This window comes from Sturnus vulgaris, chromosome Z, assembly GCF_052056855.1.
Source record: "Sturnus vulgaris isolate bStuVul1 chromosome Z, bStuVul1.hap1, whole genome shotgun sequence".
Lineage (NCBI taxonomy): Eukaryota > Metazoa > Chordata > Aves > Passeriformes > Sturnidae > Sturnus > Sturnus vulgaris.
In genome coordinates, this window is record NC_142283.1 from 76420053 (window position 1) to 76492141 (window position 72089).

A 72089-nucleotide genomic window follows, 5' to 3' on the forward strand; every position below is an offset into this window, starting at 1 on the left:
ATTATAATAATAATTAAAATTACAAAAATGTGCTTCTGAAGTTAAACTTGATGGAATTCCTCTAGCAAAATATTTAATATTCATGATTTAAAGAAAATAATAATTCTAAAAATTGTTCATGGACAAGCCTTTTGTGACACTGTTTTTCTGAACAAAGATTAAATGATTAATTTTGCATCAGTTCAAAGTCAGAAATCATTAATCTCAGCTGCCCTGGAAACAGTTGTAAAGTTCTTATAATCTTGGTTTGGATGAGCTGGCATCTTCTACTGAACTTTACATCCCAATCTGACCATTTAGCCCAATCACAGAAGATTTACACCAGATACAGATCTGGGCCACAGTGGATACATAATTCTGAAAATTTCATTAGCAATTACATTGACTCAGGTGGGTTCTGATAAATTTTGAATTTGATATGTTGCAAAGTATTTTAATATTTTGACACTTCCTTTAACACAATATGTGTTAAAGGATATGACTACAATGAACAAAAAAGATATCTTTGTCATAAGAACCCCACTCTACTCAGATTAGAAGCATGCAAGATTATCACCTTACTGCTGTAAGAGTTCTGAACTCTAATTTTGAGTATTGTCCGTCAGAAACAGCTGCATGAAACCCGTGGAATTTAATTAAAAAGTCCTACTTCATCAGAAAAGACAAGATTTGCTGTGCATAAACTTCATATGAGAAGGCTGCCCCAATCACTGCAGCCCTTTCACTGCAACCCAGCGAGGCCAAGAAAAGGTCTCTTTGAATTTCATGGCTAGATAACCCCAGTATCAAAAAACCACCTTATTAGATAGAAGTTAACTCAAACACTTGTTGATCTACCTGGACCCCCATGTTTTGATCCTCTAGCCAATAATGTAATGCACTGGCAATACTTTCTCAGGTCAACCCAGTCCTTCTCCAGAGACCATAGGTTCCAGAGAGCTATTCCAGCACTAGAAATTATGTATTTGTCTTTTCCAGATCCAGAAATTTCCATTTCAGCTCTGTTCTAGTATAAGATATCTGTGTCCATGGCAGGAGTTTGGTATGAGACAACCTTTAAGGTCCCTTCCAACCCAAACTATTGTATGATTCGGGGATTCCACATGTGTGAAACATGGAGTGCCCTTACTCTAGCAAATAACATGGTTATGCTAACATTTCCTTATTTACCACTGAGTCTCACTTACTCATTATAACTCCTTCTAAGTGGAAGTGTTAATGTGGAAAAAGTAGGAGATTTGTTCTTGTATTTTTACAATTAAGATATTTGTAAAATGAGCAAAAAAATTTCCTTATATGAAAATCAGTCTAAAAACCAATTTGGCCTCATAATAATATCAGTTAACAAAAAAAAAAAAAAATGTACTCTTCTTAGCTGATTTTTTTTTCCCCTGGCTGAAGGAACAAAATCCAGGAACTTTCAGTAGATGGCTGGATAATTTCCCAGGTAGAGTTCTTTCCAATTGTAAAAAAAACCCCAAAATCCTACATTGTTCTCTAAAAATATGATATTTATGAAAAAAAGAAAAAAAAAAAAACAATTGTAGTGAAGATCATCATCTTAGCTGGTGATAGAGCATAGTGTTTTTATCTAAAATATGTTAATCTACAAAATCAGGCACTGGGCTATTTCTAAGGCAATGGTTATTTTAAGTTGATTAAACATAGACCCTTCTCTGAAATACAGGCTTGTCTTAATGGGTTACCATTAATTAGGTATACATAAATATAAGTCGAAGGATCACATATACCTAAATGCATTAAAGTTAAGGTTTGCTCTCTTATCTTTCTTCACAGCAAGAATATTCATTCATTTTGTCTACCCGATGCAGGATCTTTTCAACATTTGTCTTAAGATGTATTTAATCAAAAAAGAAAGAAAGAAATCAATCAGAAGAAAGTTGATCTTGTAAATAAAACAGGACATAAACACAACTGACGTCCTTCCAATGTACTAAACATCCCAAAAAACCCAACCAAAAACCTTCAGCCTTTCCTTCTCTTGTCCACTAGCACCTTTAGCTAATGGCAATTTACAATAGCATAGGAGCAAGGACTTTGACACTAACATTATTAAGCAGAACAAGAGTCACATCTAGGTACAATTTCCCACCCCCCCTTCATTTCTCTGCTCATGTTTTCTGTCTGAACTCCATTTGCCAAAATAATGACTCCTCAAGTCATTCGAAGTGTCTCATTTGGTCCCACTGAAAAGTAAAAGGGAAAAACTATGTTGAAATTCTTCCTACAATTCTCCCTTCATTTGGTGCCTAGAAAATAATTTTCTAGGGAATTTCTGCCCTTGGCTTCTGAACTTCATTCAGTACCTGGCTCATCATTCTTGTAAAGAAGTATATTAGCACATACAGAACAGGAGTACATTAGCAATCATAATTTCTTTCAGGTACTAAAGGTAGTTCATTTTGTTGGTGCAAAAAGCCTCAGGTGTTAAGTAGGTAGTATAAGAGCTGGAAAAAGAACCCATAAATAATTTAAAAAAATAATTAGGCATAGCTACATGGAGGCTTAGCAGTGATTTCCATAAATGGACACCCTGCATATTGGGTTAGCTGATGTGACTTTTTTTCCTGTGATAAACCATAAAACCTCAGATTCAACCATTTTCACAGCTAATGTTTTGCATATCCTGTAATATAATGTATTTTTTTTAAATCACTACAGATGGGGAAATGCAATGGCTCATGAAATTGATGAGGGAATATAAGGTCTTTGGATCAAATCTGCTCTTACACAAGTATGAGCTTGTAGCTATAAGACTGAAAACTCCAATCCTGTGGAACAAGGGAAACCTTAAACCTTGCAAGAAGGTCAGTGGAAAAAAAAAATGAAAGAAGAAATGCTCTTTCTGTCTATCCTCTCTGCATTGGTAAGCAGCAGAGCCTCAAGTATTTCCAGCACAAACTGAAGCTTGGTGCGAGGTCTCTTTGTGTGGTCTGACAAAGCTGAGTCTCAGCACTAACAGAAGTTACTTGAAGATGATCAAATTCCTTTTTCTTTGTCCACTTAAGGTTTGGGTAACTAGAGAGATATAGGCCATAAGCATGGCTGGTATTTATATCATTAGCTTTAAGCTCAGTTAGATTGATCATGAGTCAGACTCAATGCTTGTTTTGAGTCCCTCCCAACTCAGGATATCCCATGATTTTATGATTAACTTCATTCCCCCTGCAAAGGATCACAAATTCCAGGATCTGCCAGGATCTGCCTCAAAGAAAGGAAACAGATTTTCTTAATGCTCGTCCATACCTATATACAACAGGGTTTGCTATCCTAAAAAGGAAAAGTTTTGGTTGGTTTCAAGGAAAAGAGGCGACAGTGGACACCATGTACTTTTTCCAAAATATGTAGCACCCTGCGTTTCATCTGGTACCTTGGGGTCTTTTTTTTTTTTTCATGAGCTCTAACGGAGCTTCTTTCCTGCGAGAATGTCTTCATACCAAGAATTAAAGCTAAGTATAAAGGCCAAATATTAATTGTGATCACTATTTTGCTTTATCAGATTGTTTTTTTTAAAGCATTTCTAGGAATTAGTGAAACTAATTGAATAACCTAATAGTGTCTACTGAGTGGCCTTCATGAAATCCTTTTCACAGTGCTTTGGCTTGCAGGCATATACTAATGTTCAAAAATACATGCAGCTGTAATTAAACATAATTGGAGTCTTCTAACACCATGGGCTTGACTGAGTCCCTTTGAAGCCAAAGAGAGTCAGAAGTCCAAGAAGTCAGAGATCATGTTGTAGACCAACAGAAAATTCAGGCTACAAGCCTTCCCACACACTGGTTTGTTGCTGTTATGACACAGAGAAAGAGAGAGAGAGTGAGAGAGAGAGAGGGAGACTTATACTTGACTTCAAGTAAGTTGAACAGGAAAAGAGAGTTTTATTTATATTGCATGTTTATTTATAGAATTTTAACAATGATTATGGATTGGACGGTGATGATGAGACTTCTTGACTTCATTGGCTCGTCACATATCCTTTAATTCTTTCTTCCTCCAAGGAGGAATGTAAAACATCCAGTGTTTACCAGAAAGAGTGTGAGAAACTGTAAAAGAAATCAGTTAACATCAGAAGGCCAGAACACAGGTGCAACACTGGTTTGCAAGACTTCCATTCCCCATGTCTGGAAACTTGTCCACACACCCTGAAGAAACAAGGAAACAAGCAAGTAAGAAAGAACAGTGAGAAAGGATTGGGAGGAGCAAGATGGAGGTAACGTTGGGAAATACTAATGCACTGATTCTTACCCATTTGAAAACAGTCTTACCTCTTCATAAAGATCCTCTTGACAAGCTCACCTGAAAAAAAAAAAAATTAAAAAAATAAAAAACTAGGAGAGAAAAAAAATCAGTCTCCCTCACTCCATCTCTAAACTGGGCAAGGTCCTTTTCAGTTGAGGGGAAATTTTTATGTGCGGACAAGTCTGAAAAACGACTCCAGTTGACCAGGATCAGATCATTGGACATACTTAAAATTTATTTTCCACCACAGTTCTGTAACATGAAGATCAGCATCATACAGATATCCATAATGCACTGCTTAGAATCTCCCATCTGGTGAAGAAAATAAAAATGTGGTGGTATAGCAGTGCATTTGTCAGTCCAAAATAAATTGGTCTTTCCAAATGAGGAGAGAAATTTGTTGTTGGAGAAAAGCCACAGGTCACTTCCTTCAGCTGTACAGATCAATATGAACCTTGCTACTTCAGGAACAGACATTCATTGTCTGTGTAAAAAATAAAAAGGGGAAAAAAGAAACATATCTTAAAAGAAAAAGAAATCAGTTGAGAAAATGTTGGTAGTTGTCAGCAATTTGATACATATAAAAAGATAATGCAGCAGCTCATGCGATAACTGTAATTCCTTTAATTAATTCCTTTTATACATGCAAGGAAAACAGGAGTTTCTCCTCTGAGAAATGCATGCACACTAATGCACACACAAACAAGTTAACAAGACCTTAACCTGACCACAGATATTCTATTCTGACTGGTCAGGAAGAAGCTGCAGAATCATTCTCAGGTTTTCACTTCAAGTAATGAAGTAGGAAGGAACTAAAAAAAAAACCCAAAAAACCAACCAACCAACCAACCAAACAAACAAACCAAAGATTAAAAAAAAACAAAAAAACAAAAACTACACAAACAGGGGAAGAAGCAGAAAGAAGAACCTTTATTTATCCTGGTTTTAGCTGAATAAACAGCCACTGTACAAGACCATGGGATCCATGCTGTAGTTCTACACAGTGCTGGGGATTGCTCCTTGAACATTCTCATCCCTCTTCAGGTGACTGGATGATGCCTGACTATCTTACACTACTTTTCCAGTTTCCATTTCCCCAAATGCTCAAGTCACACTCCACCAGCTGATGAAAAATACTAAACAACCAATGATTTGTATGGAATTGTGAGACATCTTAGTTCAGTTTCTGCATGCTCTGCAAGTACCCAGCACCAAAGCAATGCAAACTCCAAAGTCCATTTTATGTCTGAATGCTTATATAGTAATACAGCCCGGCCCACACTTAAGCTTCAGCAGCACAGTCAAGTTTGAATTTGTTGATTTAAAGTGAATTTATTTAAAGTTAGTTTATTTCACTTTAGGTAGCTATATGACTGCAGGGTTATTCTTAAACTCTTTTGTCAAGGTACAGCTGAACACGGAGTGAAAAGGGGATTCTTGGATCATGCAAAATCAAGTGCATTTCCAGGCTGCAGAGTGAACTGTGAGAAAACTATAAGCTGCCTGACAGGGTCCAGAGCACAGCCTAACATCACCCACCTCAATATGCACAGTCACCCTCAGCCAGACCTTGAGGCAGGCAGAGATCAAAAACTTCTCTAGTGTAATTTAAACTTCTCTAATGTAGTTTCATTCTGCTTATGTTGGCCAGTAAATTAATTCAGCCAGGCTGCTGGACATCTCTGGAACCTAAAATCCTACTTGGCATCCCAAAAGTGCCTTCAAATGTGATGTATTTTAACATCAAAAGGTAAGGTTTGTCCACATGCCTTGCCAATATACATATGGCATGTGTATATGCCAAATATATGTATACTGGCATAAAGACAAATGAACAATTATAGACATTTAAAAATATGAAAAATAAGCAAAGGGGGAAGATACAGCCTCAACATCTCATTTGTCTAGGAAATGGAGGATGAATATTTTCATCACCTTCCCCAGTGCTGATTGACTTTCTTGAAATATTTGAATTTAATATTATCCCATTCAGATGACAGCCCATTTTTGCAACCCCTTCACTTGTTTTCCTCAGTAGAACTGCTTTAAGTAAATGAGCCTAGCTTCTAAACTTAACTTTATATTTTCATTCTGACAAAAATTCAGCTTGCTGTCAGTATAAGATGATGGGATGACTATCATCTTTAAAATGTTTGCTTTCTTAACTTGGTGAAATGAATGCACACCAGAGCCCTTTCACCATTCCTCTTCTGTCTCTCTTCCTCACACAGATAGAAACCCAAAATCCTATGTGAAAATAACATCATTAAGGTTGCAAAGTCAAGCCTACAGAAATTAGAGAATGTGAAAATTAAGTTTTCCTCTGAACCTTAATTAGCTGAAGGTGGCAGGCACCCTGTGGAAAAAATAGCATGTGATCATGTAATTAAAGACTGTGCCATAATGCCCCCACACAAGGGTGCCAAATTAATGTTGCACGGGCAAACTTAATTCAAGCATTCCCTAACTTGTTTTGAGTGCTTGACTTTGCAACCTCAGTAATGTCCCTTTAATGCAGTTTTGTGTGTGTAATTTTAGGCCGAACTATCTTAAAGAAGCTTTTGGTCTGAGATATTACTGTCACTGAATCTTATTTAGACTCTTATTATATTATCATGATTTCATGGCATTTTAATTTATATTGCATTATTGGGCTGTTAACTTACTTCCACTACTCAATTAGGCTGACAATATTGTTTCACTTCTAATATGCTTCTCTTGCTATTCAACATATCATAATTATTAGAAGGCTATTTATATTTACCTACTGCCAGTTAAACAAGGTTCTCTTGAGTGTCACCATGTTAGCTACAAACCTTGATAGGAAATAAATTGTCTTAATACAGTCACATAAACATGTTTATAAACTTTTCAAGTTCATGTTCAGATTATAATAATATAAAATTACAATAATAAGTGAAGAGTAAGACTACATTTAACATAAATAGAGTCCTGCATTGATTAGATCTTTGATTATTTAATGGCATACAGTTGAGAATATTGCATGCATGTTTTTATTGGTATTCCTTATAACATCTCATAATGCCATGACTATTTAATAGATCCCTGTATTGAATATTTTTATAATAAATATTCTTATAATTATACATTTCACTAGCATCTCCTTGTTTGAAGCAACACTTCTAAATTCAGAAAGCTGCACACATCAGAACTCAGTGATACATAAACTCAGAAAGCTGCTTTTGCATTAATGGATGTTCTTTTTTTTAAGATGTTGTGAGCTGGAGATATTTAAAATAACCTACCCTAGCATATGCTTTTTAAAATGCTTGCTTCTATCTATTGATTACATAGGATACCAATACAATATGTTAGGTAGTAATTACTGCTGGGATCCAATCAGATCAGTCTTCTTCCGAAGATTGATTTCTAATGGACCTCATTCATTAAAAGAAGATAGTTGGGACAGCCCTTTCTCATTTAATCTTTAATTAATGATTTAGACAGTGAGCAGGTCTGTCGCTAACTTTTTTTTTTTTTTCTCATTCTGGGTGAAAAATTCAAACAATAACATGCTAAAATGAAAAAACAAGAAAGTACAAAAACAGCAAAAAATGTTTCTTTAATCTTGAATGGTTCTCTCATGACCTCAGCAAATTTGGGCTGCTTAGAGCAAAACTGACCTCTTAACAGGAGAAAAGTGAAGAGCTTTCCAGAGCAATCCATCCTGGCCCTCCATATTTGAAAATAATTAAGTACCTGGAAACATAATTTTTCATCTAGGCCCAATTTAAAAGTAGTTAGATTCATGTAGGAGCAACATTTCAACATTTTTAGAGGATTTAGTCCAAAAATTCCATGTCATGCTATTGCAGCATCAACTGTCTCATTTTTAATATTAATTCTATTAGCGCCTCAGGAACAAAAAAGTTATTCTATCCCTCCCTGGAGTTTAAAACGCAGAATGCATATATAGGTAGTAATATCAGGTGCCTTCCTCAGTAATCAATTAGCGAAGCTGCACCTATGTGTGGAGGTGTGTGAGAGGGAGCTTAAAACACCTAATTTTGCAAAGCACGTTAATAGCTTTCTTCCTCTAATTAATTTTGCTGCTAGTCTGAGCTCACTGTAATTGGTATATCCAAAACCAAGGATTAGCAGAGTGGACCAGACCACTGGCCTGTTTGCTTCAGCTGCTTGACAGACTACATTAACAGGAATTCAGAAAGATGGTACAGGAAACCCTGTAACATACAACTGCCATTAATTTCCTTTAAAGCTCATATCTTCCTTAAGCTTTTTGTGTTTGCTTGCACAACATTTTGCAAGCGAGAGAGAGCTTGGATTTGCAGTAGTCCAAACACAACCAGCTTCTCAGCAGAATCCAAATAAGCACCTTTTAGCAGATTATACAGCTTGAGTGTACACCTGTGCTGCACATGGCTACACAGCTGATCATTCAAACCTGGGTAATTTAAACTGAATGATTTAAGTCTGAGATACTGTTTTCTTGGTTCTCCTTGGGAAATCCTATGGATATGCACTCTGCTATCACTCAGTTATTTTCTGAGATACACGAGCTTCTCAGTAACTCCTCAATAGTGAGGTGCAAGATGCACAGGAGAGGGGATAAAAGGTCATTTGGGGATTAGATTGTCCATTTACATGACAAGAGGCAATCCATGAGTGCTATGTGCCAATATCAATCACAGAAGGATCAGAAAGTATATGCATAAGGCATGTTTTATTACCTCCTTCCCACTGATAGCCATTATTTTCTGGGCTCCAACACCATTTACACTGAGAACACCCCTTGTGATTTTTCTCATGCCATTTCTGACTACCTTTTGACACCTGTGTTTGACCTGAGTTTGACAAGAACTGTCAAACTTATCTTTTCAGAGGTCTTCAGAAGCCTAAAGAGGAGGTCTGAACACACAGGAAAGGGATGAGTTGGAGGAAGATCCATTGCTGCTGACTTACAGAATAGGTTTTCTTGGTTCAGTCTTACCGCAGTCCTCCTCTCAGTCTCTTCCCATGGTGTCAATAAAGGAAGTTTTTCATTCCTTCCCACTAATCTTCTCTGACATGAACTTGGAAATCTTGTCTATGAGAATCAGCCTATTATATTCTAGGACAGTCTCAAGGAGAAAAATGTGGATACAGCACCTTTGAATAGTAAGAGCTAAAAAGTTCTGGGGTTTGGTGGTTTTTGTTTTGGTTTAGTTTGTTTTTGTTTTGTTGTTTTTTTTTTTTTATAGTGTTGTCTTTCTTTGCTATTTTTTAAGCAGAGAAAGAATGAAGGCCAAAATCAGTGGATAAGAAAGATAAGACAGGGCCCACTGATCCTTAAAAAGAAAAAGAAGAAAAAAATCATCTGTTATTTCTTAACAGTAGGAGGGAGTCTCAGCTTAAAGTTATGTGCTTCCTTACATGACAGGGCTCTCATCAGCACTCTGTAAACTGCTGGACCAAATTCTCCACTGTGATTTCACTGGGGTTGTAAGAAAGGAGAATTTAGCTCCCTGTTGATAGATGGCTGGCTGTGTACGTGGGAGGGGGCTGAGGGGAAGGCTGTTAATTAAATTTGAAGGCGAGATTCTGCTCTTTGCAGCTGAATTAAAAATAAAATACCAATTGAAGTTTAATTACTGTCTTTGCTTACTTGTGCATTCAAACTTGAAAGATGACTTCACACTCTGTTTTTAAGCTCCTGTGGCTCAGAGATGATTATGGAGTTTGAGTGCTATGTGACACACAGTCTTATCAAATACCCCATGCTACCACAGAGGCATTTATGCTGCTGATAAGGTAGTGAGCAAGTGAAGTCTCTGGGCCAAATTGAGAGGGATGTTACCCTGCAGCATGCAAATAGGAAGGGGGCCTGCTTTAGGAAACCCCAGGCTTCCCTTGGCCTCAGTTGAGGTAATGATTACTCATTAACCAGTAGCAGTTATTCATTACTGGTTAACTATGAGATAACTATTGCTGTCCTGCAGTGGGAGAAAAGATTTAATTAAGACTAAATAACAGGAAGAAAACCTGAAAGGACTTCTGAAACAGTGCCTTCTGCCCTTTCTGTCTGTGAAACAGGGATATTTTTCACGGTAAGGACTGAAAGATTGTAGAGTGTATCAGTGCTGTTTCTATTAGGAAGAGGATGATGTGAAAGAGTATAATTAAATGCTTTTATATTATCATTTGCCAGGTAGTTGTATTTCTGGTGATACACTTGTGTATTCCCTCTCCTTCCTCCCAAAACACAAAATTTGTATTACTTTTAATATCACTGAGCATCATCCCAGAAGTATCCTACATAAATTATATATGGAATAAAAAAGGATTTTTGATGAGTGTGATGAATTAATCCTGCCCTAATTCCAAGTGCCCACCAAAGACACTCTTTCAGTCTCCTCCTTAGATGGACAGGGAAGAGGAAATAAAACAAAAGTCTCCTGGGTTGAGATAACGACAGGGAGAAATCACTCACCAGATACTGTCTCATGCAAAACAAACTCAGCTGAGGGAAATTAGTTTAATTTATTACCAATCAAATTAGAGTAGGGTAATGAGATGGAAAACTAAATATTAAAGCACCTCCATCTCTCCCTTCTTCCTGATTTTTGCTCCTGATTTTCTTAACCTACTCCCCCACCATGGCACAGGAGGACAGGGAACAGACCTGTGGTCAATTCATCACATGCCATCTCTGAAGCTTCTTCCTCCTCAGAGCCTGGACTACACACATTCTTCCCCTGCTCCAGTCGTGGGGTATCTCCCATGGGAGATGATCCTGCATGAACTGCTCCAGTGTGGGTCCTTCCCACAGGGTCAGCCCTTCATCCAGAAAATGGATTTCTTCCACTGGGTCATTCCTCCATGAACTGCTACAGTGTGGATTCCTTCCACTTGGTCAATCCTTCAGGAACAGGCTGCTCCATTAGGGGTGTCTCGGTTTGAAAGCCAGGTGTCTGCTAGGGAAGGCAGGAGCCTCCCTTGGATTGGAGAATGGAAACGACCTCCCTCCGAATTGTAGTAATTTTGAAATTAAAAGGCAAAGATATGACCACAGGAACAGCAGTTCTTTACTAGTATGTATAACTAGACAAACAAAACCAACAACTACGGATTGAATAACCAACAGAAGCAGGGACCCCGTGAGAGCCTTGTCAGCCGAGAAGGGAAAGGATGGAGGCGAGGCTTTGTTTCACAGAGCCCTGGGCAGTCTGTCCCAGTGCCTCTGTGAGGAGCACCAAGCTGGAAGGGCAGGAATGAGCAGAAATTCCAGGCTGGTGGAACGAGATGTAACAGAGAACTCCTCGGCAGTGACAGTGCGGGAAATCCCGGCAGGATAGGGGGTGCAGGGATGCAGAGAGCAGAGAAACCCAGAGCAGAGAAGCCCAGGGCAGAGAAACCCAGAGCAGAGAAGCCCAGGGCAGAGAAACCCAGAGCAGAGAAATCCAGAGTAGAGAAACCCAGGGCAGAGAACCCAGAGCGGGGACGGAGGAGTGGCGCGGCTGGGACAGCGACAGCGACAGCCTGGCTCCGAGCAGGGCAGGAATGGGGGCTCAGCATTCCCGGGAACACGAACAGCAGAGGCTCACCCCAGAGAAGGAGAAGGAGAAGGAGAAGGAGAAGGAGAAGGAGAAGGAGAAGGAGAAGGAGAAGGAGAAGGAGAAGGAGAAGGAGAAGGAGAAGGAGAAGGAGAAGGAGAAGGAGAAGGAGAAGGAGAAGGAGAAGGAGAAGGAGAAGATGGAAAAGGGGAAAAGGAGAAAAGGAGAAAAGGAGAAAAGAAAGGAGAAGGAGAAGAGAAGGAGGAGAGGGAGAAGGAGCAGATGAAAAAGGAGAAAAGGAGGAGAAAAGAAGAAGGAGAAAAGAAAGGAGACGGAGAAGAGAAGGAGGAGAGGGAGAAGGAGCAGATGAAAAAGGAGAAAAGGAGGAGAAAAGAAGAAAGAGAAAAGAGTGGAGAAGGAGAAGAGAAGAAGAAGGAGATGGAAAAGGAGAAAAAGAAGGAGAAGGAGAAAAGGAGGAAGAGAAAAGGAGAAGGACAAAAGGAGAAGGAGAAGCTCCGGGCTGGGTTACGGCGAATTCCGTTCCATGAATAGCAGCAGCTTCGAGCATCCTCCTCTGAAGCATCAGAGTGACAGAGCTAGCAGCTGCCCTAGCCCTTCTTTACCTGCTCAAAATCTCCTGGTATCTCTGTGCCACGGAGAGAAACGCCCCAGGTAACAGAAAATGCAACCAGATGCCCTCCTTCCCCCTGAGTTTGGCCACTTCTTTATTTTCTTAAGTACCCATAAATACCTAGTAGTCGGTATTTATTAGCAACTTGTGGGAAAAATTCTATAGGTACGAAGGAACAAAAGAAAATAAACCTAACCCCCAACAATGGGTCTTTGCCATGAGGTCCCAAGTCCTGAGAGCAATCCTGTTCCAGCCTGGGCTCCTCTCTCCAGGGGCCACAGGTTCCTGCCAGGACCCTGCTCCAGCACAGGAATGCTGTGGGGTCACAGCCTCCTTTGGGCATCCCCCTGCTCCAGCCTGGGCTCCTGCAGGGCTGCAGGTGGATCTCTGCTCCCCCGTGCCCTCCCTGGGCTGCAGGGGCACAGCTGCCTCACCATGGGCTGCTCCAGGGGCTGCAGGGGAATCTGAGCTCCAGAGCCTGGAGCAGCTCCTGCCCCTCCTTCTGCACTGCCCTGGGTGTCTGCAGGGCTGCTCCTCGCACATGGTCTCACTACTCTATTCCAGCTGCTGTTGAATTTTCCCCTCCCTTCTTGGATATCTCATCCCAAAGGCACCAGCACCATCACTGATGAGCTGAGCCTTTTTCAGTGGCAGGGTCCATCCTGGATGCAGCTGGCACTGGCACTGCAGGACATGGGGAGCTTCCAGCAGCTTCTCAGAGAAGCCAGTCCTATAGTACCTCTGGGACCGCAACCGATGCCAGATGGATATAGACAACATACACATATAAGAAGAAAGAAAAAAAAAAAAAAGTGAGCACTAAACCCCTCTGAGTTTTTTTGGTTTTTTTGTTTTGTTTTTTTTTAATACCCTACTAGAGGGTACTGCTATGTTTAAATAAGGGTGTCAGAGCTGGTACCACACACTTCTTTACTCCCCTGACTGCCTCTGGCTCTCTGACTCTCCTTTTTAGCAATTCATTGGAAGCTTAGGTGGAGTTGGTGGCCCATAGCTATAGTAAATCAAACTAATTACATTTGCACTAAAGCTGAAAAGGTCTGCAGTGGATATTTTTTCCTTTTTTTTTTTTTTTTAATTTAAAGTACAGACTATTAATATGTCTTTAGTAAGTCTACATTTTACCTTTAATGTAAAGCTAAAGTGAAGCAACCACTGTTGTTCAACTGCAGTAGCTGCAAAGTACAAACCCCATTTGAAATGCAGAATTGTAAGGATACTTGTTCATCCAAGACCATAAAAATGGGGGCTGATGTAAAGACAAGTAAATGATCCTTAAAAACCTGATAAAGGAAATCTGTAACCTTCTAGTAAACCTACTAGAAGCAAGGCAAGATCCATTGGGGTGTCTAAACTCATAAATCATGCCCACGAGGACTATTCAGTTTATCCTACAGTTCACATATATTCAGCAAGCAGAAGAGCTTTCCTGCTTTCATTATGTCTGCCAGGACAAATGCACCTGTGCATATACAGATGTTTTGTACCACTTCAGATGTGATGGAGTGCTCTGCCTGTCTTCAGCTGGCAGTCCAGAAAATCACAGTCCTCATCTCCAGAGGGCTTCCTTGGCCATATTTTGGCCATTGGACAGTCTGCTGAAAAAATCCCCAAACATATTCAGAGAACCTGGCATAGTGTCCAGCATTTGAGATATAGGTAGATATTTATTATTTGCTGCCTCTATGGAAACAACCTATTATTGAAGTTGACATTCTCATGTTCAAGAGATTTTGGGGTCTCTTTTTTAGGGTAAAAATATATCCTGTATATTTGATGCTCATTTTCAGGATGAGAGATGTATTCTTCTTACAGTTATCTTGTGGGTTGCACATATAGTGGTAATATCAATAGGAAAAAGAAAAAGATGAAACGTAGTTTTCCTATACTTTCATTATTATTCAAGGAGGTTGTTTAATTGTCAAAATTAATGGATAATTACTGGATAATTTGAGGGTGAACAAGTCCTTTCAGTGTATCAGATTAATCAAATCCAAACATTTCTGTCTTTCTGTGAAATAGTTAACGTTTGTAGCAGAGAAGATAATGCAAATGAAAACTATTATGCGGAGTTAGTTTAACGATACGCAATTTAAAACTGTAGCAATTGTTTTTGGTCAGTTTCTTGCAATCTGCAAGGTAATTTCTTTCAATTTATTTGGAATTAATCAAGTGCAGTGTTGAAAAGGCAGAGTGAATTGATGTTAAATAGTTTTTGGAAGATGTAATTGTCTGATGATTTGTAAATAGCCAAGCTTATCAAAAAAGTAATTTAAATGTTATGCTGACAATTTTGTTCAGTTTGGTGTACTCTGTAAACTTGTGAATCCAATTTTTAGCCTTCATTAGCATCAGAAGTCTCTTTGCAATGCTAAATGATTGCAGGTACTTCTTACGTGTGCCCAAAGCACCTGTTGCTGAACTTTTCCTGATCCTCAGCCTGCAAAGAGAGCACACAGTTGAGTTGTAATTAAAAGTACTTCTGTTTCTTCATTTCCATAATCTAGATATTCTGTGGACAGAGAGAACTTAACCAGTACTAGTAATTTATAGTCATGCACCATAAGGCATAGTGATAAGTTCAACTCAGAAATGAATGCAGTTTTTAAATGGTTCCTTTCATTCAGGTTTTAATTGCTTGGCTTTTTTTTTTCTTAATAATTTTTCATTATTTTCTCTGAACCATCAAATTTGAAAAATTCCCGCCTTGCTCTTTCCCTCTAACAGTTAAAGGAAAGAAAGAAAAAAAGTCACAGCTCACACAGAACTCTTAATCAAAAAGAACTTGACTCTCTGTGTTTTTCAGTACTAGCAATAGCTTTTTTTTATCTCATTAAATTGTTGTTAATGTTGGTTTCAAAGAATGGTGTTGCATTCATGTATTCCTGCATGTATTCCAATATTTTATTATATCCAGTAGTAGTACATTAAAATAATACCAAAATATAAACAGAAACACTACAAGTTAGGAGACATCATAAAACTCAGTATTGTTACTTCAATGTTAATTCGACTTTCCTGCTTATATGCATTATGAAAATGTATCTTATGAAAGAATCATATTCCATTTCTGCTACTGGATTCTTCTAAACAGCTAGAAGTAATTTTTTTCTAACATGGTTAGAAATTAGCCAAGGGGAAAGGAAGACTGACAGAATTTGTATAATATAATGTGAAACAAGCTAAAATTAAGGAGCAAACATCTAGGGTAAACATGGATGGACAAAGATGCTAGATGAGCCTTTGATCTGGATTAAAAAAAAAAAAAATGAGAAAGGTGTGCAAAAATCCACGTGATCTTCTAGCGATCTCTCCTAAAAGCTGGCATGTTTCTGAAACATGAAAATGAAGTGTAAAAATTCAAAACTCTTTTGAAAAAATCGAAATACAAAGCATTCCAGAGGAAGAAATAATGCCTTGCAAATAAAAGGGGTGGGGGGTTGAGGGGTTTTTTTTTGGTCAAAAATCTCTAAAAATAATAATATTTTGACAATTAAGTTTATGTTCATGGAATTCTGTATTCGTGACAAAAGTGCTTTGACAAAAGAATTGTTATCGTTTTGATTTGTTAATTTAAATATACTTATTTTCTTTGTTGTGAGACAGAACCAGGAGCAGAAGCAAGGCAGGCCTAAAACTTAAAAGGGTATAAAAAACTTTATTAACTACACAAAGAAAAAGAAAGATAAGCAAACTCAGAGTAAGATTTTTCAGACCACTTTTTTCTTCTCTTTCTTAACTTTCATAACAACAAAACAATTATACAAAAAACTACTTTAGTCAGTTCCTACCTTAAATAGTCCTTTTCAGTTCACTTTGGAAAGAGAAGTTTCTTTTTGTGAGGTCATAGGGACTTTTTTACAAGGAGGGAAAAAAAACATTTCTTTTGTGGCTTCACTTTTCACAATTCGTATCTGTCTGGGAAAAGAACTCATGAGGCTTTTCTTATTTTCACAGCTTTCCTAAAGCTGTGCTTATGGTCCATGTTAAACTTACGGGGTATTTTACTTCTAAGAATGAACTGTTCTAAACCAAAAATTCTCTTCATTTGTCATTTTCTTTGTTCATGCTTTATCTCTAGAAAAAGAGATCGCCTTTTCTCCTCGGGGCAAAGGATTCTTAATACAGGTGCCTTTGGTCAAAAATTTATTAAATGGAACACTCCACCCCCCCCATATTTTTCTCCATGGTTTATAGGAATATTCAGTGTAATATTAGTTCATCCTTACAACTTCACAAAAGGATTTTCAGCCAACTTTCATAGCATCTTCTCATTTTTCTTTCATCTAAAAAACCCCCAAAAACTTAGCTCTTGCTTCCCTGACTTTTTATCTTTTCTGGTTTTTATTTGTTTTTATTCAAAAGAAAACGGAGCCAAGTGCTTATCCAAGCACTAAAGAGTTAAAGTTTCACACATCAGCGGCAAAAGCTGGGCCAGGCCCGGGCCTGCGGGGTGAGGGGTGGCTGAGATCTCAATCAGCCCTTTTTGGGGCTGGGCTACAGCCCCACACTGCCCATGGCCACCCTCCTTCCCAGACAGGGGCCTGGCCCTGCCCATGGCCACCCCTCCTTCCCAGACAGGGGCCTGGCCCTGTCCATGGCCACCCTCCTTCCCAGACAGGGCCCGGCTGCCTCCCCCCAGGCCATGATGGGTGACAGGTGGCTGTGATCTCAGCCTTTTTGGGGCTCAGCTCCAGCCCCACACTGCCCATGATCATCTCTCTTTCCCAGACAAGGCCCGGCTGCCTCCCCTCCAGGCCGTGATGGGTGAGGGGAGGCTGAGATCTCAATCAGCCTTTTTGGGGCTCGACTGCAACCCCACACTGCCCATGGCCACCCCTCCTTCCCAGACAGGGGCCCGGCCCTGTCCATGGCCACCCTCCTTCCCAGACAGGGCCCGGCTGCCTCCTCCCAGGCCGTGAGGGGCTGGGCGAGCTCAGCCCCTCCAAAGCTGCTCCGAGCCAGCAGCAGGAGCCGGGCACCCCCCAGAGCCGCGGGCCAGTGGGGGAGGAAGCCAAGCTAAAGCCTTATTAACGAGCTTTGTCTCCTCACGGCCATTGGGTCCCCTGGTTCGCAAACGGGGCCCAGTGGCCTCATTAGCCCCAGCCTCGCCACTCTGCGTGGGAGGGAGCCCGGGCCAGTGTTACCTGCTCAGCCACTGGAAATAAAAGAGCTTTTTCGCAGGTTATCTTCTTCAAAATGTGTGTTCACGGAGGGAACTATCTTTCTTTGGTTTTTCAGGCTGTCAATAACAAAGCCAGCCCTCAATTGGTCTCATCAACTCACAGAGAAAGTTTTCTCATAGAGAAAAACCTCTGAGTCTCTTCTTCCCCAGGTGAAACCAGCACAAGAATAAAAACGTTATTTTGTCTTTGTAGGAAAAAAAAAAAATAGTATAGTGTAAGAAGAGTCATGTTGACTATTTCTCCTAGCAGCTGATGGAACATGCTGTGACACAGGAGCACTGGTTTGGACTTTTCTGCAGCCCAAATGTGCCAATCTAAGCTTGGGCATCCTTTTGGTTAATGGAGAGACATGGACTTTTTGAGGAGAATTCAGTTTCTTTTAGTTTATATAACAACATAAAGAGATTAATTGTACCTTGTACATGCTTATTTTAAAATATCTGGTTTTGCTATGAAGGTATCTAAAACCTCATACTCTGAAGGGTTGTCTTGAGTGGAGATGTCTGTATGCTAAAACTCTGGAGTTAAAGGGCATGTCTGTACCCTGACCATTTAAGGAATAATTCTAAATTTATAGCTGTTCAGGTAGATTTGGCCTGTGAAAAAGTAAAACAGAAAAAAAAAAAAAAAAAGTACAAAGAGAGAATAATGATTTGGATAATTTCTTTGCAAGTTACATATACCTTTTCAGGGGGAAAAAAATAGCTGCTAAGGTTGCACTTTCATCCAGCAAAGAAAGCCCTGAAAAAGTCTAGGAGTCATACAAACTCCAGCAGCAAATTTGGAATTTTCCGCAGTTGAGAAAAACTGGACAAGCTTCATAAGAATTCTAGATCCTCTGTCACAGTTATTTCCACATCAGGAGTGCAAACTTCCTTGGAAAATATGAAAATGTATATGAAAGGGTTAAAAACACAACTGTTTCTGTCGTGCAGGTGGCTAGAGAGTCTATTGGGCAAGGTCTCAAAAGCAAGAAAATAAACTCAAAATCTGTTTCTTGTCCTTTTCTTCGACACATTTTTTCCTTATATATTATAACAAATTGGAATGAAACTGTTGCACTACACATACAGCAGAGATTGGATAATCTCTATTGAAGAATCTTAGCCTATACAAGAAACAGATTTAGAGTAAGAAAAACAAAATCTAGCCCTCGCCATTTAAATTCTAGGTAAATTATTCATTATTTTGGTTTCAGAACACTGATTCTGAGCGTGGAACACCATCTTTTAAGGTCACAGAGGAGGTCTGAGGACAGAACTAGGAAAACAGAACAGGTTAGTTTGTTTTACTTTTCAGTAATGTATTTTAATTAGAGTTGTCTAAACCTTCCTTTGTACCCCTTCTTTCTTATTCTCCTTATTTCTCTATTCCTTATATGTAGGAAAGCAGATAAACTACAGTTATAGATACATATGTGTGTATATATACATATGCACACATATATATGCATATTTTTATATCTATCTACTGCAGGCATCACTGCTCTGCTGTTATATTCTACTGCATTGAAGAAAATGAATCTTTTCAAACAGGTGAATTTTCCAACAGAAATGGACCAGACTCAGTTCATTGAATAGAAAATGTAATGGTGATCTAAACCTATTACCTTCAATGGAGTCTGTGACATTTTCTTCAAGCATATTGATCTGCTGGAGAGGGAGGTGGGGGACCGAGGGAGAAAGGGAACTTTATTTTTTTACTTACCCGTGTTGCGTCAGTCATTGTAATGCTAGTCACAATGTATAAAAGACTCGTAGACTCAACAGGGCTGGTCCTTTTACAGGGGCTGCAAATAAACACTTCTCTGAGGTTAAATTAAAAAGCTAGTTTAAAATCAACTCTATGTGTACTTTAAAACCAGCACAATAAGCCTAATTTCTCCTCTGCTCCTTTCCAAAATTTTACCTTGCACAATAGTCAAACTAATTTCAGTCAAACACACCCAGCACTTGTCCAATGGTCCATTCTTCTTTTGTAATTTATAATACCTTTCAGCTAGTTAATCACATTTCTCTCCATGCATATCTCTTTCTACTAGGCTGTTAATAGAGAATGAACAAATTTCAAATCTTATTTAACCTAATTTGGATTGGCAACATATCCTTTAGTCAGGGGGGTGCGGGGAAAGAATACCACCACCAGCCTGTTTCTTGTATATTTCTAGGTTTACTTTTTTATATTTTATTTTATTTTATTTTGTTGTAGAATCATGTCTCTAGAGATTAGAAAAGCAGCAGAGAATTCTGCCTCATTATAGAAGTGACATTTGTGCTGTTATAGTTAGGGTTTGTCAGTGTTTCTATTATAATGTAATTCTTCGCCTTTACTGAATAAAATAGTCTTTTCTTTGCAAAGTTTTTACACGAACAATGTGGATTCGGGTTTTTCTCTACTTGTGACAACAGATATTCCATCCTTCCATTGTATAAGTTTGCTGGTTTTTTTTGGTTGGTTGTTTTTTTTTTGTTTGGTTTTTTTTTTTTTTTTTTTTTTTGTTTGTTTGTTTGTTTGGTTGGTTTGGTTTGGGTTTTTTTTAATATGCTGCATATTTTTCTTGTATTTAAAGAACACTGGTAAGACCTTCAAACTATTACTTTGCTGGTAATATCACCTGTAGAGATAGAAGACACATTAAAATTCTCTGGCAGGATCAGAGGGCTAGTAAAGTTCTTTAATATTAACATAATATTGAGTCCATTTATTTTGGTATTATCTTAATTTGATCCATTTTGCACCTTGTCCATGGTATATATATTTTTTAATTTGTGCTAGCACATGAAGCTATTGCATTTTGTTGTAATCTGAATTTTATAATCTTGCCTATTACTTACAAGCAATCTGCTGCTGCAGTTGTTCCTAGGTGTTTTTATAAACTAATTTAACATCTGTTTGTACTATGTAACAGTATCGACTTACAAATGGGCAATAGAACTTAGCATTGTTGAGAATTACTATGCAGATAGATGAAGTTACATTAGTAAAAGTAAAAACCGCTCAGTATTTTATTGTAACTTCATAAATAAGCTTTGTTATCAAGATTATTTTATTTTCAGTAGGGCTTCTGAATTCAATGGCTAGGTTATTTACAATAAAGTATCAGCCAATATGTTTTATTTGGAAATAAATAAATAAATACTTAGAATGGTAGTTAAATTGAGTTTTAAAGTTCCAAACCATTCTTTACCCATAATGTGATTCTGGGATCTAAAGGCATATATACAGCACTTGTTAGCAAGTGAACAAATGTAAAGTGGGAGTTAAAAAATTGCTCTGAATCATTAGAAAGATTTAATTAAGATACAAAGCCTGTAAAGTTGTCTGGGCTGCACTGAGAGCGGAATATAGGCCATGAAAAGTATCAGCCTAGAGCTCTGAGTATACGTGCTACAAACACCTCCATTCAAATCTGTTTACTTGCCTTGGCATATTTAATAGGAAACAACATTTTCTAATGCTGCTTATTTCCTTCGAGTCCATGCCATAGAGTGTTTCACTTCAGGTATTTTACAAAATTGGTCTAACTAGACCCGTTAAGAATTGTATCATTAGCAAAGGCAAAACTGGGGTTCCTAGGTGCCCACTGAAGTTGAGGTCTTGTTTACCAACACATTTCACATTGAAAAGGAATAAGGCACTGCCCCTAAGAATAGAAAAGAGATAGGAATTGGTCTATGTTTTTTTGGAGATAGGGTTTAATACACAGAGAAAACTAATTTGTTAAGTGTCACACATGTATGTATGTAAAAGAGGATCTGTAATCCTTAAATTCATATGTACTCAAACTCCAAAAGACAGCTCAGAAAATTCAGAAGGATCAGCTCCACCTACCACGTCCCCATGATTCTGCATGTTGGCTAGAGAGAATTTCAAGTCTTCAGGACTTAACAGTGTGAGACACCAGGACCAGAGTACTTGTGGCAGGCAGCTGGATTAGCTCAAACTTCTAGTACAGAGACAAAACCAGTATGTTCTGCTCAGCTTTGTCTCTAATAGTCACTATAAAAACCTACAATATTTTATCCAGCAGAAAATGTCTATTCTGTGGCATTTCCTCAGACAAAGGTGTGTTCTGTGTTGGTTATCATTACTGACCAAGTAATTCAAGAACATTTTGAGGGGCGTAAAAAAAGGCCATTGAATTTTGCCTTTGACATGTCGTTGTTGACTGTTGTCAGAAAAATAACAAAATAATAGTTCAGCACTTGCTTTAATGATGATGTTCAAGTTTAAGAAATAGAAGGAAGGATTGTTATTTTGCTTTGTTTTGCTTTATTATTCCTTGCAACTGAAGAGAGATAACAGAGGAACAGGAAAGGAAGTATGTGACAGAAGTGACACACACACATACACATACCAAAAGGAGGATTGAGGAGGGATTATTATTTTTTTTTCCCTTATCAATCCTTTGATTTATCAGATGGGTAAAAACATATCTTTCATTTTACAGAAAGGTACATGTTTTCAAGTCATCCATGTGATAAAATTAAAAATGGCAATGGAAAAAAAGGATACATTTTTAATGTTACTGCTAGTGTAACATGTATGCTCTTCTTAAAAGTATTCCTAAATAAAAAGTAAATTAAATGCCTTGAGACAATAGAAAATGTGCTGAACATCTCCTGCAGAGAGCTAAAGATGGCATAAGGACCACCAATATCCCTCTAGGAAACATGACAAAAAAAATTATATTCTATAAATGGGGAAAGCAAGTGCAAAGCTAAAAATTTGTAGAGATAGCCAATCATTTCACTTAATGGTGTTTATTTCCCCCTCACTTTGGTCACACATATTTTCGCTCTCTCTGTCTCTTTCTCTCTCTCTCTCTCTCTCTCTCTCGATATATATATAATGTCAAACTATGACAGAAGCGCATCTCCAAAGGAGTACAGGGAAGTGTACGATTAAAAAGAACAACAAAACAAATCATTGCTACTGACTACATCAGTTTTAATACACAATTACTCTGCTTTGTTTCTGTATGTGGAGATATGACTGTGAAGTACGAGTCCCCTGCAACCTCATCTAACATCAGGATTAGCCCTGCTATTGACAGGCTGACCTCACGAGGTTTATTCCAGCCATGAGACTAGAAGCTCCTGATACCTTCAATGTTTTTGGAATTGGTAGGAATGTCAATGAAGATGTTGTGACAGACTTTAGCAAGAACTATCAATCTAAATACTGATATCAAGGCCAAGGGGACTTGATTGGTGTGCACAGTCTTGTCTGAAACTTGTGCTGCTGCAAAGCCACTAATTAAAATAAAGGCAGCATGTATTTGCTACATCTTATTTTAATACAGGCACATTCTTTGCCTTTTATCTCTAGACTTCTTCCTGTTCAGAGACTAATGGTGATTACTGTCAACTGGTCTAGCAAACCAAGTCACTTAGATAAGCAGGTTGTGTGATCTTTTACTGTAATGGCCCAGATTGACATGCAGCTGTAAAACACACTGAGAGAGCTCAGTCCACAGTTCTCGAGCATGAAGGGGGCATTTGTCACTTGGGTCTCTATTATTCACATTGCAATACTTTGTAGGACTCCTAGTCACAGATTAGAGCCCAGTTATGTTATATGGCTGACATTTTACTGGTTTTACATTCAAACTCACAAAAAAAGTATTTGTTATTGTCAATAAAACACAAAAATATTACTCATATATGCCTAATTCTGTGAAAAATATCCCCCAAATAATGTAACCTTTCAGAACATATGCACAACTATGGAAAGTTTTAAACCCTACACTAAATAATTTTTGCATTAAAATGTCAATGTCTATATAGAAACTTCTCTTTGTAGTTGATTGTATATAGATGAAGTTTTTGCTCAGACACAGTTGTGACTTGCTAAGGCAAGTAATTCTGACCTTTCTATTTTATTCAAAGAAATCTGAAACATTATCTTGTTCTAAAGGAAAAATATTTTAATAAAGAGAAACAAATATGTATTTCTAATGGTGATCTTTTGTTTCTTTTAAAACATTAATGGTAATCCCACATGATACAGATTTTATTTTGTAGCATTAAGTGAGTAAATATAATTGCTATGTGGATATGCATATAAAAATAATCTCAGCGGGGAAAACTAAATACACTGGAAAGTAGAAATAAAATTATCAAGCTGAAGCAAAAGTATCTGACTCCATGGAAATTAAATGTTACCACATTACAAAACAAAACAACAGTAAAAACAACCACATCCCCCATCCTGCACAAAACCACCTTTTGCTATAGATTGCTTTGCACATTTTTTCCTATAATTTCTCGCTTTAGGGGAAAATGTCCTCATTCATCTCAGTAAAGTCCCAGAAGGATCTTGGGATATACTGTAGCTGTCCCCTTGATTAAGTAACTGCTCATCACATTATGTGAAAAGGAGACGGACAATCACATTGTATTAATCTGCTGTGTGAAAGGGCTCATGGTGGGAAGCCCTCACCTGCCATCAGCTTTTACTGCACTGCCAGGACAGCGCTATGTCCAATGACTTTTCCAGAACTGTCACATTCAGATGTCCATGCTATGAAAACCTCTGAATAATATCGGATGGAAGAGGCAAGATGGTTCAGACTGTTGCTGTTGTGAATTATGCCCAATTCTCCATAATACTAGATCTTAATTTAGTGAGGCTCCATTCTGGTAAACTTTGACTCTTTTGGCCCTGTATCTGCGTTTAGGAAAGCTTGCCTAGTTTCCCACTGGACTATTAAGCTGGATCTTCACTGGACCTTGTCCAGTTTCTTATGTATTTTCCTGAATTTTATGGAATTACAAAGGACCAGAAAGACCAAAGATAGATTCAGAGTCACAGGCACTGTTTACATAAGTGAAACAGAGCTGAACTTTTCAGACATTGCCAATTATGATTCATTGAATTAACATCCATTTTCAAAATAGCTGGATGGATGTAGTGCTGGATTTTGATTTGTCTAGATTATAAATAAGGACAGCTCTGAAATAAAGTCATAAACCATCATCCATACTATAGCAGGCAGGCAAGTTTCAAATGAAAAACTGTGAAAGCCACATTGATTCAGATTTGTGTAGTTTTATTGTGAAAGAAAAAAAGAAATGGGTCTGAAAGCTTGCGGGGATTAGCAGGAAGGAACCCACATTGACTGCATGCAGCATGTTCCAAGTAATAAACAACAGTGTTATTAGTGAACATAAAGCCTGTGATAAACAATGCCATGATGTTTCATTCACTCTAATAGGCAGGAACAGATAATTGGGACAAATAAAGTACTGAAAACTGTCTCTAACCACCTTTCTGAGCTGCTCTTGGAACAAGTGAATCAGGTCCTGGCATGCTGCAAAACTCAGCAGTAGCTCTGGAAACCACGTTTTGTGTTTCACTAAAAGAGTATGTTCCCATTGCTAATGGAAAATAACAGAAGCTAAAGATGCTTGCTTGAATTGTCAGATCTTTTCTTCTCCCCCACACCTTTTTTTTTTTTTTTTTTTTTTTTTAATGTGGTAATGAGGAGACAAGGAGACAATTCCACAAATTCATCAAAGAGTTTGCAGACCTCTCTGGAATATATTTCCCATTGAAGTCATAAACATTTCTAACTATGGGCACCTTTAAACTAACCTAAAGTTATTTGTTTTATCTTTCAACACTCTTCTACCTCTGCCCCCACATAGCAGTTTGTGCATGGAATAGACCATTCTATTATATTTTCATCCCATCTGTTCTTATTTTCTTTCCTTTTTTATTTTTTTTTTTTCATCAGTGCTTTTTTCATAATTGAGAACCAGCTAGAGATTTGCCTGACACTAAGGGTGCTAAGGGAAAAGCTGGAGTTGTTGTAAGGCATTTGTGTCTGGGCTATCCTCAGACAGCAGGGGGGCTTTGTCATGTCAGCCATATTTTAAAATTTTGACAACATTAATCTTGACATTGAATCATAATTACGCCTCACCTGGGGTTTGGTGTACCCAGAATTGCCACTTGCTGCTGTGAGCAAGTGTTTCACATTAGCAGTGATATAAGCCCAGGTAACTCTTTAAGTGGGAGGATGGGGGAAAAGGGTCTTGGCAATTTGCTGAAGCTTTTTATGTAGTCTTAACAATGCAAAATGCCAGCCTAGATTTCAGTAAACTGAACATTCTGAGATGCTGCTGCTACAAATGCAGTGGTCTGGCAGCAACTGCTGACTTTCAGATCAAATAGATAGCAACACTTTGTAACTTTTAAATGAAAGAAATTTTTTTCTGCTGCACTGACAACTCAGATCAAGTGATAAAAACTGTACTGTGAGCAACAATTTTGCATGCATGTGGAATATGCTTTGTCATTCTTCATTCATGTGCTGTCCAAACTTTCATCCAAGAGTTGTGGCAGTTTTACTCTAACAAACACTCCAAATATTCTTATTGAATTAGCACAGCCATGGAGGCAGGGAAATACTAACAAAGTCAGTGTCTGGGCACTGGGCTAGGTTAAAGCACTGGGCTTTTGACTCTGTGAGCTGCCTGTGAATTCCTGATCATCACAAAGTTCCTCTGTGACTTTCAGTGCTAAGTGATGATGCTTTGGCACGCTTAACTCAACTTTAAGTATTAAAGTCATACCTGAAGAATACCCACATCTGAAAACTTGTTTTCCCTGTGTTTCTCCTGCAGTCAATTGACAAAGATGGAGAACTCAAAAGAGTGATTCAGATTACAGGTGGCCTTACTCTCCCTCTATCAGGAGCTTAAGTGACTAAGCATGTCAGCTAAATGCCTCGGCTTAGAGCAATGCATCAAAGTCTTAGGACCCAATGGGATATAAGGACTTGAGTATCTAATCTAGGATTTACACAAAATGTACAGTAAGCACTTAAACTGTCATCCTTAACTGACCCCTAATGTCCGAGGAGTTTAAAATCCTTTGCCACCTGACTTCTTTAGTTTAAAGTTCCCCAGGTACCTATAACTGTATTAAGGCTTGGCAGGGATGAGCAGCCTAACTCACACCTAATATTGATTACAATGCAGCAACTAGACTTTCCTCTGCTCAGGCCTCTTGGGGGATCTAATTCTAAAAGACAATCTTAAAAAGGCCTAATAAGCATTTATAGTAATAGGAATATCTGAGTGCTGCAGTGGTTTCCACCTCTCTTTTCAAGCAGATGAATGGTTGTCATCTTTTCTTCAAATTAACATTTTAGTAGTTTGAGCACTTTGCAAAGATGTGGGAGATATGTTCCATAATGCAATGGGGCTCAAATATTTCCCCATTAAGCATGTGCCAAACAACATGATGTATGCCGTCCCAGATGGAGGCAAAATGTAGAGAACAATGATTTTCAATCTGCTATATTATTTAACAATCTGCATTTTGGTGGTGGAGTATGAACATTGAGTTACAGAACAAAGAGGCAAAAAGAACACTGAAACATGATAGTTGGGTTATTCAGTGGGGACAGAGATAAACCACCATTAACATCCAGTAAAGACACAGTAGTGCCTGTAACTTAACATTTATGCTCTTTGTTCACGTTCTAGCTTATCCTGCAATACTTTTTTGCATGCTGGTATCCAAAGTATCCCAGAATTTAATCCCAGACCCAATAAGAAAAATGTCTAAATGCTGTGTGTTCTGTTTAGAAGCTTGAATTTCACAATAAGGCATTTTATTTGATACATAAGATGGCTGAAATAAGTTTTGCAACCCATGATATCAGCACTATGTCCAGACCTTGAATCTACAGCTGTAATGAAATGTCATTTTCATACCCAATAGAGAAGAAAAGTTGAAAATATATACTTCATTTAGAAACCAACAAATAAGTATTAGAAACCCTAAAAGAGAGAGACCTAGCTTTAGCCACTCTTCAAGATCGCATTTACAACCCTTAAAGACAGCTAAATCTTCAGAGACATTTTCCTGACTTTACTGGTCTTTGTGTCTGCCAGATGACTCAACATATTTAAAAGGAAAGCTCCATTTTTTAACCTAAGTATATCAATAGTCTGGGTCCACTTTCTGCTGGGTGTATGCACACACCAGAGCTGGCATGTCAGCTGAAGAGGGAATAAATATAAACTTATTTCTTATTTCTATGGTTAGAAACAGTCTTCCTGTATTACTTTTAAGTAATTGCTAAGATGTGGAGAAAGGTCCTATTAGTATTTCCATAAACCCAATATTGCCAAAGACATGCAGTAAAACCGTAGATATGCACATTAAGGTGTACAGACACACATACACATGCTTACAAAGTCAAAACTCTGTGAACCTGCCCCTTGCATTGCCTTTTTGTGGTGGTAAAACACAGATCTAAATATTACACCACTAAGGAAAGCCAGTAAGTCAGAGCAAAAACAACAAGGAAAGCTGATGATAACTGCAACGTTAAATGTTGAGCAGTAAAACCAAATTATAATCTACATTAATTCTTTGAGATATTAGCACTTGTCTTAAGCCTCACAGAGAAGGATAAATTCAGTAAGAGCTTATGAGGTAGCATGTCTAGTGAATATCTTAATAAATATAAGTCATAAAACCAGAAATCCCTGAAAAAGTAGATATGATTGTTCATGATTTCTTTAAATACTTTATTGATCAATCTTACCCAGTTATTTTGAAATTCTGTAGTGTTTAATTTTGCCAAATATTTAAAGAAAAACACATTTCATACTGTCCATACAGCAGTATTTGAGTAAAATTAGCATAATATGCATGAAAATTATGCTGTAGACAGATGACTTCCTGTGAAGAGATAAATTGCAAACCATAAAAGGCAGAGGACAGTTGGACTCATGGATGTTTCTGTGCCTATGTGGGACATGGTAGTTCAGAAAAAGTGAGATGAGATATTTTGCTGGGGAGCGATTTAATTCTTCTCAGATTAACACTGGTACTTGTTAGATTTTTGTCTGGAAAAATTTGCTTTTTTATTTTATTTTGGTTTTTTTGTAAAAACATGACACTTGAAGGGAATACACTCTCAGTACAGATTCATACAATATGTTTGTATTCTAAAGAAGCACTGCAAAGTTTTCAAAGATCTAAAGTCAACTAAAGGAGAAAACTTGCAGGAGCACTATGATCAGCTTCCCCATCTTTCTGATCATTATCTCAGATCTGCATCTTTACTCTGTGTCTCACCAACCATCACATTATCTTCCCTGAATTTGCCACGAATTCCCTCAAGCAATGGGAAGGATGGGTAGCAGCAAACCTTTATATTGCAATGTGTGCCCCACTGTATTATCTTAACCAGATCTTTCAGAGGGTCCTTCCATTCTGTTTCCATTATATCAAAACTTCAAAAGCACAGAGTTACATTTCTTCACAAATTGGACGAGATGTAGAATTACTGTGATGGCAGCTGAGCCACTGGAGGTTGTTATACTTGTCTCAGTCAATATAAAATGCCACTCTCTCACACACATACATTCAACTTAAAATCACAGGAGAATGAAAGAACTAAAAGTGGTGGCTGCATGCAAATCTTATGGCCACTTACTCATGAAAAATCTCCAAGGTTATTCAGCAGAAACACAAATAATGGACATTTGTTATATATAGTTAACAGCAAGATATAAAAATATGCTGAAGCAAACAAAGGAAAATTTTCAGCCAATTTAAGACTCCACACCTAAAAAAATTGTTCCTGCTTGACATTTCCTTTCCTGTGTGTAAAATTCAAAGTGTGCATAACAACAAGATATGATTCCTGTTTGTAAAGCTACTGTAACAATTTTTAATTATTTAAAAATACTTTCTGCATTGTAATTTCAAATAGAAATAATTTTTGTTATTAGAGAGGAAGTAAGGTCCCATATAAACATTTGAACTGGACTTTACTGGTATATGTTTCTTACAAAACATGTCATCACTGCATTTGCTGAAGCCTAATCTTATTTTACACCTTTCAACATTAAAGCGATATCAGACCTTTTCATAACCAAAGTGGCAGCTGCTCTGACCCAAACCTTCTTTTCTGGGGCTTGATTTAACACTTAAGTGCTAAATTTAGCACTTGATTACTAGTGCTATTAGTTTTAAGTAAATGAGAAAGGACTTTTCTCATAAGGACAGTTTCTCTAGTAATGAAATCACTTACAACACTAAATCCCATTGACTTTAAATTAAACAGTAATTGGATAAAATATATTAAACACCTATGAAGAAATGTTGAAAAACCGACCTTACTCAGGTAAGAGTTCTAACCACTACTCTAGGGAATCATATTCCTAATCTCAGTGGCCAAAGAAAATTAATTTAATAGAAAGGAAACTTGTCAGAAGGATATACTTGGAGTGAATGGCAACTTGGAGTGTTACATTTTCTCCTGCCTTTGAATAGACAGAGTGACAAGGTTAATATTTCCCAAGAAATATTTTTTTCGACATGTTATAGAAATGTTGAGAAGTTGTTTTGGTCGTCTCTGATTTTCCTTAATAACTCAAATTAAACTGTTGTATTCAGAACTTTAAAGTCACTGTTTTTCACTTGCATTAAAATAATATAATTAGAATAGAATGCATATGACAATGATAATTTTTCCTTAAAGATTAAAAACAAACAAACAAATTTAAAAAACCCATCAGGATTAATTAGCCCAATGAATTCTTAAAATGAAAAAGACAAAATTTCCTTCTCTTGAATTTTGAGGGGAAATTGAGAGGTTTACCAAAGTTTCCATTTCATTCTGATGACTGTTTTGGGTGCTTAACGTGGGGAAAATGGAAACTACAATCCTCTCTAAAAAGTTAATTGTGGAATGTAGCTCAGAAGTACAGACACCTGGATTTTAACAGATAACTGCAAGAACTTCCATGGAAGTTTTGCACAAGTAATCCCCAATCTGAACTATACCTGTGGCCAAGTGCCTCTCCAGTTTCCATTAACCGTGTTTTAAAAGACAATAAGAGAAGCTTAGGCCCACAGTTCACACAAGTACCAAAATTAAAAAGTTCTCCAGCTACTTTCGTGTTTAGCATCAGGCTTCAACTGGCCAGGGCTCACAGACCAGCTGAGGCAGCGTGAGACCTCTGGAGATCACTTGGTCTGCACCCTGCTCAAAGGTGTTAAAACCGTGCTTCAGACTAGGTTCAAAGCTAAAATAAGTGCAAAACCACAAGCTGAGTATTCTTCCAGTGCCTAATGGGGGAGACTGGAGACAAGTTTTTGATTAGATACCGAACTTTTAGAAAATTAAACAGAGAGTAGATTGATCTAGACACTTGTGTTACTTATTACTAATTTATGATGTATGATAGGAAAATAAATCACATGTTATTGATTCTGGATTATGAGTGTGTTGTGTTTAATTACTTTTACAGCATCCTTTATCTCTTTTCCAACCCCAGAGAACAAGAATTGTTATTACATATTGTTGTCTCATCTTCAGGAATCCAATGGTCCTTAGATTTCAGGTATACGAATTCTCCTGACAAGAGAAAGACAGGCACTGGAAGATTACTTAAAAGTTAAAAAACCCCAGGTTTATTTCTGATATATCTCCTTAATGATTGTTCTAATGATAATTCAGTCGTGGTTCAAAAGAAATATCTACCTTTTGGATCAACATCTCAGGGGTTTTTTCTGTATGAACGAAGATATCCTCTTCTGACAAAATTGTTTTTGTGACTGTCATCACTCAACTTAGTGTCATAGTACCACATGGTGAAATTATAAAATATCCATCACAATTCCTACTAAGTTGCAGCAAAATCCATAATGAGTGAAGTCTAGTTCTGTGACATAGCTGGACTTTGTCGCCGTGCAAAAGTTGCTTCATATTGTAGTTTGAAAAGTAAATGTGGGAAAAAATGGAGTGATTATAAATTAGCCCTCCAAAAAAAAAGGAGAAATATTTAATATAGATTATCATGCAAACAAGATTTTCATATCCTAAATTTTAATAAAATTTGATTTAACAAAGCTCTGTGAGGAGCTGACCCCTAGGAGTTTATCAAGATGAGCATTAACTGAAAGAAAAAAAGCAAAAAAAAAAAAAAGCAAAAAAAAAAAGCTTAAGTCTAAATTGAATTACAAGTGAAGAGCTAAAAAAACATTTTTGATGTTTGACGTTTTGATAAAAATATAAAATATTGAAGAAGGACTGGAGAAAAAGAAGTATAAAAGACTTCAAGGTAAAATTAGATACACTGAGTTAGAGAAAGTTAAAATAAGCCTGATTTTTTTAAAAGTGGAATCCTAAGGGACTTAGGCTCTCAGATACTTACATGGCATTTCAGTTTGAGATTTTTTTTTTTCCCTCTTAAACGGACTAGATGCTTCTGAAAACATTGCTCTGGGTCAGTCTAATTCATAATTAGATTTTAAACTACTTGGTGTACTGGGAAGATCAGACAAGATTCAAATTTTCTCCATCTCTGCTAGAATCTCTCCAGGACTGCTATTTAAAAAAAAGAGCAGATATAGTACAGGGCATAGGGACCTGCAGGGGAGTTCAACTCTCCTCTTTTATGTCAAGTGGAATCAAGGATCATGCAACATTTGACTCCTGACCTGTCTACCCATTTCTCCTGAGGAGAAACCACATTCACCTCGCACAGGCAAAGCCTGAGCTTCCCATTTGCTAAGCTGTGCTGGCTTTTAAGTGATGACAAAACTGATAGGGGTCTCTTGTGTTTCTGTCTTGTGTGTCTTTCATAGTTATAACAGCACTAATAGCACATACAATTGAACATATGATCAGTTAATACAGCATTTAACCTTGTTATCAAAATGCGTCCTTGCTCCCCTACTATCTTCTTAATGTTTTGTCTTTTTACTAGATACTGTATGCAGGTATATTCTAGATTCACCACTAGAAAAGCCACAGTTCTTTTAAATTCATCATCATCATCATTAACTATTATCATCCTTATCAGTGACAACCCCTATTAAACTGAGATTGAGGTGGTACAGAGATATTTTCAGAATATTTACAGAAATGTCTCTGGTGGTGCAAGAACCTAATATATCCCAGCATCTAAATTTTACCCACACTTTTTAAAAAGGCTCATTAAGCGATTTCTAATGACACATATTAAACATATATGATTTTCTATTCTTAAAAGCCAATGGGACATTAGTACCTGTCCCCTACATGCAGTGGCAACTCAGTTGCTTTGTCAGAGATTTGCAAAGTCCCTGACTGACAACTCCCACTGTCCACAACAGTTGTCCAATAGAGGGCTGGTGTTGATATTACTACAGAATGTGGTTTTATGTGTTCATATTTCTATAGATATGGCTTATAAAATGCAATTTGCTGTATATTTTTCAATTGTATTATATGGCCTCACGTTTTATAAGCCTACAGCCTGAACTTCATGGTTTCTTTGTGTCTACTCTCTTTGATGCAAATATCAATATACAATTGCTGTTAAAATGACATTTCTTTCGTGTTTAAACATAATCAATATTAAGAAAAAAAGAAAGAAAGAAAGAAAGAAAGAAAGAAACTATATTTTTCTCCACATAGAGTATTTTTATCCAGAGGAACAACTTCGATTATGTTATCTTAATTTCTCGGTGACACCTGGAACAGAATTTCAACCCGCCTTTTGTTTTCAGGGTGTCGATGTTCTACTGGTTCCAAAACACACAAGTGCATATCAGTAAGGGCAAATAGAGACTGATGTGAATGATGGAGAAATCCTAGAGAAAAATATGAAAGAACATACGATAAATCAGGCATGTTCTGAATTCATCAAACATACTGCGCATGCACACATTGGCTCAGTGGCGCATGGATGTGGCACAGGGATCATAAGTCTTTTCTGATGAGGCTTCTGTATGTTCATAAATCCTTGACTAACTACACTGCAGTGAGTGGAGCTAATGGAGTAGGGAAGTAAATTCCCTTAAGCCAACCTAGTCAATCTGTGCTTTCACCCAGATATAACTCTCCCACCTTCATATTGCAGTTTTACAATGTAACCTGTGACAGAAATGTTGTAGGGGTCTTTATCCCCCGTCATGACAGGCTGAGGGATCCAAGATGGCTTTTCTTGACAAATTCCACTGGATGATCTCTCTTCAAGATTTGATGCAAATCACCAGATGCAGAAAGGCAACTGAAAAAAAATCTTACAAGTCTTGAATGTTGTCTTCAATTCCCCTTAACATATGAAAGGTCTGCAGAAGTTACAACTACAGCTGTAATTAACAGTTTAGCAACTGTAATTCTAGTATTGAATCTTACCAAAAATTTTACCATTGGCCACGAGGACTTGTGATTCAGGACAAGGACCATCCTTCTGTTGCCTCAGTAAAAGCAGTCTTCTTACACCACTTTGTTTTTCCTTTGGCTAGACACCTACACATGCCCATATATGTTTTCAACTCTGACTACAGAAAATTACAGCTGTAATTACTGCATCAAGGTGTTCATATTGTGAAGTACTTTAAAAAAATGTTATTATATGTGAATGCTGAATTTTATTGATGAGAAGTCATCATGGGTCGCTTTAGTGTGGAAATCACCTAACTATACCAGAGAGAGAAGCAAGGTAACAATCTTAACAGACTTATCTTTATATTGATGTTATAGATGGTCTTGAGACTTAGGCATTAATAATTTCTGTGGATTCCAAAGAAGTTCACTTTTAAATTCCTTGCACCCACTTTCTCCCTAGAATGCTGGATTCATGTCAGATCAATTCTTAAAAGAAACATTGCTTTCTATATTTATTTAATGTTTCAAGAATCCATGAGAGAAATAAGAGATCAGTTAAAATGTGAAACCCACAAGGCATGAATTAACCACGACAGAGACCCTAACCCTTATTTCACCTTGATTCCCTTGGAGAATGGAAGCTAGCAGGACCAAGGAGTTGGATTTAATGCTGCATTTACCACAGATGCCTTACTGTCTTCATGTAAGTATACTGGGCACATCTCATTTGGCTAACTTTATCCTGACTACTTGACTTGATTGACAATGCAGCAAGCCAGGGTCTGCCATACACAGATAATACCCACTTTGAACCACGGAGGTGGCTTAAACTTGGACTTCAGAGGAGTCACAGTGCTTAACTTAGGCATCTGTACTTAGCCAGTCTGAATAAATTTCCTAATCTTTTCAAATCTCCATGTCCCAAATGCAAAGTGGAATGATAATACCTTCTCTGACTGACAGGCTTAGCACAACCCCAAATATACGAAATCTGCTGAGTGGTTGACAACTACAATAATCATTAGGACTTTCTAAACTTATAAAATAGCTAACCAGAATCCTATGGCAAAACCAGTCTCATCAAAACCGTTTCTTCTTTGAGTGACACAGGTGATTATTTAATGTTGCATTCCTGGCATTGTCTTGCTATGAGATATCCCCAGTCTAGGTAGATGTGAGATGAGGTGAGGTGAGGCAGGAAGGAGGGTAAAATGAAAAAGGAAGAAAAAGGGGGGAAGGGAAGAAAAAGGGAGGAAGGAAAAAGGCAAAAAAAGGAAGAAAATGTGAAGGAGAGGAGAGGAGAGGAGAGGAGAGGAGAGGAGAGGAGAGGAGAGGAGAGGAGAGGAGAGGAGAGGAGAGGAGAGGAGAGGAGAGGAGAGGAGAGGAGAGGAGAGGAGAGGAGAGGAGAGGAGAGGAGAGGAGAGGAGAGGAGAGGAGAGGAGAGGAGAGGAGAGGAGAGGAGAGGAGAGGAGAGGAGAGGAGAGGAGAGGAGAGGAGAGGAGAGGAGAGGAGAGGAGAGGAGAGGAGAGGAGAGGAGAGGAGAGGAGAGGAGAGGGAGTCTGGCAGCAAGACTTCTCCCTCTTTTTTTAGTGGCATGCTTTCCATCAGGAGTGTTTTTTAATCATTGGATACTGTCCGAAACTAGCCCTGTTTTTACCAATTTTTAATACCCTCTATTGTATATATCTGTATATTCTAGGTTCAGAAGCAATGTGAGCTTTTTATATTTGCAGATGGAGCTTGCTTGCCAAGGGGGATTTTTATCATGACTTTCAACATAAAAGCTCTTTGGAGAAGATAGGTGGATACCATTTGGAGGAGTTGGAAAGGAGAAGCTCATGACAAAGGCACTGGGAAATTCAACTCTCACCCATACGAGGACACAGTGGACAAAAGAAAATAGATTCTGTTATGCAAGTAGTTATGATTGTATTGTGGAAAACACTTCAAATAGATGTAAGGCGTGGGATTCACTTAGAATGCACACATTTACATCTGAATTAGTCACACTGAACTCCTTTAGGAAGAGAAATAAACAATTTTAAGATTCAATTCATCTGGTCTCTTCTGGATATTATATCTAGGATAAGACTTCACACTGAAAGGACATATTTTTATCACTAACTGCATCTTCTGAATTACTGCTACAATATGGAAACTGGGGTGATTAGCTCAGACACAGACCTTTACACTGTAGAGATCCATAGCTGGTGAACTGAAACTTTCTTGAAGAGTCGGAAAAGTATGAACACAATAATGCAGAAATAAGAGGAGAATAATAGGTGTAGTTTTTTGAGGAAATTGAAGCAAGGCAGTTTTTGGAATTCAGTGACCTGCCTATATCCTCTGAGATTCTGTTTATGCATTTGTGCGTGTATATTTTTTCTCATAGTAGGTGTTGTTCTTTAAACCTCATGCCTTTATATACATAGAAAATATTTATTTAGGGTGGAATTGTGATGTGTAGGGTAGCTATATCATACAAAAGTGCTTTGGAATTGGCGTTTGAGGTTGTTTCCTTTGCATTTGTGCTTATGTTGCTGTTAGGCTCTCCTGATAGCCCTAGATGCAATTTATTCAACTAAAATAATAAAACATTGGACCCCTTTGCTGAATTTAAGTACCTTGAAAGATGGGAAACCCACAAAAGGCCTAACTTCCTTCTTATCTCAGCTGCAGAAATCATCACTTGAAGCAAAAATAAAAGCTTGTGAAAAATGTGAAGACAAATACAAATGATATCTTGAGGTTTATTTGTGTTCCTGGGGAATCAAAACACTCATCTAGAAGGAAAAAAAAGAAAAGCAATAATAGCAAAAAATACCTAAACACATGGCATCTTATAGGACAGCAACTATCTTCCTTTTGTTTCCCAGCTCACGATAAATGGTGTTTAAGACTTTGCATTTAAGTCACTTTTTGTTGCACTTTAATCTAGTAATTAGTTTTTCCATGAATCAAATACTTTTTAAGGAGATCAAACTGAAATAGCATTTAGCTTAATTCTGATGAGGCTGAAGTTATGCTTCATTTGACCAAGGGTGTTTAAGAGTTGAACAATAATGTGTAATATAGAAAGTCTTTAGCAGCAACCTTTTCCATTCCAACTAGTGCATAATATTGGTTTTGCAATCATTTAGTAATTATATAAGGAGGACATATTTATTACGAATTATTGATTTTATAATTACTGCTGCTGGTGTTCACATTATTACACAATGAAAATCTTTTAATATACAATGTTCTTCACCCTCAGCTGGCAAGCAGATAGTGCAATGCAATTTACTGAGTAGCCAAGAGTAGATTTTTATCGGCACTTTTTTTGCCAACTACCTAAGTAGCTCGCTTTCTGAAAAAAAATATTGCTAATGGCACTTAAACCAAGAAGAATATCCAATCTCTCAAGGTCATTCCTGGAAGATGATTATAGTTAGTCAACGAAGAAAAAGAAAGAGAGAGACAGAGAGAGAAATTTGTTTAATTGTTGAGTTATTGGACTGCTAATATCATCAGGGTAGGTGATAGCTTTAAATTTGCTGTAAGCTAAATAGACATAAAAGGCCACTATCATACACTGGATCATGACACATGAAGATATATCTCTTATGAAATTGATTTTTCCATGTGTGCAGGCTGACTGCTCAGTGCAGCTAACCTGCCTGTAGAACCGCAGGGAAAAGTTATATTCAGGGCTAGTGTATAATTGTCAATATGTTTTATATTCTTGAGCAAGGGATTTTTCTTCAAGACGTGTACAAAAGAGATTGTCCAAGTTCACCATTTGATTGGGTCTGCAGCTGCTCACTAATAGCTGTTGCTAAGAAACTGTCACCCCAAACAAAGAGGAGTTCTGCTCCATCAGAAATCTTTGGAAATAGGGCTCTCCATTACTGATATCAAAATTTAACATCCTGGTTACAGAATTTAAACCTGGCAGGTGAGGGAAGAGGATGCAAGTACTTCCACAACTTCCTCTGCACTCACCAGGACTGAAACTTTGACTGGAATGGTACAAGACTGAATCCCTATTTGCTGCAGACACAGACACTCACATTAATGCACATTTAAACATGCATGAGCAGATCTATCAAGGGTCCAAGTTTGCATGTAAGCCTGAATCTTATTGCTTGATTTCTTTCCCTTCAATAAAATTATTTTATTAGGGTATGGTTGTCATACAATCTTCCTATAAAAGAAAAGAAAAATACATCCCACTGAGGTCAGCATGTTTAATAAGAACTCATGTTACATTCCAGTATGGAATTCAGCTCATCCCAGTTACATGATATCCTGCTTAGTGCCTCACCACTTTTGTATTCACATGTACAGATATAGGAAGGAGACAAAACATATTCAGACCTGGAAGGACAGAGGGAAGGAAGTCTCAAGGAGCAGACTTCTGATTTTACTACAATGTGCATACGCGTACAAGAAACATGGAAGTAGAAATTCACATTTAGCTCTTCACAGGCTTTTGACTCCACAGGATTGGGGGGGGGGGGGGGGAGAACCTTAAGATGTCTCCATATTGGGAAATATTATATTTTCCTTTCTTTAAAGAAAGCAAGAAACATGCAATAACATTATACTTCTACTGACTCATAGAAAACAACACAAACACAGACATAATAGAAATAAGAATGATAAGGTTTGCTTTTATAAATTGATATTTTACACAACATGACTGGTTTTTCTAAGCTCCATGAAGTATATAATAATAATTGCAAAAATAGTATTACTGTCATTTATTTGGATTCAAAAATTTTAATTTGAATATTTTAAGCACTGTCTGGTATATTCCCAGGTTGAAACCACATTGTTCTAGCACATTACAGGTAATTGTGACTCTAGCTAAAATGGAAGAGAATGTTGGGACAACATCTCTTTTCCAGACAAAGATGTCATTGGCATGTAACATTTCACCTTGCTCCCACTCATCCTACTCTTCAGTTTCCAAAAAGAAGAAAGAGACCTATGGAATTTCTGGCCGGGTTCAGGTAGGTGAGAAGCACTCTGGGCTTGTTTTGCTTTTACTACATGAAAATAGAGTGGTAGAAACAATTGAGGAGCATATGCAATGTATCATAATGATTGTGATATGCTGGCCATGGCCACTTTCACAACTGGGTGTGCTTCATCACAAAAATGCCTGAGCGATGCAATGCAGGGATCAATCAATCTTGGCTTGGTATTGAGACAAACTGTATGTTTTAATGAGTCTTTCTGTCTCTTATGGTAAGAGGAGATCAATCAATGAACAAAATCATATCAGTGATTTAAAAATGTTGGTTTTTTTTTTTTCCTATGTTTATACCCAGCAGTTTTAAACTTTGAAAAGTCTGTGAGTTATTAGGACAATAAGAACAAAGAATAAACCTATTACACCCAATTTTTTTTTTTAATGAAACAACTAGTAAGTCAGCAAACAAGATTTTCTCATTGTGAGAAACTCTACATATAAAGTTTTGAAATGTGTAAAAAAATAACTACAATAAAAACTTCAATCTTAAAACTATGATTAACTGGCAATTTAATACAAATTCTCATAAAATATCTTTAATAAAACATTACAGATAAGATTCAGTCTCTGAAGTCTCTTTCTTTCACTGCTGCCTTTTCCTCTCTCCATTGATAATATAATAAGCTGAAGATGATAAATTTTCATATACACCCACTTGGAAACCTAAAGAGGGTTGAGTCTGGGTTGTGGATGTTCCCTGATGTGTGGACACAACCATGAAAATTTATCTAGCTGTGCACTAGCTTGGGCATTCAAAAAAAAAAAAAATTATCAGCATGCATGCAGAAAATATTTTGCATTTAATACTTATCATTATTTTCTAGTTCTGTTGAAGAGTAGTACACAGTTTCTAGAAAACAATAGCTACAAACAAATTATCTAAAGGTAAATTGCAAAAGGAAATTCAATCTCTAAATATTATCATTGCCCAGGCTGAAGTAATAAACAGCTTTTTGGGTTCTATGTCAAGTATAATATGTAATAAACCTGGAGTTTTCTAGGGAAAATTCCTCAGAAATTCTAGACTTCTTGAAAAGTGAACATTTCAAAGTCAAAAAAAGAAGATTTCAATACTGTGGAAAAAAATCTGTTTTGAATCGTTGTAATCTACTCTTCTTATGTGGCTCAATCTAAGAGTCCCAATAAAGGACAAATTCCTTGCTCTATCTGTACAAATAGGAAAAAAAAAAATAAACAAAACAAAGCAAAAAAACCCAAGCAAACAAACAAAAAAAGCAACCAAAAAACAAAACAAAAAACAAATAAAACAAAAACAAACAAACAAACAAACAAACAAAACCTTCAGAGATCTTTGAACTTTTGTGAAAGAGGCCCCAGAATTTATAGGGAAATGAAAGTTGGGCATCTGATTTACTTTCAGGTCTTGCATTTCACTATTTTTTAAGAAGCACTTTAATTAAATAAAGTGAAAGAAGCCCTTCTGTATTAAGGTGACCAGTTATGGCTCTTATGAAATCCTCTGTGCCTTTTTTTTTCCTTGAAAATGTCAAGGAGTGCAATAATAACAATTAATGATGATGACTGTTGCTTCAAAGCAAAAGATGGTGAGTTTAATAGGTTCATAAGTCCATTCCTAGCTGTGGAAGTTGATTTGTGACATCCTGTCACAGACCTGTCGGGCATTTTGTTAATGCTGACAAAGAAATATTTTATTTTATTTTGGTCTAAAAAATAAAAATAAAAAAGTAAAGTGATGTAAGTGATAAGAACCATTTAAAATATTCTTCACCATTTAGAAGTGCAGAAGTTATTTATTAAAAAAAAAAATAGGTGGAAATATACTTTATAAAAACATAAAAATGCTAATCTTAAGACAGATATTAGAAAATATATGTACTGCAACAAAAAATATTTTTCCACAGAATGCAGGGGAACACATCTGGAAATATAAACTTAAGGAAACTGACATGAAATTCCTAGACCCCTTCAAAATTTTCCTTCTGCTAGTTGCTTCAATGCTGTACTAAGTGCCAACTGATCATATATCTGTCCATCTGCAAAACTATTTTCATGTCACCATCTGTCTTTCATATATAAGAATTATACATTTTTTTCTGTAGCTCCTGCTTTAACAGAGACCTTTGGATGTAATTGTGTGAGGGATCCTGGCAGAGACAACTGTCATTGACCTGAAGGCATCAATGACTTGCAAACTTCTCGTGGGCTCAACTGTTAAAGAGACAGAATAATTACAATCTGTCAGAACAAACACAGCTAAGTGGTTTTAAGTGAGTTTGGGTTTGGTTTGGTGCGTGCGTTTTTGGTTTTTGGTTTTTTTGTTTTGTTTTTGTTTTTTTTTTTTAAGACACTTAAACTAAGCATCTTTCTCTAGTTAATCTTGTAAACTTCAGAAAACAAAGCTAACCTTATTTCAAGGCTGATTCATCTCGCCTGATGATTACAAGATATGTCTTTGTTTTTCCATCAGTTATGGAGGAAGTGAATAAGACTGACAAGGAACATCAAAATTCAATAGTAATATTGAAGTGGAATGTATCTCTTTTTCTATAGGAACTTCCTAATTTGATAGAAATACCAACTGAAAACAATTCACCAATTTAGCAATCTGTAAATCAGTATGACCTCAGAGCTGCTGTTCAAACTGAGTTTTCAGGGGTTTCTTCACTTTGAAGTCTAAAAGTAAACACGATTAATTCTTCAATTTTTTTCTAATGAAAATGTTTGAGCTGATGCAACATAAAATCAATATATGTAGCAATAACAATAATAATTACACAACTTGCACAAAGATGTTGATACACTTTTCCCTTTATATATATATATATATAAATATAAACTGGACTTTGATACCATGGTGAGACCACAAACTTTTTTTTTTTTTTTTGTCAGATGAGATCCTGATTTATATCCTTTTATTATCAATAAATTTCCAGAAACTAAGGATTTTTATCTTTCATGGGGTCAGAGAAGAAATTAAATATCTTAGAATAAAGCCTTCATTTTTCATGAAAAAAGCAGTCCTCTCTGTCATTTTCTTTCACTTCAGTAAGTTGCAATGGCAAATAAAGGTTTACATTGTTCCATGTCACTACTACAATGCTTATGACGTCTCAGAGAATGCAGATGCTGTCTTTTTTTCATTACCTACCTATTTTCATCACTACTTCATGGCAGAAAAATCACTGGTGAACTTTTATAAGATTCTTAGATTTTGAAGTGGAAAGATATCACTAGTTTGTTCAGTTTAGCCTTCTTCATAGAACAAGACCCAAGATTTTTAATTCCTCTTTCAAGTCAATACTAGTACTTTGGGAAGAAAATTATTTTACAGAAAACAAAATCCAATGTTGTTAAAAAAAAATCCAGCAATGGAGAATACAACATAAATCTTGTCATTCTAACAGTTAATTAATCTCCCCATAAAAAATGTAATATGCCTACTCTAAATTGACACTCATTTTTTTCTTTTTTTGTCTTGTCCACTACATTAGCTCTGAAATATTATCTTTATTTTTATATTTTTACTGTGGTATTTCCCCACTTTGTAAATGTGACAAACATGCTTTGCTCCTAAATGCATTACTTGTTATTAACCACACTGAAAATACACACTAGGCTTAGGCACAAAACCTATTATTGCATGTCAGCTGATCTCTACTGTCTGTTCCATTGTGTACAATAAATCTGGGTTAAACATAAGATAAGCTGAGTTTGCTTAGCCCGCTTTTCACTGAGCTAAACTAATTTGAACAGCCTTGATTTTCTGCAGGGTAGACTACTCCCATGGATAGTTCTCATGAATCAGCTGACTTGTTATGTGTGATGCCAGAATAACTTGTTCATATATCTGAGTCTAATAGTATCCTTGTCCCTAGTTTATTGGAGGCAGAGAGCACTGTGTACCACTGCCTTGTATTCTTCATTATTTATCATTCTTTTAGCTTTTGTATCAACTCCAAGCTTTACTGGTAATGATTTTATGTTTTCTTCCACCTTGTTGATAAAATGTTTACTAGCATAGAGTCAAAAATCAATCCCAGGGAGACCCCAGTCAAAAAGACCTTATTAGTATTAATTCCCAATTTGCTGTTATGTTGTGGGGCATAGCTATCAACCATTTCTTTAATAATTCAATGTGATTGGAAAAACAATGGGGCTTTTTTTTTGTGTGCTTTTTTTTTTTAGTTTCTTGTATACAAGTCAACTTCTTTAAATGAGTTACATTATTATTCTACATTATTACTTTATTGAATTGAATCAGTCCGCTCATCAAAGCACTGACATGAGCTGGTTTGAAAAGATTTATTTCCAACCTGTGCAAATTCACTGCCATTAATACATTACTTTCCTTTAATTCATTGTTAATTCAGGCTTGTCTCAAATGGTCCATCATTTTGCTTCAAATATAAATGAAACTCGTAATTGCTTGGATTATCCTATTTATTCTTCTTTTAAAAAGTTTGTTACTATGCATTTTTCCCATTACACTTCAGGCATGTCCTGAAGTTTTAAACACTGGATTAAATCTACTTTAATGGTTTGAGTACCACCTGAGACAGCTCTTTGAAATTCTCATATACAAAATTACTGAGTCCTAATGATTTAAAAAGGGATTCTTATATGAACACAATAGAATTTGAATATGAAATATTTCCTCATGATGTGACAAACAAAAAATGGTCAGAACCCCTCACTGATCATTTCTACAGATTCCATACACTACCATCCCAGTCACATCCTGTTGTCACATGCAATATATGCTATTTTGAATGACACATTGTTATACACTTTGAAATGGTAATTGTTCAGATGACTTTGTATTAACAGTTTCAAACCAAGGTGTTCTTCACTGGAAGAATTTACCTTTCATGTGAGCAACATAAGTGAGTTGCGGTATTCCCTGGAGAAGAGGGATGTGGTAAGGGCTCCTAGCTCTTTGATAATTAACAAAAAAATCAGATCAAGAGGTTGTCCCAGCAGAATCTAAACTGCTTCCAGTGCTGGGCTACCAGCTGTTTCCTTTAACATTGTAGAATAGAAAAGGAAAGGCAAAAATGGAGTGGAAAGACACCTGTCTGGAGGTGTCTTTGTACCATCCATGGTAACAAAGAGATCATATCATTACATCTTCAGTCACATCTGATCAGGCTGCTGTAATGATATCCCCCACTGGCACTCCCATCCCTTGCTCATCATTTTTACAACTGTGGTAGTTACACTACCTCTGGTGCTGCTTGCCATCTAGAATTACTGTTGGGGCTGCCTCAATCTCTGTTGTGCTGTTAATAGCAAATTTAGCCATCTGAGTAGATCCTCATATTGATACTTAATGGCTTCTGAACTAGTTCCCACTGCAATAGAATTGCTTTGTTGCTGTCTAAGGACACGGAGAACAAACACACATGCACACAACTTCCAAGCACAGCAGCCAGGGACCATTTACAAGATCACCCTTTGTTAACCAGCCAAGGAACAATAACTCTGTAATCAGCATGAATCTGGAAACCAGCTGATATTTAGATATTTAAGTGGATAGAGCACTTGGTGGGCAAGGATAAACCTCGACTTCTGGTCTTTCTCTGGAAGTCCATGGTATTTTTAAAGGCAATTTCTAATTTTGAAGTCTTTTCTTTTAGGTAAGACAAGAGATGACAGCCATTCTGAAGTTGTGGGTTCAATATGGACTTGGATCTGCAATCGTGCTGCTTACCTGCTTACTACCCTGTGTTCACAAATAAAAGGGAGAAAATAATGCTTTCTCTACCTCCATTATCACCATTTAGTTCACAAATTCTTTAGAGAGGGTTGGGGTTTGGGGTTTGCCATTTGTTGCTTATTTGGTTTGTTTTTTTTTTCTCTGGATATATGCAGCATAACATAACTGATCAGCTGAGTAGGAAACCATACTCTTCTAAGAGTATTAACATAATTACACCACATCATCATCTCTTTGTCTTTCTCTGCAATACTGCGTATGTGTGAAATATCTCATAAATTCCTATCCTCTTTCTTTCTTAGGAAAGAAAAATTTTAAAGAGTTTTCATTTCATTGATTTTTTAAGAATAGTTCCATTGGGCAATATCTGAAACCATAAACCTCAAACTGGCTGAGGAGGTGGCAGCTGATATGTGTGGGCATGTATTCATTATTTGTTCCCCAGTGATAGCACACGTGTTGAAAACCAGAAACATCCCTCTGTTTTAGACAGCAAATATTATTTAAAATGGTATATAAGTTTAATCAGTAATTAGTCAGCAATCAAACCAAGCCAGTCATTGCAGATCCTCATTTGTGTTGTATATATTTTGTCCTGTGCTTCTTGACTGATACTATATGAAAACATGCAAATTAAAACAATCAACTAAGTTGTATGTGAAAATTGAATGGAAAAATGAACACTTATTTCATACTGTGTTTACCTATAATTTCTAAAGAATTGCCTATTTTGAGGAAATGCCTTGATTTTTTTTTTCTTTTCCCAATTAATACAGAGTAATCTACAATAATGGTAAGCAATGAAGAGGATTCCAACTTTTTCAACATTTACTACTATGTGTTTTATTTTTATTTTTTTCTGCCAGTCTTCATCTCTGCAACAACTTCATTTGCCTTGAAGAGCATCACATAAAGCACTTTGCATTACATAAACAGTGCTTCCTTCAACCATTATCCTATATCCAAATGTAATGTGATGAATATAGTTTTCTAATGGATACAGCTCTGCCTGATTTTTTGTTGGGGAAGAAATTAATTTACTAAGAAGAAAAAAAAAGAAAAAGGAAATAATTAAAGTAACATGTCAATAAAGAAACATTTTGACTACCGCTGTAAACTCTTAATGTTGCTCTACTTTCATTTTCATTGTTGTTAATCTATTTTTCTTTAGAGGTCTGTCTCTAGTTCTTGTGAAACACATGAAGCAATTGACCAGGTTGAATTTAGGCTGATAGGGAGATAGTCAGTTCATAGATTTTCTTATAAGAAAATAAGTTTCTTATAAGTCTCATGAGTTTAAACAAACAAACAAACAACAACAAACTGATGAAGAAAAGTGTCACATACTACTGGTGGCTATGAGGAGAACAGTAGCAAATATCCTTATTTGCACATCAATTAATCCATGTGGAAAAAAACTAATACCAAGAAGGAAATTTAGTTTAGTCATGCTTTCTTGGATTATATGTTTTGTTATATATGTTTTGTTGATCCTGCCTTGGGACAAGGATTTTCCACGTGGTCTTTTGTGTTTCCTTCATCTAGACATTTCTGGGATGGCAGAAAGTGAGACTGAATAGAAGTGAAGAGCAGGATTATGCTTCTGTCTGCAGTGGTTGAGAAAGGAGGATCTGGGGATTAAATACCTGGATGGAAATTGTTTGTGTCTGAATCAACAGGGGAAATAAACTGCTTAACAAGAACATTAAAGATTAATTTTTTTTAATGGTTTCCATATGTGTATGAATATCACTGTTAGTGCAAGTAAGCTTAGTGTCTATGTATGTGTGCTTATAAAAATTGAGGAATTTAAAGAGAAATAAGAATTACATCCTCAAAAAAGACAAAGACAGTTAAGTAGAGAAGAGAGAAAATGTTAAGTTACATACAACAACAAATTTGAAAAGTTGAATGTCAATATTTTCTTAAGAGAGTTATACCAGTTTTTTAGTACCAAAAAAATGCTATTTAAGGAAAAAAAACTAAATTTCTAGACAAATAATTTCTGTATAAGAAATAGAAAAAAATCTACAGTTTATTGAGATTATTAAATTATGTTAAATCCCTACATCCACTAAAGAGAAAGAAAAAAAAAAATCTTTAATCTGGATGAGTATCCCAGATAAAAAGTGAACCCTTCTCCAAATATACCTGTTCTTCTACACTAACTACTTTCTAGATTTTTAACTTGTACTTGTTGCTGATCTAATGCCAAAGAGAGATAAGTAAAAAAAAAAAAAAAAACAAAAAAACAAAAACCCTACAGATTTTGGCTTGATTCTTTAATTTAAAAATAGAGACATAGGGGAATAATATTGTTACAAAAATACATTCTCCAGGGTAAATCTGTGCTCATTCTAGTTTCCAGAGAATAGAATTTTGGTTTCAAAAGAGATTTACAGATGTTGATTTTGTCATGGTCTCAAAACTTTGACTCCAAACAGGACCCATTTTCAGACAAGTAACTTAGAAATAGTGTCTTTGATTTTATTTTTCTCAAAAAGATATATATATATATATTTCCTACTCATACAGAAATGGATTTTTTTTTTAAGTGATTAAAAGATTTTTTTTTTATTTTCTAATGGGCTCAAATTAAAGTTTGAAACAATATAAAATTCAATTTTTTCTGTTATTTTTTTCATATATTTTTGCCTTAAATTCATCATCCTTCAAACAATAACAGTAAATTCTAACACCTCTTATTTATGAGGTTAAAAATAGATCAATATGGTGCTTAACTGAGTACGAGCCATGTGGTAGCCTGGTGCCAAGTGCAAGGATGGTCTTGTTTTATCATCAGGCTCCCCAAGAAAAAAGCTAGTTGGATTCTGGTTTGGGACCCAGTCAAATCCATCATTTCATTATGAATGTGTCGTGTATCTTTGAGTAACCTTGACCAAGGGCATCAATGCCTGAAGAAGTTACCTGCAGCTAAGTTTTGGTGCTGCAGTTTTGCATTGCAAGCACTGCTGGTACATGGACAGAGGGGCAACTATGGAGCAGTATCTGAGCTTTGTTGACCCAGATTGCATTTTTTCACCTACAAAATGAAGATAACCATGATTTTCTGCGAGATATTTTGAATATACTCCTACAGAGTGAATAAGTAGGTACCATTACCATTGCTATTAATAATAACAATACATCTGCTGATCCACTGAGCAAAATCTTTGTGTGGAGCTCCAAGAAATGTAAATCTCCTACTCCCTCTATTAGCCAAACCTTCACTTCTTCCCTTCATTAAAGTGAAAGCAGTATAAAAGCTCTGATCAGAATTGTAGCTGCAAAGTCAATAGGAGGCAGTCATTTAACTTCTTTAGGCACCTTTGAAAATCCCAGCCTGACATCACTACAAATTAGCTGCACCAGAGCAGGGTTTTTCTTGGCAAGTAATATCTGAGTTACAAAGCATTTCTGCTTAACAAATGTTTCCTTTTCGTTAAAGAACTCTCAGAGATTTTTTTTGAGCTGGATGCTCAATATGGATTTTTCATATGGAACAATAGTTAGCACCCTGACAGTTAACACAGTAAAGAGCGATTAGGCAGTAATTTATCTGCTGCATTGTATAGCTCCAAAGAGATGAGACAACTTTTCTTAAGATTTCTAGCAGGGGTTTTTGGGGGGGTCTTTGTCAGTTCATTTTTATTCATATCTGGCTATAGTTACACTGGACCATTGTGTTATGCAGATTGAACAAAATTTCACTCACTTCTCTTGTTTTTAAATGAATGAATCTTTTGAGCTTTTTTTTCTTCCCACACCCTGCTTATCTGAACCCCACTGCCAGGGTATGGATTAGCTTCATAAAAGCTTTAGAGGTTGTCATTTAATAAAATGCAGAATTAGGTGTTTAGGCAATGTATCTAATGCATAAGAAAATCAGGCAGTGAGAAAACAGTGCAAAAAGCTGAGAAGCTACGGTAGGAAATGTGCAGGTGAAATGAGACACAGATTTCTGAGCTGTGGGAAAGATATTTTGATCTGGTTTGAGAGAAATCTCTATTATAACTGCAGCTAATTCTTGAGTTTCTGTTAAAAAAATAATCTAATTATAGACATTAGAGGATGATCAAGTCTGAGAAGGACACCTATCCTGTTACACTTAAAAGCAATTCGGGAGTACATTTCATTGAATCTGGGTTTTTTTTTTTTGTTTGTTTGTTTTGTTTTTTTTTTTTGTTGTTTTGTTTGGTTTTTTTTTTTTTTTTTTTTTTTTTTTTTTTTTTTTTTTTTTTTTTTCTCTTAGCGTGAGATGAAAAAGTCTCTCAAATGCCTTTACAGGACAACTAAGCTATTTTTAAATTCCGAAATTTGGGCACATGAATGGCCCCTCAGCTGAGCAAGACTGTACTAGTTCCTTAAATCTGCCCACAGAAGTTCTACCCGGTTACCTAGAGAAGCTTAAGAAAGTTTCCAAAGCTGGATGGTGTCTGCTGCCCCACAGCTGTTTTTGTTAAGGACTGGAGAAAACCTAATTGATTCTTCATTTAAAAAAAAAAAAAAAAAAAAAAAAGGGAAAAGAAAATGAGACTAAACCTTCTCCACTTTATGAATTCCACTGGAGCTAAATGAGTCTCACTAACCAAATCACTACACACATCTTGGTACAACAGTGGTTCCACATGTCTAAATAAAGTGTTCTGAAGACTGAAATTGTGGGCTTGGGGTATCTTAGACATCAATTTTAGTGCTCTGTAGTACTTAAAGGATTAAAAAACTCTTTAGTCTTGCATCCTACTGGTATCAACAACCCCTTAGCACTTACATGTGGTTACAAATCTAATCCCCCTTGATTTGCCTCAGGGTCTAGTTTATAGCAATTACCACTGGCAATAAAAAACAATAAAAATTTAGGTTATTATTAATGATTCAATATATTAACATTATTTCAAGATCTACTTCTAATTAAGGAGCTTTAACCCTTCTATGATCATGGTCCCAAAAGTCATCTTTTTTAAGCAAAAAAATAAATAAATCTTCTGCAAGCACTCTTTAATGACGGCTATGGCCCTAAGTCATTCACTCAGCTGTTTTATTACTTGTCTTTAAGTCTTATGAGTTCAAAGCAGATGTGCATCACTGAATTCTCAATAAAAGACCACTGCTTGTCCTGCTGAATAATAAGAACTGCTAATTAACACCAATTAGGAGCTGTAAATGCCATTTACACTTGTTTGTTATTTTTCAACTCAATAAGAGTATAGAAGGCAGAGAGCCTGAGATCACTTAGACTGAAGCTGTTTGAGGGGTCATTTTAATTAGGATATAATGCACAATAATAATTATATATATATATATATATATTTAATGGAATGATTTCATTTGTGATTGGATCTGTTGAAGAAGGTACTTCAGTCTTGCTTTTTTCAAGAATTATGAGCTTTTAAAAGTAAATGTCCAAAATCTCAAATTCCAAGTCTATATAAAATAAACCACCACCACACATATCCACACATTGGTTGCAAAGGATTAGAAGTAATTCTCTCTTAATACTGATTTCCTGTTTTACACTGCATTAGCTCAGGGTGCCAGGCTTGATACACACATTCAATCAGATAGCTGAGATCTTGAATAAGAAAGAATCTTAACACAACCAGGATTGATGATTGCACTACAACTGCATTCATTTTGTGTTATGCAGTGGAAGGTTGATAACAGGTGTTCTGAATGTGAACAAGTCATCTGGAATCAGATGTGTTTACTAACAGATTTTGTCCCAGATCTCAGGTTTGGAAAAATCTTATCCTTGGGTTAGGGACCCCATATCTGTTTTGCCATCAAAACTCTCATTGAAATGTGTCTAACCACACTCCTTTGAAGTTGCCATGCAAAGAAGAGGAAGCAAATAAGTAAGACTGAAAAATCTGAATCTGCTTGGTCTTACATCTTCATCTGCAGGAGTGGACTAACTATAATTTGTTATTTGCCAGCCTGTTGTTTGCCTCCACAGGTATTTGCTGCAAATATACTCAGAATTACTGTTCAGGTGACTCAAAAGCTACCTTCATTCTCATAATAATTAGATTTCTCCTGATAGTGCTGAGCAAGGTCCTCAGGACACATCTCTCTTCATTGCTCAACAAGCTGCAAACTGCTCCCTTCCTAGTCATCACCCTCAATCAAGGAACTTCTTTATCTCTCTTAAATAGGGAGCCCAGTGATGTGGGCTCTGTTCAGAAAAACTTGTTGGGCAAGACCTGAATCTGTCTTTACGTTAGAGTAGGTAAGTGGAGGGTTTTGACATGTAGGAGAAACAGTGACTGAAATAAATATTCTAGAAACAACAGACTTTAATCTCTTTAACAGCCATGATGTCTTAAGCTTTACCTTTCATGTTTTTCAGATTCTTTACTGGATTGGTATATAACACTGAACTTCATATAAAGTGTTAGCATGTTCTCCTCCTTTTCCAGCCAAGAACCAAGGACACCACTGCAGCTTCAGGCCCAAAAAATTCGAACAACAACAAATTGAGGAGAGCACTCTGTGAGGATGGGACTTCATAAACTGAAGCATAATTGGACAATTAACCCCAATATGTAAATGGGCCAAATCTTATAAAAGTGTTAAAACCTGTGACCTGGTATCCATCTTGGGTAGAGACTTGGCTGGACTCTTGTACTGCCCAAGGTGAATTCTTTGAAGGCCTTTTTAATAAAAACCTACTTTATTCCTTTAACTCTGTCCAGCCTCTGTTCTAGGGAGCCTCTCTAAACATCATCACCACTGACTCATACAAGTAATCTCTCTCTCTCTTTTGCTTCTTGCCTCTTTATTTTGGCCATTAAGACTTGAGCATGAATCTGATTTGAGAAATATATAGAGGAGGCAAGGCAGAATGAGGATTCAGACCTTTACCATATAAATCTAAAGGCAAGTTGCCTAGGCAATCAATAGGTTGCTAATTAATTTAGGGTGGATTTTGTCTTTTTTTCTCTTGTTTTCAGGAAAGCACTGTGCTTTGTAAGTAACTTGTGCTTTCCAGTTTTTCTTCCCATCTCACTTCAGCAAAGTTATCCACAGACCTACTATGAACTAAACCCTTACCTTTTAGGTGTTTTATCACAAGTGCAGGTTCTTGATTGCTGAATTTGTGTTGAAATGGCTACTAAGAAACAAAGAAACTTGATAGATTCTAAGTGATATTAATTTTCTTAAAAGTATATTTTATAACTTGAATACCTTTCAAAAATCTCGAAAGGAGAAAAAGGAAAAGGAGAATGGGAAAGGGAAGAAAAAGGGAAAAAGGAAAAGGAAAAAAAGGAAAAGGAAAAGGAAAAGGAAAAGGAAAAGGAAAAGGAAAAGGAAAAGGAAAAGGAAAAGGAAAAGGAAAAGGAAAAGGAGCAATAAGGTACTACTACTACTTTCAAGGACAGGTGCTGGCCAGATTAAATTGATGTCCCCCTGGACATAACATTCACAACAGGATTATTTTCCTAAATGAATGGCAGCCCAGTAAAATTTCTTCAAGGGAAAAGAGGAGGAAAAATGAAAAAAATAAAGCCAGACAAACCAGATAAGCAAAACACTTCTACCTTTGCAGACTTCCATTCCATCTACATCTGTCTTGTTGTACTCCCACCAACTAGCTGTTATTGAGTGCTTTTCAATTGGCATTTATGACTGCCTCTAATGGCTTGCTTGTACATGAGGCTTGCATATCTTAACTAAATATTCAGTGATTTTTCCTTATTCTAATGTTCCTAATTAGATTTATGAACTCTTTACCATGTTTTATGTTGATGAGGGACTGAGAATAAAATCCCGAAATGCTCACTCTAATAAAATATCACAGCTAACCAACTTGTGCTATTGCATGTGTTATTTCAGTGAATAATGAGCTTTAAATAATGTTCTGAATATGTTACCAAGGATGCAGTAAAGAAATATAGACTAGTGATCTATTACAATGCATTAATAAATACACTGGTACATATAGTTCACTGTCCATAAGGGGTAATGGATCATGCTGTGAGAACAAGTTAAGGGATAAGGGAATTGAGACTTTTTGTTTAAAAAGTCTGGTATATGAATACCCATTTTCTATAAAATAAATTAATATTTTCTATTTCTTATATTTATATAAGTTATATAGCTTTTTTTTGTTGCTTTTTTTTTTGAGTTCTTTCAATCTGAAATAAATTAATGAGTAAGGTCTAAAAGTGGGATGTAGTATAATATAACTTTTTCTTATATAACATTATAACATTTCATATCAGGAACTATTTATCTTATTTTCGTATCCTAGATATTGAAAATGTTTATGTAACCTAAACCATGGTGCTGTAATCTAACCAAACTGACAAAAAATCATGCAAAAAAAATTGGTACTTAGCAATAATTACAGGAAAAATTTGTATACGTGCATATTTGTCCAGGATATGAAGGCCAAGACTGATTTTTCTTAGCAGTGTCACATCACTCCAGTGGATACTAATCTTGCTAATGCACTGTGTAGATAATCACGTCTTCAATTCAGAGAAAAAAATATATTTTTCAGAATTATATCCAGAAGTAATATGTATTAATACAATCTTATTGACTTCAGCAGCCCATTGAATAAACAAAAACATATTCTTCTGCCATTTATACTTCTAAGAATCCTTGGCACTTTAGGAAAACCAGGAGAATTACTCTGTCTTGTGGTGGTTTTGTGCAAGCAGGCAGTCATATAATTTTTTATTCTACCAAACAGAATAATTTTGCAAATGCCTCCTATCTTTCCTTCTTTCCTTTTTTATAAGACTCTTTCTGGCTTTGCCAACAGACTTGAAGCACTCCAGTCTCTCCACTGACTCCACTGTGTGTAGTATATGAATCTATAGTGATCTGCTCTTTCTGTCAGTTTGTCACTGTTTTCTGAATAGCCAAGTGCATTTTGGATGTTGATAAAGGCCCCTGAACCTGCTACTGTGACTAAAACGGTCTTAGAAAATAAAAGTGACATACCAAGGGTAGCTGGCAAAGAAGCTTCTGAGAAATTCCCTCCAGAATGCCACAAGAGCTCATATGCAATTTTTGACTCACACTAATCCATGTATAGAGCAACAGGTGCCTTTCCAATGTTGTGACTAACTTAGAGAACTATGGTTTTCCATTCGCATGTATCTCAAAAATTATACCTTAAAATCTCAGAAAACATTATTCATGTATATGAGAATGCCTTTTTATCTAAACCACAAATTAAGAACAATATAAACCAAGTGAGTGAATCTCGCCTCACACTTCAGCTATGTGATATCCAAGTCCTACTTTCAGGTGCAAGGTGTTAGTTCACTTTTTACACAAATTTTGACTGAAAGCATAAGTAAGTGATCAAAGGCCACAAAAAATAAGATAGGTTAAAGCAGAGTCAGTCAGTTAAAAAAAGAAAAAGTTATGTAAGAATTCAAGAGCAAGTGCAATAAAATAGAATGCTAAAAATCTTTAAGTAAAACTACAGAAAAATTAGGACTTGAAAACCTTACACTGAAGTACTCATAAAACCAATGAAACCACTCTCTCCCGGAATGACTAAGGAAATAATAAATAATTAACATATAGAATTATAAAATAGAATAATGGAAAAATCCTAACTGGATCTCTAAAGATCTATTCCATCTTCCCTAAAAGGAAGGGCCTTTGATCAAAGGTCCTGTCAAACGGAATTTCCAATGAGGTCGATTCTACCACTTCTGTGAAACTTATACCAGCATTTTACTGTTCTCACAGCAAAAAGATTTTCCATCTCCCTCCATAAATCAGGTTCTGCAATCCTTTAAGCCCCCTGCTTGGTGGTTCTACTCCAAATTCTACTTTTTCAAAGCAAAAATTACGCCATGGAGCAAATTAAAGCTGAACACAGTGTTCCAGATGTATCCAAACAAGTGCTGGCCAGAGTGGAATAATTACATCCCTTCATCTGCTGGCTGTTGTTGCTCAACAATCTCAGGAAACAGCTTGTCTTTATAGTTACAAGAGCATTCTGCAGATTTATGATAAATTTAATCTCCCTCAGGACTCAAAGGTTCCTCCAGCAACAAATGCACCTAAGCAAGGCAGACCCCTGCCTGCTCTGCTCCTGTTTCTGTCATACCACCAGGATTTTATTCTCATCATATGTTAAAGCTTCTGCAGCTTCTGTTGGCCCAGACTTGTTTGTATTCTACTTGCAAAGTTTCTTTCCTCAAAGTAGCAGCGCTCCAAATGTCTGTTACCTGTGTGGGAGAAGGTATTTACAAATACAAAAGATATAATAACTAAAAATGACGTTTAGTATAATTAATTTGTCACATATATCTCACACATAAAAGTCTCTGAGATACTTTTAAAGGATTCTTAGCAAACTCTGAAATTTCCACAGATACAGGTAGTAAGATACATCTTGTGCTTTTTGAAGACCATGTATGTGAAATGAGTTTAAGTTTTAACTGTGTCTAGATCCATTCAGAACCACAAACTGGGAGCTCCTGAGCCAGTCACCGCCTCTTTCCCTCTTTGCTACACAAAGCTATTTTTAACTTAAAACAACGACATCATCCTCTGATCTTTTCTCCTCTACAAACTTCACCCAGTGTTCCCCAGTTCAAACTCTGCTTCCAACTCATGTTCTGTAGCTGGGAGGTGGGAGGATGATGAGGATGTTAGATGTGTCAGCCCAAAGCAGACTCTCCCTGCCTTTTCATAAACCCCAGGTAAGAGATGTGAGAAGTGCAGGGAATGTTACTTTTCTTCCTGAAATTTTTCCTGCATTACATAAAAAATTACCCCTTCCCTCTGTGAGTGCACTAGCATGAAAATACAGCCCAAAAAGCTGACCCCAGAAGCATACAAGTATGAACAATCTCCTTTTCAAAAGAAATAATTTGCAACTAGAAAATATATTTTAGTCAAATGTGTCGTGATTTTGACAATTTCTCTTTTGTTTTTCCAAAATGGCATTACAAACCAAACAAGCACCACATGTTGAGAGCCACAGTAAAATATTTCATTTGAAAGTGTTTACTTGACTTCAAATTGCATGTAAAATGGACAGTTATTTCATAATAAACTGCAATTTGGCACATCACAGTTGGACAGGCTGAAATGTCAAAAACGGTTTTACTTGCTGGATTTGCTTCTTATACAGATATAGAAATTTCTTTCTGGGGGTGCTACTCCAAATTGGTTTCTGAAAACAAAACCAAAACAACCTCAAACCATTTTTTTTTTGCCTAAGTTTGCAGTGATTTCAGCTCTGTCCCAGTTTGGAATGAACGTAAGTGTCAAATATTGGAACATAAAAATATTGAGACAGGGATTTTTTTTTTTAAATTCTTTTTCCTGACCACCTCTAATGTGTGTATATACCAAAAGGCTTCAAAGCAATAGCTTGCCATTTTGAAGACCCAAATGGCCTATAAGAATTTTGCAAAAAACCTGAAGAATTCTTCAGGTTTGATGTTTATGTTTTCTTTTACATCATAATGCTTGGGGGCTTCTTAGATTTCATAGTTGTTGGCTGGAGTATGACCATCAATGGTTTTGTCAAGGAAACCACAATTTGTTCATTCTGTTTTCCTATTAAGCACAAAGACATAAAAACAACCTTTCCAATCTATGTTTCTTATATGAGGTCTGTCGTTCTCTCAAAATACCAACTCTGTATGTATATATATATATATATCTATTTATATGTATATAATATTCAAGTATGATGTTTTAAAAAAATATTTATAAGTAAATCTTAAAAAAAATACGGAGGACTCATTAACAGAACCAAAATTTATTGCATCATAAAATTTAGTCTTAATAAATTACATTAGCTATCCTTAAAATCCCAAATGTCTGTGTCTACAGTGTATATCTGTTACTGCAACCTGCGTAAATATCCAGAAAATAATGTATTTTCTCTGTTTACTTTTCCTTAGGATAAACAGCAAAACAGTAAAAAGAGGCTAAGACACAACAGGGGACGCAAAACAGACAAGCTGCAACAGCCTACATGGGAGAATATTACAGAATTACAGTTGTTGCAATGGCTACCAGCTGTGCATCTGGAATAAACAGGTTTGGAGCCCAGGAGTTTTTAATACAGGGAAAAGTTTGCCTCAGATGCTTACTCCTTTACATTTTTATTTCTGTCTTTACTTCCAATGTTTTAAAGAAGAATATTCCAAAATCCCCAGTTACTTCTGTTGTTGTTCTTGTTGACTGCTCTGTCAAAAGCTACAGGCAGGTAGAGGCACATTAAAATCTTTGTTACTAATATTTCAGTTCATTGCATTTGATCACTGAGGATTATCTGCCTGCTTGCTTTGTGCTGCTTTGGCAGTGATAGGTAGAGAAAAATTTTGGATGCACGAGCTCTGCAATTGTCCCTTTACTTCTGTTGATCCTTATAAAAAACACACAAACAAGGCATTTCATTGTGCCAGGCTTCACATGCCTTGACCCTAGAAGATGAAGAATTTTTCTGGTTCTTTATTTGAGAGGATGTGTTTGTGCACACGGACATCCCTGCTGTTAAGACATAGTCAGCCTCCAGAGCACCATCCCTTTTATGCAGCAAAGGAGACTATGAACACTGAAAACAAGAGTTTTCAGTTAAATTAGTGTGTTCAGGAGTCTATATTCATAGGCGTGATAGCAACTGACAGCACACTTGGATGGCATAATAACTGTAATTCTGTCATTTTTATCACTTCTGAGGGCTTGACTTTACATACCTACTCATGGCAAGTAATGGAAAGAGTATAGAAAAAAACAGAGGGGAAAAAAAAAAAAAAAACAGACACCAGCGAACAAACTCAGAAATGTGATTATATTTTGTGTATGCTGATAGTCTCACAGCTCACACAGCCCTCGAGAACTTGAATAAAGCTGGGACAGATTAGGAAGCAGTTCTCTAAAAGATACACATTTGCCAGTAGCTTTTGACTTGCAACTCAAATCTGAGTACTCAAGTACTCATCCAGACTTTTACCTGTTCAGTGTCCACCCCAGTTGCCACTTGAATTTCATGACCAAGTTGTTTTTGCTGGGAAAATATAATGTTTTCGCAAAAAATATGAATTTCTAGAGCAGTTCCAGGGGGTGCCCAGGAATTTGGAAGCATCTCGGGTTGCCCTGGAGATCACTGTCCTCGAAAATCAGCACAACACCTGGTTGGGACAATTTATATTTTGAATGCTTTGAAAAAGAATGAAACACCCTAAAACTTTAGATTTCTCTCCAGAAAGGTCTCTTCATGCGAGCGCATTCCAGTGGAGAAAACCTTTGTGGATATTTTTTCCTCAGTAGGAGCAGATCTATCCTGCACCTGATATGAACAAGATTATTACATCCTAAGATTTTATCACAATAACGATATTAAATCTAACATTTTTTTTTTTAACAAGAAAGCAAAAGAGTCATCAACAATTTCCTTAGTAATATTTTATCCATTTTCCCCAAATTTCCTCTCTCAGTCAAAGATGGTGAGTCTTTCAGGTCTATATCTTTTCAGGAGATGAGATAAGTCAAATTACATTGAATTTATCAGAATCAGATGATTTTTAAAGTTACTCTCAGAAGCAAAATTGGAAAACTAATACCTGACTTCCACTCCAGACTGACTACAGTAGCTGTGGTCTGCTCTCATTCTACAAGCAATCGGGTCTCTGTCCTCCAGCTGTTGTTTGTTATGACTTCCATCTGTGTTCCTAGAAGCAATCTGTGAAAATAAGCATTCTTTACCTTTTCCTTTTCTCTCTTTAAAGACTTGGACAACTCAGATAATTTCACTGCATTCCTTAGTAGCCCTTTCTTTAATGAGAAGATCAGCTGGCTGTATAGCTTTTTTTTCAGTGTATACTGCCAGCTAATGGCAACTTTATTAGGTATCTGCAGTGAGATGATGAGCCACCTGGGAGTATTAACACCTGGATTTACAGTCACAATGGTAGAGCATATTGAAGTCCTTCACTACACTGAATTACTCAATAATAGCTTTTGGAAACATAAATAATCAAGAAGCATCATTTTTGAAGATAAAAGTCAGGAACATGTCTGGCTAATTGACCATGATGGAGTTATAATAGTGAAATACTGCACACTTTTGGAGTAAAGTTCTCTATCTTGCTGCCTCTGTCTGAAGGATTGAGGGCTGGCAAGTCTACAGAAGTTTATGGATAGTGACTCTTGCACACTGCTCCTGCCAATAAGATGCACATCAGATTTTACATTGGTCTAATCTATTGCAATAAATTCTGGCTCTAAGAAAAACAGAGATAATGTGAAACAGAAGGACTCCAAACAAGATTATCTCGTGGAGAATGCCATCAAGATTGCTAATTCAGTTTGCATCAAAATCCAGGAAAGGTCAGATCCTGGTAGTAACAGAATTTTTCATCCTGTTTTTCTATATTCAGTTAAGAAAGTGTTGAAATCTATTTGTGTATTTCAATCATTTTAACTCCATCTGATTAGGAAAATGCTCTAAGTTACATACAGATATAACTGCTGAAGAAGAGACTTAAGTGTGAGCTTTACAGCTTGGCTGAGTTGAGACATATATTTACTCAAGTTACTTCAGAGGATTCAAGGCAGTGGCAAAATGCAAAATATAAAACTATAAAAGTCTCTGTGAATATATGACTACATTTTAGTTCTAAATTGTACTTGCCTTTGCAGTGGTTTTCAAATGGAAGTTTCTGTTGTTTGCTTACTGTTGTTTTGATGGTGGTTTTTTTTTGCTTTCGGTTTGATTTATTTACATTTTTTTGGAGTGTGAATTCTTGCATATTTTTCTTTTATTTTCCTTTCTAAATATCTCTCAGGAAAAAAAAGTTGCAAAGATATCCCTATGTAATCTATTCACGCAGAAAAATTATAAGCTTAGCTCTCTTAAACTGTAAATATTTCTGGGGGAAAAAAATCCTGAAATTGTGGTTTGGCGTGAGGGTTTTTGTTTGTTTATTTGTTTGTGTTGTTTGGTTTTGTTTTGTTTAATTTATTGTTTTTGTTTGGGTTTTTGAGGTGTTTGTTTGTTTGTTTGTTTGTTTGGGTTTTTGGTGTTTTGTTTGTTTGTTTGTTTGTTTGTTTTGCTTTTTGTTTTACTTTCTGGTCCAATTTTTTAAAAACATTTTGATATAGAAATAATCCTCAATTTCTTTACCAGCATTCAGATTTTCTATGGATTTTTTCTCTAAATGCCAACATTTGGGAATTAAAAAAAAAAAAAAAAAAATTCAAACCCCATACCAACAAATATATTTAAACTTCGGGGAGCATAACAAGTTTCTCAAAAACCAACACTGGATAATTTATTTCAGTAACAGTTTTCGAGTAGAAACCACTAGATTTTACTTGCTGCCTCTTGCAATTAGCTGGTGAGGTACAGAATCACTTCTCTGCCTCTCCCCAACCCAATGAGCATTCAATTATTCATACAAAGTGAAACAGCTTCAACAGAACAAACGCAGGGAGCCCAGGCTGCAGTACCTCACAGCCTGGTGGTTTAGAGCTCAGTGTTGCAGGTTCCTGTTTCTCCTCCTCTGCAGAAGGGAGGCAAAGCTCCCACTCAGGTGCTCACCATGCAGGTGACAGCCCCTGGTTTGAGGGCTCCCTGCAGCTCGTGTGGCCCAGGATCTCCTCATCCCTCCTGGGCTCGCAGATCCCTCCTGACCCAGCTGGGGGACTGAGCCCTGCAGATGAAACAGCAGCTCTGTCCACAGAGCTTCACCACAAAATCTGACTTTGGTGCAGCTCATGTTCCTGGAAGCTCATCTATTATGCAACAGAAGCTCAATAAATTAAGCATGATTTGATCTCCCTTCCCCCCACAGCTCTAAAAATGCAGCCACTCGTGCTGCCAGCATGTTTTGGAGCCACAGGAGGAATTCTTCCCTGTGAGGGTGGTGAAGAACTGGCACAGGTTGCTCAGAGAAGCAGTGGCTGCTCCATCCCTGGGAGTGTTCAAAATCAGGTTTGGTGGGGCTTGGAGCGACCTGGGGTAGTGGAAGGTGTCCCTGCCCATGGCAAGGAGGTTGTAACTTCAGGCAGGGCTGAACAGGTCACAGAGACCATTCCTAAAACGTTTACATAAATTCATCCTCACCTCTGCATGTCCTTGTTGCTATTTTCTACACACCTCCCAGGGTTATGAACTACTCCACCTTCCCAGGAATCCCATATTGTCACCCAGTCCTACATTCAAATTTGACTGGAAACAATCATAAAACACACATGCTTTACAGCCCTAACATGTGGTATTTGAAATCATTACCTTGAATTGCATTGCATTGCAGTATTCTAGATTTTTTTTTCAATGTGTCAGCAGTCCTTTGAAGTTTCCATTAGATCACAATTGGACTCCACACGTGATGGCTGAGGCAAGAAAGATTGTGGTAAACTAACTTAATGGTTGTTCCCCCTTTTACATGGAACTGTAAAACAGGTATGTCACACAGGGAACACTGGTATTGGAATGAGGCACGGCTGAATGGCATCTGAGGATGTGGGATCAGATGTAGACTCAGGAGAAAACTCAAACGTGTGGGATGTTGTAGGATAGTCCAGGATAGCAACTGTAAGCTTGGAAACTGGGGAAGTAACCCATGGACAGATGCTGTTGTTCTTCAGGAGAGATAATTATAGAGGGGCAGTTAGAGTGGTTATAATAAACCTTGCATACTTGTGTGAATAAAATAAATAACAATATTATATGAAATTGATCAGGCACACGAAATTACTAACTGCCAAATTAAGAAAGTGCCTGGATTTCAGTTAACCACTTAGAGTGTTCAAAATTTTAAATAAAGAAATGGACACGAGAAAGGCAAGTGGTGCAAAAATTCCTGAAAGGAACAGTCAGTGAACTACAAAACATGGGGCATGAAGCTTTTTAGAGTTGGTGCCATTTTCTCCCTCTCTCTGCTAACCAGTCAGATAAAAATTTGCTTAGACAAAGGCATCCCAATTCAGGCTCAAGGGACTTCAGCATCTATTGGAATCAAGACAATCTAAAACCAGCTCTGTTCTGCTTTGAAAAGGTAAATGAACCTTCTGTGGAAAGCAGAAGTGTGAAAGGTTCAGAAGAAACCTATTACAAGCTTCAGCACACACTTGTGACAAGAATTGTGACTCTGTATTTGCAGAACAGAATCTCCCCAAGGGATGCCAACTAATCTGAGACATTAAAACATTGCATTCACTTCAGCTGTATAACTTCTTCCCTCAGATGGTGGTCTAATCGTTCCCTGTATTGCTGTTTTGAAAACAAATGAAGATTTTTTTAGTATTCTTAAGAGCAGAGCTGCTAAACGTCGCTGGTCAGAAAATACATATTTAAGTTAAATTGTAGCCCACTGTGCTATTTTTTTAAAGCAGGAGAGTTACATAAAAGCACGTTGGTTGCAATAAAGTTTTATTCATAATAAATTTTATTTTTCAATTAATCTATTTTCTTTTTTTTTTCCTTTGAAAGAGAGTGATGGGTGCTTAAGTTCCTTTTGACATGAAACCAAACTCCATCTAGTTCATTAGGAAAATATATGTTCCAACACTTTTTCCTAAGTGGAAAAAGAACAAGTTTCAAAACCTTGAAAGTTGTCTCAAAATGAAAGTGTCATCCTGTCGACAGCTCCAATTCTTTAAATTGTTTTTCCTGACACTTAGTAGAACTTCCAGTAAATCGAGTTCTTTGATCATATCTGAAGAATTATATGTCAAAATCGTGAAGCTCCTTGTTCACTTTCAGTCTCGCCGTCTTGCTAAATAAACCTCTGTAGCATAAGTTGCTTTTTTTTTTTTTCTTTCATGTTGCTTAGTACAGAGAACCAACACTGCAAAAATCGACATTGCAAATGGGCAAAGTGAAATCACACTTCAGCTGCTACCAGAACTTCACGACGTCCGCACGCGTTGGCATGAGCGCGCCTCGACGCGCTCGCTGCCCAGGTGTATTCACCAACCCTCCCCTGCTGATGCTGCCAGCCAACACCACCCACCCCACGAGCTGTGGCACAAGTTCCTGCAGTGCTGCCTTTGATAAACAGAGCCTGCTGCAGATCAGGTCCTGGGCTGTTCGTCCTCCAGACTCCCCCATCTTTCGCGGACTCCGCGGAGGGTTCCCGGAAAAATGAATTTAAGGGTTGTTTTTAAGAGTTGAAAAAGCAGAGACACTTGAGAAAGCCAAACAGTTAAGAAAAGCTAAGCAACTGTAAGAGAATCTGCAAAATCTTGCCTTGTGGTAGGAATTATTGCAATTAAGCAGAATCTAAACTGTTTTCTTTAAGACAGTACTCTCCTCTGACCTAAAGGAGTAAAAGGAAGACTAAGATAAGGAGATTTCAGACTTCTGCAGGAGGAATATCTGGATGCAGCTGCTCCTAGATTTTTCACACTTGCCAAAGATTTCCCAAACTAGGCAGGACAGAAGAATGTTGCTATTATTAAATAAGCACAACATTTAAAGTAAAAAGAGGGCAAAATTCAATGTTTCAATGCTGAAAAGACTGTGGCTTTTTAACATCTCTTATCCTCTGGCTTTCTTACTTACTGTTTGTCTGTTATAAATTTTTACTTACTTTTTCTTTAGCATCAGTTAATTAGCTGTGCCTCTACAGTAGAACAAAATAAAGAAGATACTATTGGAAAAAATTCTTTCTATCAGGACCTGGTAAAGGCAGGGAATTTGTTATGTTTCCAGTGCTTAATTTTCCTGTGCCCTGTTAATTGTATACTGAGGCAGAAGCAGAGGTAATTTTTGCTTTTGACTGCTTCTCCTTCACATGTGGCCCAGCTCTGAGAGAACATGCAAATCCTGCAAACCCTTTGTTCCATCCACCTTTCAGATTCATAAGCAGTCGTTTGCAGGAGTAGAGTGGCATATGCACTTTAGGTGTTTAGTTTTCATAGCATGCCTGACCTTTCAAAAGGTGAATGGAGGTGCATATAGATCCTAGTACAGAGCTCAGACTAGAGCTCACAAATGCCATGGGAACCAACTTCCTAATTGCAGAGGGTTTTTTTTCCTCCCCCCCCATTTTCCTTTCCATGCAGTACAAGGTTAAATGAATGCAAACTCACCAGCTACATAATTGCAAGGTTCCATTAGTGTTTTCCCTCTATTCTCTCTAAAATATTTTAAACGAGCAACTGAACACTCTGGCTATTTAATCAGTGATATAAAGTTGTTGTGGTTTTTTTTTTTTTTTCTAATTATTATTATTATTATTATTATTCATTACAAACTCATGACTTTCCATTCAGCAAAAATTTTTCCAGTAACTACTTTCTCCAAGCCAGTATAAATCTGACTGGTTTCCCTCCAGAAAGTAACAGGGACAGCAGAATGCAGGATTAATATGTATTAATGCCAGAAGCTTTTAGGCTTTTTTTTTTTTTTCTTTTTTTTTTTCTTTTTGAAGAAAAACAAACAAAAATTTGTAAAGTTTCTCACCAGTTCCAATATAGACACAAACATCCCATTCTTGTCTCACTGTTCTTGTCTTAAATCTGTGCAGCAGCAGAATTTTAAAAGAACAGTCAAGTGTAGCAGCACAGCCAGGGGAGTGATAAAGGAGAAAAAGAGAAAGAGATGTAATAAGACCGGGTTTGAAAATGAAGAGGAAAAAGGAAATGCTTAGTCTAGCAGGTTAAAAGATGGCTCAGTGAGGACAACTCCACCCAATTTGGCACAAATAATATAGCTGACTGGCTTGCCCCCTCATATGTACCAACTTTCAATCTGTGTACCTCTTTGGAGCCATAATGCTTAGCACTGCAGATCACCCACTGAAAGAACCTTCAAATCTTTGGAACTTATTGATACAATTACCTTTGTGCTGCTGAGCTGAATGCAATGTCCATTGTTTGTCTGTAAACTTTGTCTGCAATTGCAAGAAAAAGAAAAGAAAGAAGAGTATTAATCTGTGCAGTGTGTATTCTGTGGGTACTCTTCCTCTTTGGATCCAGCTAAGCTATGAAATCCATTTAACCTTTTAGTGTCAAGTTTGATGGACCCAAGGTGACACTGTATTTTTTCATTGTGCAGTACAGTTTATGATTGCAATAAACCTGAAAGAAAAATTGATGTTGACAAAGATTATATATATGTTTTTCTTCTCCTCCTGCTGAGACGGAAAAGTGACAAGTGTCACTTATAAAAAGCAGTAGCCTCACGTACAATCTAAGGACAAGGTTTGTCATCAATCATGTCTTTTCATAAGTCTTCACTGATGAGTTTGACTTTGGACCTGCAATCTTTGAACTCTCTCTCAGCTTTTGTCCCAGAATCATAGATTCATTCATTCATTCATAGATTCATGGATTTTTAAGGCCAAAAAGGACAATTACAATCATCTTGTGTGAACACAGTCCACAGAGTTCAAGCTTTCATTCTTCCTCCCCCTACTTCTTTCACAAATGTTTTCAGTTTCCTTCTCTCGCACTCAGTTGCTTATTAAACTCATTGTGATGCTTAAACCTTTTTTGAACTGCCTCTGCCTCCCTTTCTCCTTGTTTAGGATACATTCCTTCCATGAATCTCACAGAATAACTCTTTCATAAAGCTTGAAACCAACAACCTACAATATCTCCTTGCAGGGAGTGTTACATCAGCCTCTTAAAAAATACATGTCATCTACTAGTGTCATTCAGTAGACTATCTTGAACTAAATATTATATTCATCAACAGATCTCTTGGAAAATGTGCATTTAATAGTTTTTTTTTTTCTATAAAGCAATTTTTTCTTAGTAAATATATTGTAGTTAAAGGTAATATTTCAACTCATACCCAAATCTGACTCTTTGCCAAGCCTCAGTCTCCCACTTCCCGTTTTTTCTCCTTCAATCTCTTAAGTCTGTCTGAGTCTGCCTCTTTCCTGTTCTATCTGTCTCATAAAAGTTTTAATGCAAAGAACTTCTCAGTTCACAGGTAAAATAAATTGTCAATGTATTTCTAGTAACAGTAATAGCCTTTTATTCCCTCCACCCCTCATACAAAAAATTAATGGGATACACCAATCTGCCATTGTGCCCTTGACATGTAATTTGTTATAAATAATAATACAAATGATTACAGGGAAAACTACTACTGCTAGGAGTGCATCAGTTTGCCAGCATGGAGATAAATAAGACAGCTCTCTCTGTGGGTGACTCTGTCATCACGTTTTGTACTGGCGCTACCCAGCAGGCTTAACAACGTGAGTCCTGTCATGGCTGGTCTCAAAGTTTCTTCAGAGAGAAGCTGGGGGGCTAAATCTCTTTTTGTAGAGAAAAATAACTAAAAGGAGTTAAAAATAAGTGGCTCTCCGATAGGCCTGTGTGTCGACTGTATTTAATTGCCCACAAGTCGCATATCTTCCCTTCTCCACATTATTGCAAAACCTGCTGCATTTCTTTGGTACAGCAGTTACTCAGGTTTTATCTTCTACAGAGACAAGCTGTAATTTCTTTTATAGGGAAAGGGAAAAAAAAAGACACATAACAGCGAAGGCAATTACAAGAGCAACAGTCAATGCCAGGAATAGTAGAAAGAGTTGCTGTGTTATTCAGGCACAAATCTGGGAATAAAGAGTCCTGGAATGTACAGCAGTTCTGCCCCATACCTGGGTGGGTAATTCATTTAGGCTTAGCAGCAAATTGGAGAGATTTACACGGAATTTTTTTTTTTTTCTAATCCATCTCCCAAACTTGAAGCTGCTTTCATCTTCTTAGTGGTAGCAACATCAGTTTTTGATACATCCAGATTGTTCATATTGTGTCATCACTTAGACTTATTTAAATACAACTGTGTAAATAAAGAACAATAATTAATCAGCTGCTAGAAAATTCTTTAGAATGTTAGGTCCTGTGCATGGTTTATTTAATTTATGGTTGAACATAAGACACAGTTTCTATGAAAAGATGTAGGAATTCTCTTCACCTCTTTGAAGATCTGCCACAAGAAATATGTTATGGAATCTGAAGTCTTCAGCAGAAGTTTTAACAAACCATAGGGATCACTAGAATGTGGAGTACCAGGCAGTTGAAGGTTGAATTTTACATTTGTCCTCCTGATTTTGGTTATTGTTATTTTTTGGCTAAAAGATTTTTTATTAATTTTTTGGTTTTTTTTTTTTTTTTTTTTTTGTGCTTTACAGCATCCTGGAAAGTACAACTCTGATTATCCTATACTCTCTTATGAGTGGAATAGATATGCTGTTCATAAAGAATGGAGACTTCAAGTGACACAATTTTTCAGCAACTGCATATCATTTGGTGCATTATGGAAACATAATCTCTTAGAGGATTTACATGGAATTGAGCAGAATCAGTGTCAGTTACCTGGAAGGGTCAGATTTCAGTGTGTAAAGGTAAGCAACATGAAACCACGCATTTCAGATTTAGTGCAAAAAGAGCTCAGTCAAAAAGCGATTAAAGAAATATTTCATTCTAAAGAAATATTCTTTGAATATTATATTCAGTGGATTTTTTCCTATTTTTTTAAAATTCTGATTCATTAAAAAGAATATTAAAAGTCAGATAACTTTTATTTTCCCAGAAAATGAAATTTCCTCATCTTATTACTTACCTTTTTATTACTAAAAAGCCTCAAAGCATCCATTGTGATAGCATTTATATAAGTGTGGATAATAGTCTGTTTTTACCACCAGCAGTTTACAATTGAAATAGGTTGTGTTGTTAGGTTATACTAACTGCCCCAAAAGTTCCAAACCCAATTTTTTTCCCCTGTGGAAAGGATATAATTGTGATCAAGGACAGGTACTTTCAAGGACAGTGCATCCTCCACTGCTCAAGCAGCTCTCCCATTTCCTATTCACACTCCCAGACACACATCCAATTATATAAGGGGAACATTATATTCTAGGCTCAGAAAATAGTTCAGCAAAAGCAGGAATGCATGGTTTTCAGTGAGGTTTAGAGGAGCAGTGTAACCACCTTGCAGTGCAACATTCCATTAGAAAAATGAGGCAAATATCTTGTGGGGAGTAAAAGGGGCGATAAAGTAGAGATATCAAATCAATGACATTCATTAGCATAGGCAGGTATTTTAGGGTTTTGTTGTTTTTTTTTTTCAATGGAATTGCTGTAAAAATGGTTATTTATTTTGGCATACCAAATGGTTGCATTAGCATCTCTCCCTAATGTTTCAAAAATACAAATTGCACAGTTGGAACTCCAAACTCTGAAGTATTAACAGAAAGAGAATGAATTTTCTGAGGCATTCTCAGTCTGGTCAGTACAACAAGGAGCCACAGATGCTTAACCCTTAGAAACTTGATGAACTTAGTTATGCCATTTTGTTGCCTGCCTTTAAAACCTTATGTCAGAAAAAGTCTTGATCTACTTTTCTATGCAACTGTTTCTTTATGCTTTTACTTCCAGTTTGATTTGCAGCATAAATAAGTTCGAAAGTATAGCTAGCATGTAATGACAAGCTTTATGACACTATTTTAAATATTACTGTGGAAAACAAGACTGTAACATCGAAAAAAAAAGAAAAGAAAAAAGGGGAAATAAAAAAAAAAAGAAATGAAGGAAAAAAAAAGCCCCAAACCAACCACCATCCAAATGCTAAATAAACAGACAATAGCTGTCAGTATTAGAAAGCTGTATCTCTGAATTGAATACAACATATAAAATTATCAGGTTTCTGTTGAGTCTTTAGGGATACCCTCTAATCATTTATTCATTTCTACTTCCAGACCTGTTTCCTCTCAATTGACAGGGAATGGCTGTATAGGGTTTAAAAAATCAGAGGCCTTTTCAAATGGACTTAAAAAACTGACAGCTTTGAATTGCAGGCTACAGATTCTTGTGAAATTTAGTTCTGATGACTGGATGATCTGGCTGTACCCTCATAGGACCTCTGAGCTATAGAAAAAATATTATGAATAACACAACCAGACTATAAAGTAGAAATACTGTAAAGTAGCCAAGACACACCTTAGAGTGGCCATGTAAAGGTAGGCTGTTCCAGCTGCCATCAGGAATGTTTCAGGAACAGTATTGTGTCTGAGACAACAGCATGCACAGTCTCCTTCCTCTAAGGAGTAGCTGCTGCAAATACCGAGGTGGAACAAAAAAAAAAAAAACAAAAAACCCCCCCCAAAAAAAACAAAACAAAAAAAACCAACAAACAATATTTGCTTCATAATCTGAAATTAGATATAGTGTAAATTTAACCATATGATTAATCCCCTGTATTTCTTATTTCCTTATTTTTTATCCTCTGAAATTCATTCCTTTAAGTAAACAGCCCTTCTTTTTTTTTTTTTTCCTGTTTTTCCCATATTTTTTCATTTGTGTCATCCTTCAAAGTGAAGTAACCCCCTCCAGTTTAGTTTAGAAATAAATCAATATCTTTCAAAAGTGGAAGGCATGTGCACTCAATGAAAATAGCAAAAAGGCTTCACTGCGGACAAGTCGAATGTTAAAACTTAATAAAAATGGGATGAAAAGATTAGTGTGAAAAACAAGCTGCTGAAGTTTCTAAAATAAAATAAGTAATAATAAAAAGTTTTTCATATCCATCAAAAGCAAGAAACTTGCCAGAGAGTTTATGGGATTTACAAATGACCAAGATGTAAAAGAATCATACAAGGAAGATAATGTCATAGCTGAAAAGAAAAATGGATTCTTCATATCCATGTGCCCCATGAAGATGGGAAATTTGGTTGTTTCTCTGTGTTTGACTGTCAGTCTCAAAATGAAGTGTCAGCAGAGGAGATTTTAGATATATCGATAAAAAGTAACAAATCATCAGGACCAGATGGTATTTACCTAAGAGTCTGAACGGAATTCAAATGTATAATTACTGAGTTAACTGTGATTTAAATCCTTCTGCTTTAGGATAAGAAGTAAGGGAGTAAGGGGAAGAAGAAGGGAAGGGAAGGGAAGGGAAGGGAAGGGAAGGGAAGGGAAGGGAAGGGAAGGGAAGGGAAGGGAAGGGAAGGGAAGGGAAGGGAAGGGAAGGGAAGGGAAGGGAAGGGAAGGGAAGGGAAGGGAAGGGAAGGGAAGGGAAGGGAAGGGAAGGGAAGGGAAGGGAAGGGAAGGGAAGGGAAGGGAAGGGAAGGGAAGGGAAGGGAAATGCACTGCTAGCAAATATATATTTTTCAATAACTGGAATAGTATTCAAACATAATTACATCTATTTCCAGTGTATAAATTGATATTGCATTATGATTGCATGCAGAGGTACTACAAGCAAGGCTTTAATGGGGTTTACTTGAAAAAAAAAAAAGTTAGCTTGTTTGGAAGACTACTTTAAACATTTCACTAATATAGACTCTCTTCTTTTTAAGTATTCTGAACATTTAGCATATTTTTGAGATTAAAATTTTAGATATTCATATTTTCTCCCATTTACCCCACAATTGGCAGCTATCTCATCAGACTCCTTGTTCTGCTCATTAGGAGGAGAAATCACAACAACATTAGCAACAAAGGATCTCCAAAATTGTGTTTAAATCTTTTTTTATAAGGAAATGAAAAATTCATTGCTGACGACATGGCAATTTTCCAATCAAACATTTCTTTGGTTGCAAAGACAGAAAGCATGTGAAGACAAAAAGGCATTTTGGCATTAACAGCTTTAACAAAGCTCATTACACAGTGACTGCTGTCGCTGTGAAATATTATTCTTTGAAGGGTAATACTAATTCAAGTGGCATAGCACTGCATAGAAGTAAGGGGTCCAATGACCTTGAATGTTGAAAAGAACTACAGATCTTCAAAGTCCCATGTACAAACAAAACAAAAATGTATCATGTAATGGAGACCTGAATAATGTAAAAGGTTTTGTCTCTGAGGAAGAGAAGTGAAGAGAGAAATAAGGGAAGGAAGGGATGGAGGAAAAAAAAACAGACAGAAGTGGAGGAGTGAAATGTGAGTTTTAAGCATCATAATTAGAAGATGTGAATTGTCACTTCTTGTCTACTAGTCACAAACAGAAATATCCAGACTCAGTGAGTAGCTGAAGAATGTCAGTGCTGGTGTCAGAAAGCCCATAGGGTAATTACACAAAATCTAAGAGCAGAGAAAGATTTTATTGGATTTTTTAAAATAAGAAAAGTGATGAATGGTTTGGATGCTTGGTTTCCAATGGAAAGGTAAAAAAAAGGTGTTGTGATAGAAGTGAGGAATGATTATTGGTAAGAATTTCTGGTCAAAGTATGAAACAAAAAGAAAATTCCATAGGCAAGAGAAAAACTGAGATAGATATTATGCCAATGCATTTCCTTGCTTTTTTTCTGTCTTTGTGATACTAATAAAATTCAACATGCCTCCTGCATATAGCTAAAAACATCTTTCAAAGTTTTTCAAATTTATTTTAATTATTACAATCCACCTTTTTCTTTTATTTTTTTTTCTTTTTTTTTTTTTTTTTTTAGCTTATCCTCAAATCCTCAAACTTAATTCCTTTCTGGTTAAACTTCTTGTCACCTACAAGAAAAACTCAGCAGTCCGAAATATACAAGTACTACAAAATAGTGATAGGCCTGCTGACTAAAGAATTTAACATCTACTTTGAGTCCTTAAGAAGTCTTCTTAAAAATGTTTCATATTGATAATTAAATAAAAATCAGTAAATGCTGAAACAGAGGTCCAACTGGAACAGAAATCACTCCTGTATTCACTCTATGACTCTGTGCACCACTTAATAATACTAAGGATGAAAGCTGCCTTCCTCTACATATGTGGATATAATTTAGATGTAAATAGGTTGCTGCCCTGGAAGGCAGCAAACAATTGTTCTGTACTAAAGTCTTAATTCAACTGAGTGGATGATTCAATGGTGAATGGAGTTGCATCCAGCTTGTGTCCAGTCACCAGTGGTGTTCCTCAGGGATTCATATTGTCCCTAGCCTTGTTTAATACCTTTATCAATTATCTGGATGACTGAGTCCCCTCAGTCTTTTTGGGGACAGCACCGAGTTGGGTGGGAGTGTGGATGTGCTGGAGGGCAGGGAGGCTCTGCAGAGGGATCTGAATTTTTTTTTCTAGGAAATGTTGTGAGACATTAGAAGAAGCTGCCCAGTGGAATGATGGAGTCACCATCCCTGGAAGAGTTTAAGATTTGTAGATGATACACTTGGGAATATGGTTTAGAGGAGGGGTTGTCAGTGTTAACAGCTGAACTAGATAATATTAAAGTTTTTTCCCAGTGTAAACATCTTTGATACTATGACTCCTGTTTGTTAACCATGCTGATAGCAAGGGTGTTAGAAGAAAATTTTCCTCAATCCTTCTTCCTCTTGGAACTGTCCAGATTCAGCATTTTTTAAATGTGGATAAGAGAGAGGAATTTTAATTTTTTTTGTTCTGTGGGACACCTGAATTTTAGTTGCTTGTACAAAAAAGTGAGAACAGAAGAGTTAGAGGGATCTTTCTTCAACTGTCCAGGAGATAAAAATATTGAAGCACTTTTTTAAGAGATGAGCTGTATTGCTCAAATGCTGTCAAAAGAATGAATGAATTGAAGCTGTAGTAGTCACTGAGTTTTGGGGTTTAAGGAAAAGCACCTCAAGGAAATTGCTCTCCACCCTGAACTCTTCTTGCAAGTATATGACAGCTAACTTGTACTTTAGAATCAAAGGTAATATTTCACTAAAAAAAAAAAAAAAATTAAGGAGAAAAAGAAAGGAAAATAGAAAGAACCTTCAAATT

General features: G+C 36.7%; 1 long non-coding RNA gene across 1 annotated transcript; it reads right to left on the reverse strand.

Annotated features, from left to right (window-relative positions):
* Positions 1-3923: 3923 nt before the first annotated feature.
* LOC148219948 (uncharacterized) lies at positions 3924-52079 on the reverse strand. Its single transcript, XR_015799694.1, has 3 exons — positions 52010-52079; positions 4290-4320; positions 3924-4166 (listed from the first exon to the last, which is right to left on the reverse strand). It is a non-coding gene; the product is annotated as an uncharacterized LOC148219948 (long non-coding RNA).
* Positions 52080-72089: the final 20010 nt, after the last annotated feature.